At 45.2% G+C, this 71690-nt stretch overlaps 2 protein-coding genes across 3 annotated transcripts in view; one reads left to right on the top strand and one right to left on the bottom strand.

Annotated features, from left to right (window-relative positions):
• Positions 1-31929: 31929 nt before the first annotated feature.
• On the top strand, positions 31930-55596 carry COPS6 (COP9 signalosome subunit 6). 2 transcript variants are annotated; one of them, XM_073622894.1, is made up of 10 exons: positions 31930-32086; positions 36896-37021; positions 41225-41356; positions 43731-43819; positions 45450-45512; positions 45596-45643; positions 49429-49543; positions 52049-52138; positions 52236-52336; positions 55317-55596. In XM_073622894.1, exons 1-10 carry the CDS (start codon positions 32029-32031, stop codon positions 55455-55457), a joined length of 963 nt encoding a protein of 320 aa, XP_073478995.1. In that variant the 5' UTR covers positions 31930-32028; the 3' UTR covers positions 55458-55596. The 2 variants fall into 2 exon arrangements, with proteins under 2 accessions (XP_073478995.1, XP_073478994.1); XM_073622893.1 differs by having other exon boundaries at positions 52046-52138.
• A 9282-nt stretch (positions 55597-64878) lies between these two features.
• The window catches only part of MCM7 (minichromosome maintenance complex component 7), a 15748-nt gene continuing 8936 nt past the window's right edge, over positions 64879-71690 (bottom strand). The window contains exons 6-15 of the mRNA XM_073622892.1: positions 71238-71375; positions 71002-71151; positions 69669-69783; positions 69408-69543; positions 69215-69297; positions 68830-69041; positions 67942-68123; positions 67568-67820; positions 65538-65647; positions 64879-65406 (exon numbers count right to left, since the gene is read on the bottom strand). Coding sequence (XP_073478993.1) covers positions 65199-65406; positions 65538-65647; positions 67568-67820; positions 67942-68123; positions 68830-69041; positions 69215-69297; positions 69408-69543; positions 69669-69783; positions 71002-71151; positions 71238-71375 — 1587 coding nt within the window. The 3' untranslated portion in view covers positions 64879-65198. The remainder of the gene's footprint in view (positions 65407-65537; positions 65648-67567; positions 67821-67941; positions 68124-68829; positions 69042-69214; positions 69298-69407; positions 69544-69668; positions 69784-71001; positions 71152-71237; positions 71376-71690) is intronic.

Raw genomic sequence — 71690 nt, 5'->3', positions numbered from 1 at the left:
TGAACAAAACGTAACAAACCAAATGCAACCTGACTCTCCACTGTTTGTTGTTCCCCCGTGGTCACCTGGGTCACCCGCAGATGCAACCGATTCTCCTATGGCTGCAGCTAAACCCCCTCTCAAGATGACTCTTGCTGTCCAGAGGAGTCCACAAGGGACGCCCCTTACAGCAACTGTTACAAAATTTTTCGGGGACCTGGTGAACCAATTGATATCCCCCTCAGCAGGGGAACAAACAGAATGTGGAGAGGAAGAATTTCCACTAATTGAAGTTCCCAACCCTAGGGCAGGACAAAATGTAGGAGGTAATGATGTGTATGTCATTGAGAAAGAATACAGAAGGATGGGAAACACCTGAACAAGGCCCTGCATTCAGGACTATGAAAAAAAAAAATAGAGAGGGGAGTGTTTCCTGTGAGGTAAAAGAGGTCACTTGGCAAAAGAATGTAGGTCAAACAGAGAGGAAGAAGCATGACTAGATGTTGGTATGTCTGCAGAGAGAGATACAGAAGAAAATGATGAGAAAGAATCTGAAATTTTGGATGTGTGCGCTGTTGAAACTTGTTTGCATGCTAAAGTCAAGTCAGAAATAACCTTGGTTGTGAAGGGTAGATGGCTAACATTTCTCTGTGATACTGGGGCTTGTAGGACCCTAATACAGCCGCTGGATATGAAAAAGGTAAAGAAAAAGGTGTAGTATATGTAAAATCTGCAAAATGGGTTGATGCACCAGGAGGTCATGTCTGAAGGCCTTACTGTGGAAGATCCACAGACAGGTAAAAAGGCTCAGTGTAAAATTGTCATTTTGACTAAATGTCCTGTTAATTTGTTGGGTAGAGACATGTTGCACGCTCTTGATATTTCTGTCGTACCAGTGGAGGGAGGTCTCAGAGCCCATCAGCTGTGTGAAAAACAAATCACAGCCATGGATAATGAGCCCCGATACTGGTACAGCCTGGAATTTGCAAACTGAGGGATTAAATATACCCAAAACCCTGGCAGAAATAATTGACAAAGAGTCTGTGAGGAAAAGGTATAAGGTCCAGACAAACCTCTATTGCACCATGTACTACAGAAAGACCTCTGGGCCTGATAAGTCCTATGAGAAACAGTTAATGAGTCTCACTAACACTGAAGTTCTCTTAAAATGTCTGTACTGTGATAAGAGGGGAAATAGTGTGGCTACTTGTCTCCTACCACAGCCTATTCTGCAAATATACAGGCAGGATACTGTACCTTGTGTTTCGGTCACCCAGAATCCCAAGGTATCATGGCATGAGCTAGGAGAATTTATCACGAACTGGGTCCAACTGACAGATGAGAAACTAAAATCCAGAGGGATTCAGAGGCATAGGAACCATAAGGGAGAGAAAGATGGGTGGAGACTCGTGCAGGATTTACAGGCAGTCAATAGGGCCGTATTACCGAGGGCCCCGGTGGTCCCAGACATGCATGTCCTCCTGAACGAGCTCTACCCAGAGAACAAGGTATTTTCTGTTATCGATAACAGTAATCCTTCTTTCCCATTCCCTTATACAAAGACAGTCAGTTCTGGGTTGCATTTATGTACACGGAAAAAAAAAAAAGGTACACATACACTAGGTTATGCCAGGGATATTGTAAAAGTCCAACTACCTTCTCACAAAGAATGTCCAATAATTTGTCTCGGTTTGTACCTCCCAGTGGGAGTTAAATTCTCTTGTATGTGGATGACATTCTGGTAGTAATGTATGTAAAATTACCATGGTTCTAATGCATTTCCTCGCAGACCAAGGTCAAAAGGTCAGCAAAGACTAATTACAACTGTGGAAAGAAAAGGTGAAATACCTGGGTTACATTTTATCTCAAGAAGGTAGACTTTTTGCATGAGATCCGAAAAGAGGCCATCCTTCAAGTCCCCAAATCACATACCAAAAAATAAATTATGTCATTTCTTGGCATGGCAAATGTCTGTAGAGCATGGATAGCAAATTATGCTATGGAGGTGGCGCCTCTTTCTGATCTCATCTATGGTTCACTAATGTCTGCAAAAGATTCCATTCAGTGGAATGTGCAAGCAGAGGATGCATTTACGAAGGTAAAGCACCTCATTGTGGGTTATGTTTAGCCTTCCCAATTACAGTAAAGCCTTTTATCAGACTGTAGATTGTAAGGAAGGATCTCACTGATGTTCCCTTTCTAGATGCTGACATTACCTTTTGTGTTGATGGGTCTTGTAAAAAGGACGATAAAGGGGTACATCAAACGGCATACGCTATAGTAACACAAGACCAGGTCATGGAAGCCAGACTCCTTCCCAGTTCCTACTCTACACAACAAGCTGAAATTATTGCCCTATTCAGGGCCTGTAGTCTAGGGGAAGGGAAGAAAATAAATATTTATACAGACAGCCAATACGCTTTTTCTACTATACACATATTTGCCCAGCAATGGAAAAATAGGGGTATGATTACGTCCACAGGTAAACCAATCTCACATAGAGATCTTATCCTGGCCCTTCTAGAAAATGTACAGAACCAACACAAGTGGCTATTTGTAAATGTACAGCACACAGAAAGGGAACAGATCCAATTACTCTAGGGAATGCACTAGCAGACAAGACCGCAAGGGAAGCTGCTACAGGACAGCAAAAAACACACACATATACTATACAGGTGCCCAAGAAAATGATGAGGTACGGAAAGCTATTGATAAAACATGGTTATCAGAAATGCAGAAAACATCACCGGCAGGTGAAAAACAAAAGTGGTTATCCAAAGGGGCAACGCTGGTCAATGGTATATACACAAGTACAGAAGGTAAACCCATCTTACCTACATCACTATTTAGATATGCTGCGTTATTGAGCCATGGGCAAGCCCATATCTCAAAAGGAGGGATGGTGCAGGTGATCAATAAGGTGTTCACAACATATGGGTTTACGAACGACTCTAGAAATTTTTGCCTCACATGTCCGCTTTGTAACAGATACCATGCTCAAGGTGCCCTAAGACCCTTAAGAGGTCATTTCCCACAACCCTCTAATCCCTTTCACTCGATATGCATGGATTTTATGATTATTGTTGTTTATAAAGTGGGTGGAAGCTCTTCCTGACCCAAATGGACAGTCAGTAGCCAAAGTACTAATCAAAGAGGTGATTCCATTTCATGGGATCCCCTCTGTGATTTACAGTGACAATGGCTCCCATTTTGTAAACCGAACAATACAACAAATTGGTAAATGGTACAATATTGACCTAAAAAAACACTGTGTCTACCACCCACAATCTGTGGGCACAGTGGAGAGACACAATGGTACCTTAAAGAGTAAACTAAGAAAATTGTTGAAGGAAACAGGGAAAAATAAATGGGTTTAGTGTTTGCCAATGGCATTGTTGAGTATAAGAATTACCCCTACTGCTAAAGGACTAACACCGTATGAAATGCTGTATGGTAAACCTTATTATATTCCACAACTAGCCACCGTTCTTGACTTGTATAATAAGAATGTTTTCATAAAATATAACTGGGTCAGAATGTGTAAATGAGAAAAAGAGTTACCCTAAGACTAAAATGCAAAAGTATACCCCCATCAGTACAAGTATTACCAGGAAATTTTACTTGTTTTTCTAACAATGACAGTAATGGTACAAATGTTGGCACCCTGTCCCCTGAATATTGTGTAATTACAACCCGTACTACGGACATTAAGTATGAACTAAAATGGATTCAGGAACAAAAACAGCAATTGGCTGATGTTTGGTGTTTGTGTGGAGATAAGAGACTAAGGCCCAGACTGCCACCTAGATGGGAGGGTAGTTGTGCCCTTACCTGATTGCTGCTTCCCTTTTATATAGTTCCTATGAGTGATAAATCAATGAAACTACCAGGTAAATACTTTTTTTTAAAGGAATTAAGCGAGAAACACCACAAGGATCATTTGACAACCGAGTTTATATAGACGAAATAGGTGTTCCACGAGGAGTTCCAGATGGAATTAAAGCGCAGAATCAAATAACAGCAAGACTCACCTCACTCTTCATATGGGTCCAGCCCAACAAGAACGTCGACTGGATAAACTACATCTACTACAACCAGCAGAGGTTTGTGAATTACACCAGAGATGCTATCAAAGGCATAGCAGCACAATTGGACGCCACCTCTTTGACAGCGTGGCAGAACCGTATAGCGTTGGATATGTTGCTGGCAGAAAGGGGCGGGGTATGCAAAATGTTCGGCACCTTCTGCTGCACTTTTATTCCAAACAATACGGCACCTGATAGAAGTATTACCAAAGCCTTATAAGGTCTACAAATGCTATCTGAAGAATTAGCTGAGAACTCTGGTGTAGAGAACCCCCTGACGAGACTTTTCGAAAAATGGTTTGGTAAATGGGGTGATCTTGCAAAAAGTTTGCTTATCTCTATTGTCATGGCAGCTGCAGTTCTTACATTGTGTGGATGTTGCTGTATTCCCTGTATTAGGGGAATTCTTCAAAGACTGATTGACACATCTTTAACAAAAACTATGCTCCTCCAGAGCGACACGGAACTATACTCGGAACCTGATGATGAATTTACAACTCTCGCTAAGGACTCATCTGTCTAAATGATAATACCTGGTAAAATAAAATAACCTGGATATTTGAAGTATTGACATTATGAGTATAAAAGGGGGGAGATGTTAGAGAAATTATACTTTAAATGTCAATTATGAAAGACGCCATTTTGTTTATCATGGCCTAGAAATAAACTATAGATAATATGGAGTCAGCAATATATATACTCAGCAATATAATATGCTTAGATGTGCAGTTTTGCATATATCCTGTATTTTTGTGTTGACTTGGGGAGTTTTCAAGTCAGTATCCTGTAACCATTGTTAGATGAAGATAACAGTCTGTAACAGACACTTCCACCTTTCCTGTTACGTCCAGAATAAAGTTGAAAATACATGAGACTGGGCATGTTTTAAGACAGGAAAGGGGGGTGTCCAGGGCTTATAAAAAAGACATGTACCACAGTATTTTCCTTAGAAATGACGATGACAGCATGAAGATGTAATGCTATTCATTTCTCTTGCATATGCAATAAATATTACCTTGATGCCCGAGGACGGTCTGAGATGGTGAATTATTTCCCTAACATTTCCTCCCCCAAGACCTTCTTTTTTTTGTCCCTGGGGTTAACCCTGAGGATTACCTTTTGAACCTGAAGGCAGAAGCCGTCGTGACTGCCTGGAGGCTGATGCCCCTGGCACAATAGAAGAAGCTTTGAAAACGAAAATACATTTACTCCTTTTCTTAAATGGCAAAAGGGGTATTTTTTCCACTAGAATTTTTTTGGACGTATTATCCAAAACATCCCCAAATAGCTGTTGCACCGCAAAAGCAAGACTAGCCAGGAGCTTCTGCATGGTGCTTAGCGAAGGGTGCAAGCAGTGGCGGAACTGTGCCCCATACAGCGTGACCTGTGCACACCACAGCCAGGGGAAGAGAGAGGAGAGGAAGAGGCGAGCTGTCCGTATCAGCAGAGAGTGTGATTGCTCTCTGTAATAGCTTTCATTAGAACTTCCAGTGTTCCCGGGGCTCACGTTACATAGCTCCACCTCTTGGCCCGGCGCCTTTGATAGACAGAACGCCGGTCCAATGCGGGATGTGTGACGTCATCAAAGGCGTCAGGCCAAGAGGTGGGGCTATGTGACGATGAGCCCAGGGAAGACGGTAAATTCAAATGAAGGCTATTACAGTGGGCAATCCTGCTCTCTGCTGATCCGGGCGGCTTGCCTCTTCCTCTGCACAGATGAGGCTGTATGGGACACAGGTCACACTGTATGGGGCACAGGTCACGCTGTATGGGACACAGGTCACGCTGCATGGGGCACAGGTCACGCTACATTGGGCACAGGTCACGCTGTATGGGGCACAGGTCACGCTCCATTTATACTAGGGCAGCTGTGGGGGGGCTGTTTGCAGGGGGGCCCTATACAACATTTTGCTATGGGGCCCTGTGATTTCTACTTAAACCACTGGGCGCAAGGCCTGAAGGATAGAATCTCTCATAGCAACTATTGCAAACATAAAGCTGCCAGATCCTGGGCCTGCTGAGCAGGATAACCTTGAACACCTGTTTAAACTGGTCTCTCAATGATTAAGCAATTACTGTCAGTGCAGGCTGAGACACTTAATCTGCCAGAGAAAAAAGTGTTTTTTGTTTTTTTTTAATAGGAATTCCAACTTTTTATCCCTTGGATCCCTAAAGCATTTGAGCATTGTCTGCCGGACAAGTCAAACTCTTATTCACAGAGGATATAGCAGTGTTAATTGCTGGTATACCCTACTTAGTAAATTTCCTCCACCATAGGATAAAGTGTGAAAACTTTTTAGGAGGGGAAATAATACTTATCTGGGTGATCCTCTCAGATACAAAAAGCTTTTCCAACAATGAATGGACAGGAAAAGGCATGCACAGCTTGAAGAGGCTTTAGCGAACCCAAACACTCAGTTAAGGGTACATAAATGTGGAGCGGACCATTGAACAAGAAATTGCACCATCAATCTTAAGGTTGAAACAGCTGATTCTCCCGCATTTGACACCTCAGAAGAGGAGTCATCAGCCTCACCACGGTCCCCTGAGGGAATTCATCTTCTCCTGCCCCTAGTTCCTCAGTTTGAGGGTCCTGGGCAATGGAAGAGAACCTGTCACATTTTGACCCACACTGGGATGCGATTAAAGTCGCTAAACTTTTTTTTTTAAACCTATCATGGCTTTTAGTAAAATAAACAGGGGCTGCAGTGTTGAAAACAGTTGCAAACATTTCATGGCCCCAATGCTCACTCTGACCAGCCACCCTCTCTCAGGGGAGGATGTCATTTGTAGAAATCAGTAGGCTTTCCAGAGCTTGAGGGAGACCCTTTTAGCTCCTTTTTTGAGGGTGTTTCATCCTCCCCTTCTGACCTTAGTCCGATGCACAAAGCAGAGGTACTACCAGAAGAAATCGCATCCACTGCTTGAGCAATAGTCCAGCCACTGCCCCTGCTATTAATGCTCAGTCTGATGCAAATAGTAAATGTGTCAAATAGGAAATGCCTGTGTCACCAAAACCTCTTTTATGCTCCTCTTTGCTCTTATGTCTCTCTGACAATTTTGCAGCCAGCACAAATGGAGTTTTTTAATTTAAAAATCACACTCCCGCGTTGGAGCATGTCAATGCCGCGCTAAGCCCACCTCGCATCGCGCCCCCCTCCTTTCTCTTTCAAAAAAAAAGTTATCCTGCGCAGCACGGGCCTCCGATCCAATGAGATTGACTTGTGTGTGAGAGAGGGATGGCGTGGAGGAGACCTGGAAGCCGCCGCCGAGTAGGGGCAGTGAAGGAAAACGGCATTGCTGATCGTTTTCAGTTCTCCCTTATACTCAGCCTCATGAAGAGGGGAAGAGTTCAGCCCAGGTGGGGGTGTCTGGAGGAAGCAAAATCCCCCAAACTTACCAGAGCTCTGCCTGCTAGTCGAGGGAAAAAAAGTCTGCTGCTTCTGTGACACAGCGTGATCTCTGTTCAAAGCATGAGAAGGTACGTGCTCCATACAGCCCCCAGTGGTGACACTTAGGCATGACAACATTTACTTTTTCATAAGAAAATTTAAAAATTCCTTAGATAACTCTACTTACCTTTCCCGCCGCAGGGTTTTCTGTGGTAAAACCAACAGACCCAATCTTCACCCTTCACGGTGGGTTCCGTTAACAAACCTTCAGGAACCGGGGACCCTCAATCCTGGACCTGTAATAGCACCACGCCAGTAAAGATTTATGGCCTTAATACCAAAAGTCCCAGGGTCCAGCTCTCTAAAAAGAGAAGCGTTTACAAGTAAAACCTTGTTTCTTTGGACATGAGGCCCGGGTACCATTCAATTTGTCCTAAAAGACACTTTGAATGGATCCGGCTGCGTAGTTAGCCCCAGGAAGGATTGCAGTGGAGCTCAGCACAGCACATCTTCACTCGTGATCAACACCTTAGACGCTGGCGAAAAAACTGAGATGCTCCCGGTATGGGAGGGGTTATATAAGGAGGCAACTTCCTGTTTAGGCTGTACCAGTTTTCAGCACCTGAAGGTGGACTATAAACCACATAGTAATTACTATGGCTCTGTGTCCCGTGATGTACGATTAAAGAAAGTCACTTTATTCATTCCGTACATTCTCCCTTCCCTCTTCACTTATCGTGTTCAGGCACCACCAGGGAGGGATCTGAGAATGTTCACCTCTCTTCGCCCACGATGAGCGGATATACTAGGCCAGATGAGTAATGACCGTGGGTCCACCATCTTCTGCTACGGCGACACCCAAGGTTGTAGCCAAAGCAGATGCTTGAATCTCCTTAGGAGGGAGATAGGTTACTGGCACCACCTGTTCCGGACGGGTGACCCCGCCCCCTCTGACATCACGGGGAATGCCACAGGGAAGTCCCTGTCAAGTCCCCGTACGTCGGGGGGCAGGGTCACCGGGTGACCCCACCCTCCGTTATTTAAGTGTCACTGAAGGAAGATCCAGAAGAACCAGAAGAAGAAGAAGATGGAGGAAGAAACTGAAGGAAGATAGAAGAAAGAAGATAGAAGAAAGAAGATGGAAAGCAGAAGCATTTAAATAAAGGAATTGTCAAAAACTGTCTCTTGTCATTTTTAAAGTTTTTGACAGTTTTTTTGTGAAATGGTAGGGGTACTTTTGTACCCTCTTACCATTTCACACAGGGGGGAGGGCCGGGATCTGGAGGTACCCTTGTTAAAGGGGGCTTCCAGATTCTGATAAGCCCCCCCGCCCGCAGACCCCCACAACCACCGGCCAAGGGTTGTGGGGATGAGGCCCTTGTCCTCATCAACATGGGGACAAGGTGCTTTGGGGTAGCGGCCCCCCCAAAGCACCCTCCCAATGTTGAGGGCATGTGGCCTGGTACGGTTCAGGAGGGGGGGCGCTTTCTCGTCCCCCCCTCTTTTCCTGCGGCCTGCCAGGTTGCGTGCTCAGATAAGGGTCTGGTATGGATTTTTGGGGGGACCCCATGCCATTTTTTTTTTTTAATTTTGGCCGAGGTTCCCCTTAAAATCCATACCAGACCTGAAGGGTCTGGTATAAATTTTGAAGGGGACCCCTACGTCATTTTTTTTTAAATTTTGGTGCGGGGTTCCCCTTAATATCCATACCAGACCCGAAGGGCCTGGTATGGAATTTAGGGGGACCCCACTCCAGTTTTTTTTTTAATTTTGGTTCAGGGTTCCCCTGTGGGGAAATCCCATGCAGTTTTTATCAACTTTTATGTGTATTGTCGGACCGGCAATTCATTAACAGCCGTGAGTAGTTTTAAATGACTTTTCTTCCTTTGAAATGTCATTTTGCTGTCAGACTGTTCTTAACACGAGAAACATGCGCTCTTTACAGGCATACTATAGACACCCCCCAGGTATGAAATTTAAAGGAATATTACACTTTTATTGTTTCACTTTAAGCATTATTAAAATCACTGCTTTGAAATGTCATTTTGCTGTCAGACTGTTCTTAACACGAGAAACATGCGCTCTTTACAGGCATACTATAGACACCCCCCAGGTATGAAATTTAAAGGAATATTACACTTTTATTGTTTCACTTTAAGCATTATTAAAATCACTGCTCCTGAAAAAACGGCCGTTTTTAAAACTTTTTTTTGCATTGATACATGTCCCCTGGGGCAGGACCCGGGGCCCAAACCCTTTTTAGGACAATACCATGCAAATTAGCACTTTTGATTTCGAATGTTCGAGTCCCATAGACTTCAATGGGGTTCTAACGTTCGTGCAAAGTTTTGGTCTGTTCGCAAGTTCTGGTGCGAACGGAACCGGGGGGTGTTCGGCTCATTCTTAGTGGGTATACATGGATTGAAAACTGACTACAAGGGCGAGTTCAGAGGGTGGTGAAAATGGGGAGTACTTGGAATGGTCAGGGGTGAAAAGTGGGGTCCCCCAGGGTTCTGTGCTGGGACCAATTCTGTTTAATGGGGTAAACAGTTTAATTTCTGTATTTGCAGATGATACTAAGCCAAGCAGGGCAATAACTTCTCCACAGAATGTGGAAACCTTGCAAGAAGATCTGAACAAATTAATGGGGTTGGCAACTACATGGCAAATGAGGTTTAATGTGGAAAAATGTAAAATAATGCATTTGGGTGGCAAAAATATGAATGCAATCTACTCACTGGGGGAGGACCTCTGGGGGAATCAAGGATAGAAAAGGACCTGGGCGTCCTAGTAGATGATATTCTCAGCAATGGAATGCAATGCCAAGCTGCTGCTAACAAAGCAAACAGAATATTGGCATGCATTAAAAATGGGATTAACGCAAGAGATAAAGCGATAATTCTCTCACTCTACAAGACTCTGGTCTGGCTTCACCTGGAGTATGCTGTCCAGTTCTGGACACCAGTCCTCAGGAAGGATGTGCTGGAACTGGAGAGAGTCCAGAGAAGGGCAACAAAGCTAATAAAAAAGATAATGTGTCTCGGAAGGAGAGATGGCAGCGGGAACTAACACTTCCACTGCGGTATCTGCAAGCTCACCAGACACCTCTGATTCTTCTGCGGAAGAGTCTGCCTGGGCTGGAGTAAGACTGCCAGAATCAGCAGTCTCTGTACTGAACGTAGGTTCTTCCACGGTGGTGTACAAAAAAATTTTAAATTTCCCCAAGGGGTTTTTAAAGCAGCAAAACATTCATTGATAATGTAGGAATAGAGTAGATCAGATATTCAAGATAAATTCAAATATGCGATAAGTTTATTGTAAAATACAAACTCTGGTTCATGTTCGACAGACAACAGCATAAAACATCACTCATGGCCAAGAGGCCCCCAGGTGAACAGTAGCGTACACAAAATTGATATCCACATGAATACCCCAGTGCATTTCGACCCATTCTGGTCTTCTTCAGGGGGATTTAGATTCTACGGAGATATATCAAAATTAAAATTGGACTTAGGACTTTGATTAATATACAAAACATTTATACAGTATTTGAATTATGCAGAAAAGTGTCTCATCGTATTTGTAAAGGTATATTTACCATTAGGTGGATGATAAAATGAAGGTGCATCGCATAAACCAGGTTGTTTAAAAACATGAAAGTTCAGAGATCCCAAGGGCCACACATAGCCCATCCGTGCCCTCCAGGCGCATCCACAGTCCATCGGACTTACAAGGGGCCACACACTTGGACCTGGAAGAGAGGACGGGGGGCAAGGCACCTGCCATTAGGTATAAAAAAAACTTTATTAGTAAATATTCTGAAAGTATCTAGTGCAGTTGGGCGATGGCAAACTGGCCCTCACTGCAGCTAGTGTTTATTTTTAATAATTGGACCTATTAGTTTTGGTGTGTAACTTAATAATTTGGTTAATCTAAGATTTGTGTGATAAATGAGGTGAATTTATATTAAAAGGGGTAAAATACCCAATTGGGTCAAAATGAGAAAATGAATGTGCTGGGTGTGCCACCTAATACCTTCTCAGAACAAGCGCTGCACCGCCCCACCGTCATTTGACAGTGGCCGGGCGTGAACCAGTTAATGGGATAATAATGAAACTGCTTTGCTGGTGATACTGATGGAGTTTTGCCAAACGTATTTTCAAAGGCTTTTTTTTCAATTAATATCAAGAATATTATTATTATGCTTGTTTTTTTGTTTTGTTTTTTTGGGCAAGTTACCACAACACCATTATCCCGTAGTTTTTAAGATCAAAGACACAATTATGTTGGCGTCCCTTGTTAATTTTATATTGTATTTTTTAAAATGTAACTGCCTACTCCCAAACTGTCATTTGAAGTAAAATACATAGCCAAGTATTATTCTACACATTTTTTTTATTGTGCATTAAAAAAAGAAAACATATAAAATTAGACATGCTATCTGCCAATAGAACTTAACCAAAAAGTGCATTCTATGCATCCAAAAATATAGAATATATACCAAATCAAATCATTATTCAACCAAAAAATAAAAGCCTCATGTATGTGTCCTGCTTCTTAATATAGGGGGTCAACAATGCCAAGAGTTGGTGAAAGCAGGGGTCCGTCATCCAGAGATAATTCCGAAAATCATCTGGATTGTTCTCCTGGAACTCCCGTAGCAAAGGCATATGACATAATTGGTCACGATTAATAAAGCAACCAATTTTTGGTCCAAGAAATCCTCCTCCTCTTGTTCCTGGACTGGACTTGGGTCAAAGCAATAACTCCAAGGCCAATAATAAATAACACGTTATCTCCTCCGATTCCACAACATGGCTGGTTGACGAACGGCCGTTAAGAAACAAAATGAAAAACACGGAATAACAAGCGCAAATCAACACTCACCAAACTTTTCCTAACACGAAATTAACAGAAGGAGCCCAAAGGGTGGCACTAAAGAGCTGAAAAACCACGTAGTACATCACTACGTTCCTGTTTATTGGCTGACAATTCCTTGCTGTTTGTATGCAAGACAAGTTCCTGGCCAATGCCCTTCAGACAAAAGTCCGAAGTTTTGTTTGCGGAAAATCCGATCGTGTGTAAGAACGAAAATCCGAAAGGACCAAAAACATTCGTATAATTTAGTTTTTCATATTTTCTATTATGATTAAATTATTAACTATTATTTATTATTATTAATAATAATAATAATAATAATAATAATAATAATAATAATAATAATAATAATAAAAAAAACTATACTAATAGTTAAATAGTTATAAACTATTAAATTATAGGTATTGGAATTTCCTTTCAAATTTGGCTGTTAGTGAACATAATGAATACCAATTTATCCGACGTTACGAAAAAAAAAAGCGTCCAAAAAAAAAAAATCCCAACAGGAAAGGTGTGTGCAAGGTGATGCTGTGGAATCTCAAGCAGAAATCCAAACATGCAGATTTAAACTTCCACAAATCATCCTTAGTGCTTCACCACAAGGTATTTGATCACCTCTGTGGTTTTTATTTTTTGTTAAAATATTTTTGTTATAAAATTTTCCAAACAGGTAATTTTTCTCCTTCATTGATGTACGCTGATGAGGCTGCACTGCTGGGCACCGATAGGTGGCAGTGATGAACACTGATGGGTGGCAATAATGGGCACTGATCGGCACTGGTTGGTTACACTGATAGGCAGAACTGCTAGGTGGCACTGATTGGCACCACTGGTGGACATTGATAGGTGGCACTTGTGGGCATTGATAGGTGGCACTCATGGGCATTGATAGGTGGCACTGGTGGGCACTAGCAGGTGGTAATGGCAGGTGGCACTGGCAGGGGGTACTGGTGTGCACAGATAAGGCAGAATTGCCTCTTCCTCTTCGGGACCAATGCGATGTCCCTTGCACATAAGCCGGTGATCGGCTCTTTTTTCTCCTCACGCTGTCAGCGTGAGGAGAAAAAAAGAAACGATTACCGAGCTTTTGTTTACATCATGTGATCAGCAGTCATTGACTGACAGCTGATCACGTGGTAAGGGGTCAGGATCGGCCCCTTACTCGGATCTGTGATCACCCGAGTCTAAGAGACTCGGTGATCACAGCGTGCGTCGCGCGGGCCCTGCAGGGCGCGCGCAGGGAGCGTGCAAAAAGGAGGTCCTCATATGACGGCCTCCCGGAAATTCAGGTCCGCACTGTGGCCGTCATTCGGCTGTAGCGCGAACGCCAAGTGGTTAAAATGTATTCATAATAAACAGGAGGCAAGGGCCAGGATCGCCGGCGCGGCCCCGAGAAGAGGAGGATCGGGGCTGCTCTGTGCAAATCCACTGCACAGAGCAGGTATGTATGACATGTTTATTATTTTTTAACCAAATTTTTTTGCCTTTATTATCACTTTAACACCTTTCCGCCCGGCCTATAGCAGAAAGACGTCCTGGTGTTGACTTCGTAGTCTCAGAAAGCGCTGATCACGGGGCTGCGCAGTTGAGCGATCTGTCACCGGCTGTGTCCACAGTGTACCATTCCGATGACTGATCAGTGTACCTTTGACCAATCAAAGCTAATCACAACAAAACAAACTGAATAAAATAGTTTCATTCAGTAAAATGCTTGCTTATAGCAATGTAATTCACTGCTATAAGCAATCATAATATGTAAAAAAAAAAAAAAAATACTGATTACTTCCCCAGAGTAGTACAATGTTCCTATGGTAACATTATATTGCTCTGGTTGCAGTGTGTTAAAAAAAAATCATTAAAAAATTTGATTAAAACAATTTTTTTTAATAGTGGCAGTGCCCCTGGTCACTGCCACACCAGCTATATGATGATGCTGTTTACACTGGTAACAGTATGTAAAAAAAAAAAAAAAGTACATTTTTTAAAAAATTTCTTCCTTTTTAAAAGAATTGTGACAAAAAAATTACATCTTTAAAAAACCCGCCATGCCACTTACTAAATACCTTGGACTGTCTACTTTCCGAAAAAGGATTTTTTTGGAGGGTCCTGGCATTTGGTACTGTCCTGGCGTTTTAGGGACTCATGAAATGAGTCCGTCAGTACTTCAGGATAGATCAATTTTCAGATACTGTAGCTGTTTCTGAGAACTGCTTCACATCTATGCTGCATGGAGTCGACCAATTTCTGGCACCTGTGAACAGGTATTCCAACCCAGGATGATTGTACTACATTCCACAATTCCTCTGCATTTCTTGGTTTTCCTCAGAAACAACATTTTTTGATGTCACCCCACAAGTTTTCTATGGGATTAAGGTCCAGGGATTGGGCTGGCCACTCCATAATGTTAATCTTGTTGGTCTGGAACCAAGATGTTGCTCGCTCACTGGTGTGTTTTGGAGTCGTTGTCTTTAAAACACCCATTTCAAGGGCATTTCCTCTTCGGCATAAGGCAATATGACCTTTTCAAGTATTTTGATGTATTTAAACTGATCCATGATCCCTGGTATGCGATAAATAGGCCCAACACCATAGTATGAGCAACATCACCATATCATGATGCTTCCGCCACCATGCTTCACAGTGTACTGTGGCTTTAATTTAGTGTTTGGAGGTCTTTTGACAAACTGTCTGCTGCCCCTAGATCCAAAAAGAACAATCTTGCTTTCATCAGTCCACAAAATGTTGCGCCATCTCTCTTTAGGCCAGTCAATGGGTTATTTGGCAAACTGTAAACTCTTTAGCACAAGTCGTTTTTTCAACAATGGGACTTTGCGAGGGATTCGCAAGTTCTCTGAACTTTCAGCTGTCAAGAACGCGGTGATGTACAACACTACGACGAGCCGAGAAAATGAAGTTCTATGCTTCTGAGCATGCGTCGAATTGTTTCCGAGCATGCGTGATTTTTTGCCCGTCGGAATTGCATACAGACGAACGCATTTTCGGATAGGAACTTTTTCCGACCGAAAAATAGAGCACCTGCTCTCAATCTTTTGCTGGCTGGAATTCCGCCAGCAAAAGACCGATGGAGCATACACACTGTCGCATTTTCCGACAAAAAGCTCTCATCGGAGTTTTGCTGGCGGCATTTCCGATCGTGTGTACGCGGCATAACAGTACTCACAGGTAACTTACACCTTCTTTCATCACCCTGGAGCTGATCATCGGCTGAGTCTTTGCCATTTTGGCTATTCTTCGATACATTTGAATGGTTTTTCCATTTTCTTCCACGTCTTTCTGGTTTTGGTTGCCATTTTAAAGCATTTGAGATCATTTTAGCTGAGCAGCCTATCAGTTTCTGCACTTTGTTATATTTTTTTTCCCCTCTCCAATCAACTTTTTAATCAAAATACGCTATTCTTCTAAACAATGTCTAGAACGACCAATTTTACTCAGATTTTCAGAGAGAAATGCTCTATACCCAGCATGTATAACATTAGCTGCCTTTGTACTTAAATAAGAGCCACTTTTTTTTTTTTTTTTTGTTTCAATATATCTTTGTTTGGTTTAACAAAAAGAAATAAGCATGTTAAAGCTGAGTTGCACCCAAAAGTGGAACTTCGGCTCATTTGTCTCCTCTCTCCCTTCGGTGCCACAATTGGCAGATTTCGGGGGGGGAGGGGGGACAGGATACCTATCTTTGACAGGTATCCTGTTCCCACTTCCAGGAGTCCGGGCCGCGGCCCGTGACATCACCGCGAGGCTCCCTCCTCCTCTCCCTGTCGTCGGGCCAGTAGGAGAGAGGAGTGGAGCCTCGTGCATGCGCAGTAGGGTTCCCGGCGTGAAGCCGTAAGGCTACACTGCCGGGTACCCTTACCCGCAATGGCGGCGGCAGCACCCAACAGCTGATGGAAACATCAGCTGCGGTGCCGACATCGCTGGACTCCAGGACAGGTAAGAGTCCTATTGTTAAAAGCCAGCTGCAGTATGTGTAGGTGCTGGCTTTTAATTTTTTTTTTTTTTTTTTTTGGGTGGAACACCGCTTTAAGTAGGTTGTTGTACATCTTTTAAGACCTCATGTGCACTGCTGCTGCTAAACGAACGTTTAGGAGCAGCTGGGCATTTTTTTCAACTGCTCCTGAACTCTCCTCTATGGTATCTTATCAGTACATGTACACAGGGTCATTTATAGTCTTTTCTAAGCAGTTGAGTTGAGGCTTTTTTTGGAAAGCAAAAAAATGAGTTCAGATGCCGAATTTAGAGGCATTTCAAGCGCCAAACACTTCTAAACGCGGCTAAACGCGGTAACTCATGTTTAGCCGCGTTTCGTTTACAGGCGTTTTTCATTTTTGGCTATTTTGAAAAAAAAAATGTTTTTTCAAACGCTTCTAAACGCAAACGTGGCAAAACGCCGCTAAACGTGGCATGTAAACGCGGCAAAACGGACGTTTTAAACATGGGTTACTATCTGTCAAGTTAAATCGTTCAGGAGAGGTTGTAAAAACGTTCCGTGTACATTACCTACCTTGTAAGTGGGCACCATTGAAGAAGAAAGAGTAGAATGGGCAGGGGCCTGAGTGGAAGTGGTTGGGGGGGTGTGACACTGTTGGGTAAGTAAACTAGTGGGCAAGCTAGTATTGGTCACGTATCAAGCAGAATAGTAGCACGTTTGCAAATTATTTGGAAGGTTTAGAGTCCAAACATTGTTACAGTGGGTCAAGAGATGCTAGAGTTGAGGCAACTTGCAAGAGGGGTGAGAGGTCCATGGAGACCATAGGAAGTTAAATTTATCAAGCAGAAGGTTTGCCTTAGCGAACATAAACTCGAGTTGTGCGCGTTCGTTCAGAATTTGGTTGGTTATAGCTACATAAGGGGGTGTCGCTTGCTTCCAACTCCTGGTAATTGTGAGTCTGCAATGAATATGTGAGTTAGGATGGTTCGGACCTTTGGAGGCCAGGAGTCCAGTCCTATTTCAAACAGGGCCAGTTTCAGACACCTGTTTTTTTTTTTTATACAGACTGAATGACCTCACTAATTGAACTCCACACTGCTATTATTTTGAACACGTCCCTCTCAATTAATCATTCAATTACGCAGAATCAGCAGCATGCATGTCATGGCTGTTGGGTCTGTTGGTTTTCTATTACTCTAATACACTTACTAGCCGCTTGCCGACCAGCCGCCGTCATTATACGGTGGCAGGTCAGCACGATCCCGTGAACCGTTGTAGCTATATGTCGGCTCGCGGGATCGGGATAGCAGGCGTGCGCGCGCCCGCTGCACAGCGGGGGGGTGCTGATGCTCGTGGCCGACGGTCGCGATGACCGCCGGCCAGGAGCGATCACAAGCACGAAAGAAAGAACACAGAAGTGTGTGTGTAAACACACAAAACCCTGTTCTGAGAGGGGTGACAGATCGTGTGTTCCTATTAGCTAGGAACCACAATCTGTCACTTCCTCTATGTCAGTCCCCTCCCCCTTCAGTTAGAATCACCTCCCAGGGAACACATTTAACCCCTTGATCGCTCCTAAGGTTAACCCCTTCACTGCCAGTGACATTTTTTACAGTAATCAGTGCATTTTTAAAGCACTGATCGCTGTATAAATGCCAGTGGTCCCAAAAATGTGCCAAAATTGTCTGATGTGTCCGCTATAATGTCGCAGTCCCGATAAAAAACGCAGATCGCCGCCATAACTAGTAAAAAAAAAAAAAAATAATAAAAATGCAATAAATCTATCCCCTATTTAGTAGACGCTATAACTTTTGCGCAAACCAAATAATATATCATTATTGCGATTTTTTTTTACCAAAAGAAGAAGAATACATATCAGACTAAACTGAGAAAAAATTAGCTTTTTGTTAAAAAAAGAAGGGGATATTTATTATAGCAAAAAGTACAAAATTGTGTGCTTTTATCAAAATTGTCGCTCTTTTTTTGTTTATAGCGCAAAAAATAAAAACCGCAGAGGCGATCAAATACCACCAAAAGAAAGCTCTATTTGTGGAGAAAAAAGGACGTCAATTTTGTTTGGGTGCAGCGTCGCACGACCGCGCAACTGTCAGTTAAAGCGACGCAGTGCCGAATCGCAAAAAAATGGCCTGGTCAGCAGCCAAATCTTCCGGGGCTGAAGTGGCTAGTAAATTATTTGCCAGGTAGAAATATAATTTATACCAAAAACAGTGATTGATCTGGTTAGTGATGTTGGACTGCTATTATTTTGAACACAACTGTAAGGACTCATGCACACTGGACGTTAAAATAACGTTATAAAAACGCCAGTAAGCTTTGCAGTGAGTTTTTCAACTTTTTTCAGCTTTTTTCACCGTTTTTGCAATAGCGTCTTTTGGCATTTTTCCGTGTTAGCATTTTTTTTTATTATTGAAGAAAAATTTTTATTTTTTTGTTTTTTTTATTTTTCAATGGATAAAAAAACGTTAAAAACCGCTGGTGAGCGACGTTTTTGAGCGTTTTTCTACGTTTATCAGCGTTAGAGCGTTTTTACAGCTGAAAAATGTCTCTCAGAACCCACTAGTTTTTTTTTTTTTTTTTTACTGCTCAAAAGCGCCACTGCCCAAAACTGCTGATAACAGCCTATGTGTGCATGGACACATAGGATAACATGATGGAGAGTTTAATGACTGTAGAAAAAAACGTCTACTGCCAAAACCAGCTGGTGTAAAAACATCCAAAAATTTCCAGTGTGCATGAGGCCTAAATGGTGTGGTAGGTTATGATATGGATCAAGGCTGGGAGAAGGGAGGGGGCAGACGTGACCGGGCGCTATGTTGAGGGGTGGATTGCGCTACACTATTTAGCCACTTGTTCTTCCCTTAACTGACAGGATAGACTGTAGAATCCTGGAGGGAAGATTCTGTTCTCTTCTCCGTCCAGGTGGAAGAAAGCTGCGCGTTCCCATAATGCACAAAAACATGCAGCCCTTTCTGCAGGTGTGTGGTGGTTCCATTAATTCCTAATAGCACTCCCAGGCACCTTGCAAACATGTATGCTTCTGCGCTTGTTAGCCCATACCAAGACGCATGGTAAAAAAAAAAGTACCATGCATTTTGTTGTGACGCGATTTTTTACGAAGGGTCGTGCACTTCTCTTGTACGCTTTTCGCATGTAGCGCATCCCATGGTAATGAAAACGAATGAACGTAGCCACCCTCAAACAGGGAGTCAATCACAGCAGCAAAATAAGAAAAGGAATCTTGAGATTTGGAGGAGGCGGTGAGCATTAGAAGGGACTTTTTGAGTCAGAAATACATAGTGAAAAGATTTAGTTTAGTGTCACTTTAAGGTTGCATAGGCAAACATTGGGTATGACAATGTGATATCTCCAATGATCTCAAAAGCATACACAGAATGGAGATGTGCTTTGACTTCCCTCCACTGCATATTATTAAGGAGATATGCAAGTGCTGACACTACAGAAGATTGAACAGGTTGATAGCATTGATGTAAAGAAGCCAGCATTGCACTTGGACACCAGCACGGCTACATTGGGAGGGGGGGGGGGGGGGGGTTTCTTGTTTTTTGAGGTACAGAAGAAGCCATTTGTTTGAGGTTGATACAACTCTCTGATATCATCATCCTTCCAGCTCAAACCTGGTGGTGAGAACTGTGATTGCACACTCACATTTTCAGAAGAAAAGAGAAATTTGCCTATTTTATAGACTTTTAGAGCTCATTCACGCGTACCGTAGTCCTTGTCACACCTATGAAAAGCAATCTGTGGCGTATCGCTTTTTAGATGCGTCTGACAAACTATGCCTCCCCATTCAATTATATGCAGCAGTTGCTGCGCAGCCCTGCCACTTATATGGGCTATGTTTGGCAGCGGTACTGCCCGCTAGAAGTGGCATGCCCTTTCATTTTTGCTATGGACGCAGCATGTGTACAAGTGAGCGGCTGCATGCCCTTTTTCAAGCAGGCAGTAGAACTGGAGCCTCTGCGGTGGGAAGCCAAGTAGAATGGGATGTACAGTGGATATAAAAAGTCTGCACACCCCTGGTAAAATGTCAGGTTTCTGTGATGGAAAAAAATGAGACAAAAGATAAATAATTTCAGAACTTTTTCCACCTTTAATGTGACCCATAAACTGTACAACTCAGGTGAACGACAAACTGAAATCTTTTAGGTGGAAGGAAGTAAAAATAAAAAAATAAAATAATATGGTTGCATAAGTGTATACACCCTTAAACTAATACTTTGTTGAAGCACCTTTTGCTTTTCTTACAGCACTCAGTCTTTTTTGGGTATGAGTCTATCACCATGGCACATCTTGACTTGGCAATATTTGCCCACTCTTCTTTTCAAAAACACTGCAATCTGTCAGATTGCGAGGGCATCTCCTGTGCACAGCCCTCTTCAGATTACCCCACAGATTTTCAATGGGATTGAGGTCTGGGCTCTGGCTGGGCCATTGCAAAACTTTAATCTTCTTCTGGTGAAGCCATTCCTTTGTTGATTTGGATGTATGCTTTGGGTTGTTGTCATGCTGAAAAATGAAGTTTCTCTTCATGTTCAGCTTTCTAGTAGAAGCCTGAAGGTTTTTTGCCAATATTGACCGGTATTTGGAACTGTTCAAAACTCCCTCTACCTTGTCTAAGGCCCCTGTTCCAGCTGAAGAAAAACAGCCCCAAAGCATGATTGCTGTCACCACCATGCTTCAATGTGGGTATGGTGTTATTTTGGTGGTGTGCAGTGTTGTTTTTGCGTCTGTTGTGGAAATTTTTATACATATGTATGTTGTCAGATGTCCCCCAGTGTCAGTTTTGCTGTAATACGCTCATGCGCGCGTATTTACACATACAGATGTTGGTGGAAGACCATTGGCTGCGGAAACCTTGCCGTGGACATGGCAGATCTGTTTGCTCTTTTAGGGATGTTTGTTCTTGCCTCACCAAGAGACTGACCGCCTCATGGCGACTTCATTAACGCTTCTAGCAAGCAGATCTGCGTACATGGGAACCATAGCATAACCATACAAAATTATGGCCCACTGAGCCATGATAGAGTACGGCTCGATTCATTGGTAGCAGTGGGAATGTGCACATGATCGTGTTCTGAGCCCTGTAAATAGTGTTCAAATTGTTAGACACTTTGTGTCTCACAATAAGCTGACCAAATGGCTCTGCACACGACCATCTGCACACGTTACTACTGGAATTCTATTTGAATATATATATGTCTGTGATTGGTTCTTTTGAAAGAATACAAGTGTCTGATTGGCTGATTCTGAAGCCACCGCCTTCCTTTGTTATTCATGTTTACAGTATAAATAAAAGCAGTAGAGCATTCTATTGCAGGATTATGCTAAGCTCATCGTGATACCAGCGTCTGTGTTACTTGGAGATAAACAAGCGTGCTTTCCAGGCATTATACAAGAGAGATATGAATTGTGCTTCTTAGCGCATGGAATTATTAGCTTATAGGAGAAGCTTTAATTAATCCACAACACGTCAAACATATCTTTTGGAGTTAAGGCCAAAAAGTTCAACCTTGCTTTCATCAGACCATAACACATTTTCCCACATGCTTTTGGGAGACTTCAGATGTGTTTTTGCAAAATTTAGCCGGGCTTGGATGTTTTTCTTCATAAGAAAAGGCTCCAGTCTTGCCAATCTACCCCATAGCCCAGACATATGAAGAATATGGGAGATTGTTGTCACATGTACCACACAGCCGGTACTTACCAGATATTCCTGCAGCTCCTTTAATGTTGCTGTAGGCCTCTTGGCAGCCTCCCTGACCAGTTTTCTTCTTGTCTTTTCATCAATTTTGGAGGGACATCCAGTTCTTGCTAATGTCACTGTTGTGCCATATTTTCTCCAATTGATGATGACTGTCTTCACTGTGTTCCATGGTATATCTAATGCCTTGGAAATTCATTTGTACCCTTCTCCTGACTGATACCTTTTAACAATGAGATCCCTCTGATGCTTTGGAAGCTCTCTGCGGACCATGGCTTTTGCTGTAGGATGTGACTAAGAAAATGTCAGGAAAGACCTACTAGAACAGCTAAACTTTATTTGGGGTTAATCAGAGGCACTTTAAATGATGGCAGGTGTGTACTGACTCCTATTTAACATGAGTTTGAATGTGGTTGCTTAGTTCTGAACACAGTTACATGCCCAGTTATAAGAGGGTGTGCACACTTATGCAACCACATTATTTAATTATTTTATTAAAATATTTCAGTTTGTTTTTCAATTGAGTTGTACAGTTTATAGGTAACATTACAAGGTGGAAAAGGTTCTGAAATGATTTCTCTTTGTCTCAATTTTTCACATTATAGAAACCTTATATTTTAACAGGGGTGTGTAGACTTTTTATATCCACTAGATGAACCTGGGTTATGTAGGCGACTATGCAAATCCCCAACGAGATTTGAGCATGCAACCTTCTGATCTGGAGTCAGATGCGCTACGGTTGGGCCTCAAGTTCTATTACAGTGATCACTCAAAGCTTTTGGTTACTCTTGTGTCAATGTTTCGGTGGTTGCCCCCTTGGCTGGCCTCTCTGTGCAAGGTTGAGCCGGTTAGCTTGTGGTGCTAATAACGCCAAGGTCGCAGGTTCAAGCCCTGTATGGGCCATTGCCCTTTTGATCCAGTAGCAACCAACAGAAATGGATTTCTATGGCCATTGGCGCTTGGCCTAGTTTTCTTTAAGCCCTTCACGCCAATGTAATACATACATGTGGCCTTCCGCAAGTGGGCTTTTTCCCGTGGGGCCACATATAAGCATATCTCGCTTTGTGCTGGGAGAGCTCTCCCAGCACAGAGACCGGAGTCGCACTGAGACCCCCGAGCCCTGTATGAACGATTGGGACCTGTATCTCCCAATTCCAGTCCACCTGATCACTATGGTAGCCTCTGACTGTCCGTTTCCATCCGATCTATTCCGATCCGCCATTCAGTTGGAAGAGGACCACCATTCGTCTGTTTTTGGTGGAGAGGATCGGATGTTGGCAGACATGTGTCCACTGACATCTGCGGCTACATAGAGAAGACTGGAGGGTCCGATCAGGTCCACCTGAAAAACTCACAGGCGGACCTGACCGGACAGCCCATGTGAAAGGGGCCTAAATTGCATCATTAAAAGGCATAAAAAAAGAAGACTGGTTTGTGCATCGATATAGTGCATCTGGGAAGTATTCACAGCGCTTCACTTTTTCCACATTTTGTTATGTTACAGCCTTATTCCAAAATGGATTAAAATAATTATTTTCCTCAAAGTTCTACAAAGAATACCCTATAATGACAATGTGAAAGAAATTTGTTTGAAATCTTTGCAAATTTATTAAAAATAAAAAATAAAAGAAAATCCCATGTACAGAAGTATTCACAGCCTTTGCTCAATACCTATTAGGCACACCTATTTTTGGGCCGTTTCTCGCATTTTTCTTTACAGGACTTCTCAAGCTCCATCAGGTTGGATAGGGAACGTTGGTGCACAGCCATTTTCAGATCTCTCCAGAGATGTTCAATCGGGTTCAAGTTTAAGCTCTGGCTGGGCCACTTAAGGACATTCACAGAGTTGTCCCATAGCCACTCCTTGGTTAGCTTGGCTGTGTGCTCAGGGTCATTGTCCTGTTGGAAGATCAACCTTTGCCTGGTCTGTGGTCCAGAGCAAGTTTTCAGCAAGGATGTCTCTGTATATTGCTGCATTCATCTTTCCCTCTTCTTGACTAGTCTCCCAGTTCCTGCCATTGAAAAACACCCCAACGGTATGATGCTGCCACCACCATGCTTCACTGTAGGGATGATATTGACCAGGTGATGAGTGGTGTCTGGTTTCCTCCAGACATGATGCTTTCCATTCAGGCCAAAGAGTTCAATCTTTGTTTCATCAAACCAGAGAATTTTGTTTCTCATGGTTTGAGAGTCCTTCAGGTGCCTTTTGGAAAACTCCACGCGAGCTGTCATGTGCCTTTTACTGGCTTCCGTCTGGCCAGTCTACCATAGAGGCCTGATTGGTGGAGTGCTGCAGAGATGATTGTTCTTCTGGAAGGTTCTACTCTCTCCACAGAGAACTGCTAGAGCTCTGTCAAAGTGACCATTGGTCTTGGTCACCTCCCTGACTAAGGCCCTTCTCCCCCGATTGCTCAGTTTGACCGGGCAGCCCCCTCTAGGAAGATTCCTGGTGGTTCCAAACTTTGGACGTTTACAGATGATGGAGGCCACTGTGCTCATTGGGACCTTCAATGTCGCAGACATTTTTTCTGTACCCTTCCCTAGAGTTTTGCCTCGATACAACCCTGTCACGGAGGTCTACAGACAATTCCTTGGACTTCATGGCCTGGTTTGTGTTCTGACATGCACTGATACCTGTAGGACCTTATATAGACAGGTGTGTTCCTTTCCAAATCATGTCCAATCAACTGAATTTACCACAGGTGGACTCCAATCAAGTTGTAGAAACATCTCAAGGATGATCAGTGGAAACAGGATGCACCTGAGCTCAATTTTGTTTGTCATGGCAAAGGCTGTGAATACTCGTGTACATGGGATTTTTTTTGTTTCTTTATTTTTCTATGCTATGCATTAAGGGGAACCTTCTGTGCTACAGGATCTCCCCCCCCCCCCCCCCCCCCCCCGCAATGTGCACAAGCACAGTGCCTCCAGCTGCTGTCTCTCTCCTCATTGGACAGATTGATAGCAGCGGTCACTCAAATCCAGTGACGCAGGATCGAGTCCCACTGTCTGTGTCAATGGAGGCAGCAGCGGGAGTGAGCCTGCACAGGTGCCCCCATGGAAAGCATCTCTCTGTGTGGGCAAATAATGAAGAGGAGGGGCCTGGAGCACTGGAGGGGAACCCCAGAAGAGGATCGGGGCTGCTCTGTGCAAAACCATTATACAGAGCATGTAAGTATAGACATGATTGTTATTTTTATTTAAAATAAAAAACAAGAGATTACAACCCCTTTGAGTCAGTTTATACAGTGGAGGAACATCGTTAACCACTTGACCTCCGGAAGATTTACCCCCTTCATGACCAGGCCATTTTTTGCGATATAGCACGGCGTTATTTTAACACACAATTGTGCATACGTGTGACGCTGTACCCAAATAAAATTGATGTCCTTCTCTTCCCCACAAATAGAGCTTTCTTTTGGTGGTATTTGATCACCTCTGCGGTTTTTATATTTTTTGCGCAATAAACAAATAAAGAGCGACAATTAAAAAAAAAAAAAAAAAACGATATTTTTTACTTTCTGTTATAAAACACATCCAATAAAAACATTTTAAAAATCGAATTTCTTCATGTATTCTGCTACATATTTTCGGTTAAATAAATAAGTGTATATTGATTGGTTTGCGCAGAATTTATAGTGTCTACAAACTATGAGATATTTTTATTTATTTGTTTGTTTTTTTTTACTAGTAATGGCGGCGATCGGCGACTTATAGCGGGACTGCGATATTGTGGCGAACAAATTAGACACCTGACACTTTGTGGGAACCAGTGACACTAATACAGTGATCAGTGCTAAAAAATATGCACTGTCACTGTACTAATGACACTGGCTGGGAAGGGGTTAACATCAGGGGGCGATCAAAGGGTTAAATGTATGCCTAGGTTGTGCTTACTCACTGTGTGGGAGGGGCTTTGACTAGCCGAAGACATGGATCCGTGTCCCTGCTTTGCAGAAACACAGGACCAATACCTTCCCTTCTGACAGTACGACAATCTGCCTTGTTTACATAGCAGATTGTCGTTCTGCCTGTGGTCTGTGTAATCAATGGGTGTCAGTGGACATCGACTTCGTGGTACCCGCCGCTGGGCTCCCGCTGTGATCACAACGGGAGCGGGTCGCGGGCGGTGTGCACACGCACGCCCCAATCTATACGTGATCTGCTGCAGATCGGCCGCCCTGCCACAGTAAATGTACGGTGGGAAGTCCGCAAGTGGTTAATAGTTTTCTCCCAAGAGGCCACGGAGGGAGGAGAAGGATGCATCTTATTGACCCCACATCTCTCCATAAAGAGGACCTGTCACACACTATTCCTATTACAAGGGAGGTTTACATTCCTTGTAATAAGAATAAGAGTGCTAAAAAAAAAATTTTTCAAAAGGGAAAGTGTACCCTGCTTCCAGATTGCGTAGATTCAACTCCATTTGGTGGACTTTTACTAGTGCATATTATCCAACTGTGGAGAAACTCAAATACCCATGAAGTTTGTGATATATTCTGAAAGGCTTTATGACCTATCCTTCTATGTTATCATGATCAAGTGGAATAATATGCACTAAACACACTACCCTCAGGTGAGAAATGAGAATCACTGCCTGTGTATATGGGGTGAGTGTTCTCAAATCCCTATATAAATATTCCCCTATATATCTAGATTCTCTATAGGTGGCAAGTTGTAGCGTTTACCATTTAATGCCCCGTACACACGGTCGGATTCTCCGACAGAAAATGTTCGATGGGAGCTTGTTGTCGGAAATGGCGTCCCTGTGTAGGCTCCATCTGACATTTTCCATCGGAAATTTCCGTCACACAGAATTTGAGATCTGGATCTCAAATTTTCCCACAACAAAATCTGTTGTCGTAAATTCCGATCGTGTGTACACAATTCCGATGCACAAAGTTCCACGCATGCTCGGAATCAAGCAGAAGGAGCCGCACTGGCTATTGACCTTCCTTTTTCTTGGCTCATCGTACGTGTTGTTGACGCTCGGAATTTCCCGACAAGATTTGTGTGACCGTGTGTATGCAAGACAAGTTTGAGCCAATATCCGTCGGAAAAAAAATCCATGGATTTTGTTGTCGGAATGTCCGATCGTGTGTATGCGGCATAATAGTCTTCGGACAATCTCGCTGCCTTCCCAACATCCATGCTGTGATAATGCTAATATTACTTTTTATGATCTTACTGACCTTATTGGAGGTAGGTTAGTCTCTCTAACCATTGGCCGTGGATGCCATTCCTGGCCCACATCCGTCTCCTATTATGCTTGCAGCATGAGCAGGTTCAATGGTGCTGTTGCTATCGCTCTCTTCTTTTCTCTTTTTTATGTGTTGTTATAAGACATCTATTGGTGTCTAATATTACCATTCTGTTACACCCACTGTATACGGCATGTCCTCACATTGACTCACAGCATACCCTTGGATGCATTTTTTGGATCGCCGTATGTCACACACAGAATGGTTACTCAGTTTATTATAATACATTGTTTAAATTATAAATTTTACCACCATATTTTATATATATATACACACACACACACACATATATATATATATATATACACACACACACACACACACACACACATATATATATATATATATATATATATATATATATACACACACACACACACACACACACACACACACTGTATTTACAGAAAATGTATACAAGCTCCTGATGAAGTTGTTCCGGTGAAACATGTAGAGCTCATTTTCATGCTACAGTTTAAATCTTTACAGCCGTGATTTGGGTATCAGGGTGGTCTGACCCCATCTCCCTGATTCAAGCGGCCAATTTTGGTGATATCAAGTATTCAAAACTGTAGGCTGCTACAGTATTGTTTTTATATGTTGTTGTTGTTTTTTTAGAACTTATATGTGAATTGTTACAAATAAAAACCGTCTTATTTTTTTATCAGTGGTGCCTACAAAGTCCATTTTCCCCCACCTTCCAATCTTTTTGTTTACAAGCGATTTTTATTATGGATAAGGTCATAGTACAAGATTTTAACAGTGGTAGAAGATGTACAAGTGAGAGAGTCATTTACATTATACATTACATCTGAGCAGGGCTTTTTTTCAGTGGGAACGCGGGGGGGGGGGGGGGGGGGGGACGCAGTTCCGGCACCTCCAGCACTGAATGTATGTAATAGCATAGGGTGTGGGGTGTGCTGGAGGTTCCCTTGATGTTGGCTGCTGGGGGATCTATTGTCACTGGTGGGGATCTGATTTTGTGTGAGGGTCTATTGTTGCTGATGGGGGATCTATTGTCACTGGTGGGGATCTGATTTTGTGTGAGGGTCTATTGTTGCTGATGGGGGATCTATTGTCACTGGTGGGGATCTGATTTTGTGTGAGGGTCTATTGTTGCTGATGGGGGATCTATTGTCACTGGTGGGGATCGGATTTTGTGTGAGGGTCTATTGTTGCTGATGGGGGATCTATTGTCACTGGTGGGGATCGGATTTTGTGTGAGGGTCTATTGTTGCTGATGGGGGATCTATTGTCACTGGTGGGGATCGGATTTTGTGTGAGGGTCTATTGTTGCTGATGGGGGATCTATTGTTGCTGGGGGGGGTCTTATGTTGCTGGAAGGGATCTACTGTTGAGGGAGAGGTCTATTTTTACTGGCTGCTGGAGGATCTATTGATGCTGGCTGCTGGGAGATCTGTTGTTGCTGCTGGGGGGGTCTAATGTTGCTTGGGTGGATATTTTGTTACTGGGTGTGATATTTTGTTGTGGGTAGTTCACTGTTGCTGCAGGGAATCTATTGTTGTTGGGGTGGAGTCCATTGTTGTTGGGGAGAGTCTATTGTGTGGGGATCTATTGCTGACTGCAGGGGATCTATTTTACCACTTTTCTTTTTATCAATAACATGTTCCATATAAATGATTTGGCACCACAAAACGATACTTGGTTCTGTATTCTCTAAAAGGGGCAGTACTGGTAGGTGGGTAGAGGGTGGAATCAAGGGACGGTGGTCAGAGGTGGGTAGGGGGCAGAGACAAGGGGTGACTCAGATGGGGGGGGGGGGGGTTCCTGCACCTATTTTCCAAGAAAAAAAGCCCTGCATCTGAGTAAAGAGACATATCATATGAGAAAATACATATATTAGATTATAAGTCTATATAACATTTGCGGGAAAGGATCTGTAGATGTGCTTAAGTAGAATAACAGTAGTGGACAGTGGTGTATTCTTTCTGATAATTTGATGTTTGCCATACGGTTCAGAACCTGAGGCCATGGTGCGTTGGATGAACGCCGGTTGAAAGCGATGGTCCAGTGGGTAGAGCTAAATAGAGTACGGATTTATCTAGAACTGGCTGTTGGTATATCTTGTATGGGGGAGAATAAAAGGCACATTTACCACCTTTCAATCTTTAACCACTTCAATACCGGGGCACTTTCGCCCCTTCCCGCCCAGGACAGTTTGCAGCTTTCAGCTCTGTCGCACTTTGAATGACAATTGCGCGGTCATGCAACGCTGTACCCAAACTACGTTTTTATCATTTTTTTTCCCACAAATAGAGCTTTCCTTTGGTGGTGTTTGATCACCTCTGCTGTTTTTATTTTTTGCTAAACAAATTTAAAAAATACCGATATATTTGAAAAAAAAAAAAAAAAAAAGTTTTTCTTAGTTTTGGTTATAAAAGTTTGTTTTCTCCTTCACTGACGGGCACTGATGGGTTGGCACTGATATGTAGAATTGATGGGCACCAATAAGCGGCACTGACATGCAACACTGATTGGTGGCACTGATAGGCAGTACTGATGAGGTTCTGACAGGTTTTACTGCTGGGCACTAATCTGGGCACTGTCATCTGTTTTTTTTATGGGGCACTACTTGGCAGCTTATGGGCACTTACGGGCAGCTGTGGTAGCACTTCTGATGGGGCTGTGCTGATAATCAATGTGCTGATTATCAGCACAGATCCCCCCCCTCTGACAGGGAGAGCCGCCGATCGACCCTCCCTGTCATCGCGAACCGAGGAAAGCCGTTTACCGGCACTTCCTGGTTCACGCGATGATCAGCTGTGATTGGTCACATCTGACCACATGTTAAGAAGCCCTGTGTCAGAGGCTTCTTACCACGATCGGAGATGCGGCGTGTCAGATTGACACGCTGCGGGCGCGCGCCCCCGCATGTTATCCTGCTGGATGTCATATGACGCCCAGTCAGGATAACTGAACCACTTGCCGGCCGTAGTTCTGCTATATACGCCGGGCGGGAAGTGGTTAACCACCTGCTACCCAGGCCAATTCTGACACTTCTCTCCTACATGTAAAAATCTGCATTTTTTTTGCTAGGAAATTACTCAGATCCCAGCAGAGCAGGGACCCTACAGCAGTGATGGCAAACTGCGGCACCCCAGATGTTTTGGAACTACATTTCCCATGGTGCTCATGCACTCTGCAGTGTAGTTGAGCATCATGGGAAATGTAGTTCCAAAACATTTGGGGTGCCAAGGTTCGCCATCTTTGCCCTAGGAAATAAAATGGTGGTCGTTCCTTTTTTATCACACATGGTATTTGCACAGTAATTTAAAACAAAAAAAAGTAAAGTTATCCCAATTTTTTTGAAAGATGATGTTACGCCGAGTAAATAGATACCCAACATGTCACACACTGAAATTGTGCACGCTCATGGAATGCCACCAAACTTCAGTATCTAAAAATCCACAAAGGCGACGCTTTAAATTTTTTTACGTTACCTGTTTAGAGTTACAGAGGAAGTCTAGCGCTAGAATTATTGCTCTCGCTCTAACGTTTGTGGTGATACCTCACATGTGTGGTTTGAACGTTGTTTACATATCGTTTACCCCTAGAGGCAACCTAAAGACTGTACCACAGCACCCCTAGAGGCAGCCTAAAGACTGTACCACAGCGCCCCTAGAGGCAGCCTAAAGACTGTACCACAGCACCCCTAGAGGCAGCCTAAAGACTGTACCACAGCGCCCTTAGAGGCAACCTAAAGACTGTACCACAGCACCCCTAGAGGCAGCCTAAAGACTGTACCACAGCGCCCCTAGAGGCAACCTAAAGACTGTACCACAGCGCCCCTAGAGGCAGCCTAAAGACTGTACCACAGCACCCCTAGAGGCAGCCTAAAGACTGTACCACAGCGCCCCTAGAGGCAACCTAAAGACTGTACCACAGCGCCCCTAGAGGCAGCCTAAAGACTGTACCACAGCACCCCTAGAGGCAACCTAAAGACTGTACCACAGCGCCCCTAGAGGCAACCTAAAGACTGTACCACAGCGCCCCTAGAAGCAACCTAAAGACTGTACCACAGCGCCCCTAGAGGCAGCCTAAAGACTGTACCACAGCGCCCCTAGAGGCAGCCTAAAGACTGTACCACAGCTCCCCTAGAGGCAACCTAAAGACTGTACCACAGCTCCCCTAGAGGCAGCCTAAAGACTGTACCACAGCTCCCCTAGAGGCAACCTAAAGACTGTACCACAGCTCCCCTAGAGGCAACCTAAAGACTGTACCACAGCTCCCCTAGAGGCAACCTAAAGACTGTACTACAGCTCCCCTAGAGGCAGCCTAAAGACTGTACCACAGCGCCCCTAGAGGCAGCCTAAAGACTATACCACAGCTCCCCTAGAGGCAACCTAAAGACTATACCACAGCGCCCCTAGAGGCAACCTAAAGACTGTACTACAGCGCCCCTAGAGGCAGCCTAAAGACTATACTACAGCTCCCCTAGAGGCAACCTAAGGACTCCACCGCAACACCCCTGGAGACTGCCGTAAAATGATACCACTGCGCCCCTAGTGGCAGCCTAAGCCCTCTACAACCTTTCTAGAGACAGCCTGAAAACTCTACAGAAGGCTAAATACTGTACCGCAGCGCCTCTAGAGGACGCCACGAAAAGAAAAAAAAAGCCGCGCATGTGCAGAACCCACCGCAGCCGCACGCCTGCGCAGATCTCAGCTCTCGCTCCTCGCAGCCGCAGTGACACAGCTCGACAGCCGGGAGGAGCAAGATGGCGGCGGCGGCAGCTACGGCTCCGAACGGCGGCGGGATGGAGGTGGACGGGGCGGGTGAGTATCTGGTCTGTTGTCTGAGGCGGGCGGAACCCGCTGCGGAGGGTCAGAGGTGGAAGGGACACCAGCGTGCGGTAGAAACGTGTGAGGGGAAGTAATGGCCGCCTCTGGCCCGACTGAGCCTCCCGCTCTGGGTCAGATGGGTGGGCGGGACCTGAACGGCTCACTATGGTTGGCTGGCGGGGCTGTCAGTCAGCGGTGGAGGGGGGAGTTGCCGTGACGTCAGTCAGTGTTATGAATGGAAGGAAGTGGAGCTGTGTGTGATAATAGAGGGGGGCCCCATACACTGAATTGGGGGACATACACCGAGCCGTGACACCTGATATTGGCAGGAGCTGACATGTTATGCTCTTCAATTAATAAAACAAATAGTTGAAGAGCTGTGCCTGATAATGATGTTATTGGGGTGAATTATTGGTGCTCCCTCTGATCAGATAATATGGCCGCTGTGCCAAGGCCACTGGTGCTGTGGAACAGTCTTTAGGCTGCCTCTAGGGGCGCTGTGGTGCATTTATCAGTTGGGCACTGATAGGGAGGTACTGATAGGCTGCACTGAGGGGGAGGTACTGATAGGCTGCACTGAGGGGGAGGTACTGATAGGGAGGTACTGATAGGCAGCACTGATGAGGAGGTACTGATAGGCGACACTGATGGGGAGGTACTGATGGGGAGGTACTGATAGGCGGCACTGATGGGGAGGTACTGATAGGCGGCACTGTTGGGGAGGTACTGATAGGCTGCACTGATGAGGAGGTACTGATAGGCTGCACTGATGAGGAGGTACTGATAGGCTGCACTGATGGGGAGGTACTGATAGGCTGCACTGATGGGGAGGTACTGATAGGCTGCACTGATGGGGAGGTACTGATAGGCTGCACTGATGGGGAGGTACTGATAGGCTGCACTGATGGGGAGGTACTGATAGGCTGCACTGATGAGGAGGTACTGATAGGCTGCACTGATGAGGAGGTACTGATAGGCTGCACTGATGGGGAGGTACTGATAGGCTGCACTGATGGGGAGGTACTGATAGGCTGCACTGATGGGGAGGTACTGATAGGCTGCACTGATGGGGAGGTACTGATAGGCTGCACTGATGGGGAGGTACTGATAGGCGGCACTGATGAGGAGGTACTGATAGGCGGCACTGATGAGGAGGTACTGATAGGCTGCACTGATGGGGAGGTACTGATAGGCTGCACTGATGGGGAGGTACTGATAGGCGGCACTGATGAGGAGGTACTGATAGGCTGCACTGATGGGGAGGTACTGATAGGCTGCACTGATGGGGAGGTACTGATAGGCTGCACTGATGGGGAGGTACTGATAGGCTGCACTGATGGGGAGGTACTGATAGGCTGCACTGATGGGGAGGTACTGATAGGCGGCACTGATGGGGAGGTACTGATAGGCGGCACTGATGGGGAGGTACTGATAGGCGGCACTGATGGGGGGGTACTGATAGGCTGCACTGAGGGGGAGGTACTGATAGGCTGCACTGAGGGGGAGGTACTGATAGGCTGCACTGAGGGGGAGGTACTGATAGGCGGCACTGAGGAGGAGGTACTGATAGGCGGCACTGATGAGGAGGTACTGATAGGCGGCACTGATGAGGAGGTACTGATAGGCGGCACTGATGAGGAGGTACTGATAGGCGGCACTGAGGGGGAGGTACTGATAGGCGGCACTGAGTGGGAGGTACTGATAGGCGGCACTGAGTGGGAGGTACTGATAGGCGGCACTGAGGGGGAGGTACTGATAGGCGGCACTGATGGGGAGGTACTGATAGGCGGCACTGATGGGGAGGTACTGATAGGTGGCACTGATGGGGAGGTACTGATAGGTGGCACTGATGGGGAGGTACTGATAGGCGGCACTAATAATCAGGACACTGATGAGGAGGCACTGATGGGCACAGATTGGCAGCACTGTTGGGGCTGCACTGATAATCAGGACCCTGATTATCAGTGTAGATGTCCCCTGTCACACTTGCCGATGACCAGCGAGTGTGTTTACATTGTGATCAGCTGCGATTGGACACAGCTGATTACGTGGTAAAGGGCCTCTGTGATTGGCCCTTTTACCACGATCTGTGATCAGCTGCGTTCGGAGGACACAATGACCACAAAGCACACCGGATGCGCGCCACAGGGGGTATGGTCCTATTGACATCCTCCCAGCACTGGAAGACCATGCTGTAGCTGTCATTCGGCTATAGCTCGGTCGGCATGTGGTTAAAGGTTTAGTCCACCTTTAAAGTGCTATTAACTCATGTACTAATTTACTTACCTGATCAATTTCAGTTTTTTTTTTTTTTTTCCCCCTCAATGGCTGCCTTTCTATAGCCCCTTCCTGACCACCCCCATGTCCCTTTAAACAGCTCAGAACAGTCGGAGGTAAGGAAGGACTGGCGATAGGAAGGACAGGGTCACATGATTGGAAGCTGGTCCTACCAGATACTTGTAGCCTGTTTGCAACAGCTCGGCCTTTTATGCCGTGCGCACGCTTTCAGCGCCTAAACAACCTCTGCCCAGCGACGCATATGTGCGGCATGTGGGTGTTGAAGCTTACCCTTCTGCTGCCACACATATGTGCCGGGTGGGCATAAAGGGGTTAAAAAGAAGAACCTGAAGATCCTCCCGTAGATCCACACCTAGAGAGTGTCTCTGTTGCTTTGCAAGGTCTTCCTGGAGCCAGCCTTAAACCCTTTCCAACGCATATATGCGGCGTCTCAGCGGGTGTCCTTAAGGCCCCGTTCACACGCGTGCGATCTGTCATGCGACTTTGGACATCAAAATCGCATGATAAGTCACACCCCATTCTCTTCAATGGCACCCGTTCAGATTGGTGGGACTTTGAAAAGGTGCCTGCGCTATTTTGATTAGGGCTGGGGAAAAAAATCAATTTGAATCTTGATTCGAGTTGAGAGGTCAAATCGATTCAAATTTTCAGCAAATCGATTTTTTTTTTTAGATTTTTTTTTTTTTTTTTTCCGCCAGGACCGGCGCTGACACCGCGCCGGTCCTGAGGAGCTGCGGGCAGGAGTTTTTAGGTGAGGTTGCGGCTTCGGCCTAGTCCTAGTCCTAGTCCTAGTCCTAGTCCGCAGCCTCGCCTAAAAACTCCTGCCCGCAGCTCCTCAGGACCGGCGCAGTGTCCATCCAAAAAAAAAAAAAAAAAACCCGGTTCGAATGGTGAATCGAGTTTTTTAAAAAAAAAAATCTCAGATTTTTTTTTTTTTTTTGAGAAGTTCGCCCAGCTCTAATTTTGATGCGAATTTGATACATAGAGTGTAAAGTTGTATCACAGTCATGCTCCAAAGTCGCCCGAGCAGCCGCATATATGCGTCTGTATGTAAACAGTTTACTATTCTGCTTGTTAAAAAAAAATAAAAATAATTAGTTTACTGTACTGAGAGCGCGCCCTGCACGCTCCCAGCACAACACCTAAACTGTCATGGAAAGCTGCCGACGCATACTTGCGATTGGGAGCTTTCGATCATGTGACAGCCAATCACAGAAGTCGCATGATCGAAATGCCCGCCTCCGCCTCCTGGCATTTTCAATCCACTTAAAGGGCCGGGAGGTGGCGGCTGTAAAGGGGGGTTAAAGGGATAGTAAAGCCTCAGCTGTTTTAGGCACTTTTAGCAGCTCATTTAATCAATGAAATCTCTTGAAGCGCCTTTAGAAGGCAAGCTCTGTGAAATGTGTGACGCGGCAGTGACCCCTCACAGGGCAGAGTGATTACGTGTCACAGAATTCAGGGAAGTCTAATGTGCGAGGATCTTCACAAAGTGAGTTTACAATCTTCAAGATCGTTTAGAATAATAGGAGTCAGCTAGGAATAATTATAAAGTCCACCACGTGAATAATAATTGGCATCAAATGTTAATGGAACGACAACAATACTGAAATATTGATATTATAAAGTCCACCACGTGAATTATGATTGGCATCAAATATCAGTGGAACAACATTTCTAAAATATCTTCAGGGCAGACATGTGGAAAAAGAATGTTGAAAAAGGAGGAGACTTGTGAGGAGACACCGATTGCATGACGGCTTACCGGAAATAGTGGACTTAAAGGGGCATATACCTCTTAAGTCAACCAGTCTTGTAGTGATAAACACTATGCACGATATGGAACCTACAACGATCCAGATAACCACGATCACAATAGGGAGTATGAACGGCACTGGTCAGCAGATTGTTCTCATAAACGGGCAAATAGGTTCAGATGGGGAGAGGGACGGCCAGAGAAGTTTCACATACCCACACGTTGAAACCAAGAAATGAAACAAAGTTCCGCATAGTGTGATATCGTTTTTGGGAATGTTTCATAAAAAAGATAAAATTGAACACTCACATTTCTGAAGCAGTCAAAGGCTTAAGGAACATAAAAAGGTGCAGTAGTGATGGCAGCACTCAAGCCGACGCGTTTCGTCTGAATAGACGTCACCCTAGATGCACTTTAATTGTAGATTAAATCTGCACAATTAAGACTAGAGGTGGGTAAAATGCATCAAGGGGGAGGAGGAGGTGGTGTTGGTGGTCCTTTCAAGTGGGGCTTCCTGCAATTCATCCAAACAATTAGAGTGCCGCCAGCTATTTCTCTCTGGCAGTTTGCAGTGAGAATGAGCCCCTGCTTGGCCATTGCACCCAGACAGTTAGGTGATCCAGTATAAGGTCTCAGGAGCAACAGGAAACCTTGTATATTACTGTATCATTTGTCTGTGAGATGTGCACTGCTTCTATATAGAGTAAACTTTCTGTGTCCTTTTCCTGTAACAGTGTCTTGTTTCTTTACAGTGCTTCCCACCGTGATGGCGCAGGGAGTCACAGGCAGCGTGGCTGTAGCGTTACACCCGCTAGTCATCTTAAATATTTCGGATCACTGGATACGAATGAGATCGCAAGAAGGCCGCCCAGTGCAAGGTAAAACACAGATTTATTAGTGATTGCGTTGGGCCTCATTCAAGACTGGCCGAATCCTGGGAGCCATCCAGGCTATCCGTCTAAAGCAGCCGTTCTCAACCAGGGTTCCTCAAGTGTTTGCTTAGGGGTTCCTTGAGCTGTGCTTGGTTGTACTCCCATCTGATGGTGCCTGCATAGGTTTGGGGCTAATGCCACTTGGCAGAGCCACTGCCATGACATCAATGATCTTTTCAGTTGTCTGCAAGAGGGGCATTCTTCCCACTGACCACCAATGTAAGGGGCATTCTTCCCACTGACCACCAATGTAAGGGGCATTCTTCTGACTGACCACCAATGTAAGGGGCATTTTCCCACTGTAAACCAATGTAAGGGGCTATATATATATATATATATATATATATATATATATATATATATATATATATATATATATATATATATATATATATATATATATCTCTATCTCATTCATCTCAGTGGGTGGCTGTACGTGGCAGCAGCGGGTCCCTGGAAAATGATAATGCAGGTGCTGTGTGCATGAGGCCTGACTGGTGCCTTACAATTTTATGTACAGTCTTTAGATTCACCCAAAACTGTATGTAACCCCGATTCTAAAAAAAAAAGTTTGTGATGCTATAACATCTACATAGAAACAGAATGTAATAATTTGAAAATCTCCTAAACCTTTTTGAATCTTTTATTCACAATAGAAAACATGTCAAATTTTTAAACTGAGAAAATGTACTATTATAAGAAAAAAATAAGGTAATTTTGAAATTGATGGTAGCAACACGTCTCAAAACAGTTGGGGTGGTGCCATGTTTAGCATGGTGTAGCATCCCCTCTTCTTTTAACAACGCTCTGTAAATGTCTGAGAACTGAGGAGACCAATCTCTCCTGATTGGCTAACTGGCTTTGACAGCCGCGGGAGGCGATTGGTGCTGCTGCTGTGTCTCAGCCAATCAGGGGGGAGAGTCCAGGATGGCCGAGGGACTCGTGGACATCACTGGAAAGAGAGGGGGCTCAGGTAAGTATTAGGGGGTCCTGGGGGGGGGGGGGCTGCTAACAGTCCTGGGTTTTCTTTGTCATATTTTTTTTTTAGTTTTATTTTTTCCAGGTTGCGCCAAATGTTTTTTTAAATTGGAGAAAGGTCTGGATTGCAGGCAGGCCAGTTAAAGTGGAGTTCCACCCAAAAGTGGAACTTCCACTCATTGGATTCCTCCCCCCCTCCGGTGTCACAGTTGGCACCTTTCAGGGGGGAGGGGGGTGCAGATACCTGTATATTACAGGTATATGTACCCACTTCCGGCATAGATAGCCGCAGAATCTGCGGTTATTTACGCCACTTCCTGTTCCCCCCCTGCTGTCTGCTGGGAAACACAGGTCCCAGAGACAGCAGGGACCATCCGTATTGCGCTGCGCGACTCGCGCATGCGCAGTAGGGAAACGGGAAGTGAAGCCGCAAGCCTTCACTTCCTGATTCCCTTACCGAAGATGGAGGCGGCAGCACCTGAGGACCGAGAGAGGGTTCGGCCTCGGGTGCCGACATCGTTGGCGCCCTGGACAGGTAAGTGGCCATGTTTTAAAAGTCAGCAGCTGCAGTGTTTGTAGCTGCTGACTTTTAAAAAAAAAAATTTCGGCGGAGCTCCGCTTTAAGCACCCGGACTCTTCTACTATGAAGCCATTCTGTTGTCATAGATGCAGTATGTGGTTTAGTATTGTCTTGCTGAAATAGGCAAAGTCTTCCCTGAAAAAGACATTGTCTGGATTGGGGCATATGCTGCTCTAAAACCTTAATATGTCTTACAGCAAATAATGGCGCCTTTCCAGATGTGCAGGCTGCCCATTCCATACATACTAATGCCCCCCATACCACCAGAGATGCCAGTTTTTGAACTGAGAGCTCATAACAAGCCGGAAGGTCCCTCCCCTCTTTAGTCTGGAGGACATGGTGCCCATGATTGCCAAAAAGAATGTCAAATTTTGATTCATCTGACCACAGAAGTTTTCCACTTTGCAACAGACCATTTTCAATGAGCTTTGGCCCTGATAAGACGGCAGCATTTCTGGATCATGTTCAGATATGGCTTCTTCTTTGCATGATAGAGCTTTACGGCGAGCTGTGTTCACAGACAGTGATTTTTGGAAGTATTCTTGAGCCAATGCAGTGGAGACATCACGGAATGTTGCCTGTTTTTATTGCAGTGCATCTGAGGGCCTGAAGATCACAGGCATCCAATATTGTGTTCTGGCCTTGTCCCTTGCACAGAGATTTCTCCAGATCCTCTGAGCCTTTTGACAATGGGGGTTATTTAGAAAAGGCAAATCCACTTTGCACTACAAGCGCACTGCAAGTGCAATCGCTGTAAATCTGAGGGGGACATGCAAGGAAAATAAAACTTCCCCTCAGATCTACAGCGACTGCACTTACAAGTGCATTTTTAAGTGCACTTGTAGTGCAGAGTGGATTTCCCTTTAGTTAATCAACCCTGATATGTACTAGAGCTGCACGATTAATCGTTTAAAAAAAAAATCGCTGTATTCAACCCCCCTCATGGTCTTAATCTGACATTTCCACAGTTCATAGGTTCATTGCTTAGCACTGAGAGATAAAAAGAAACAATGTATCATTTGGTTCTTTTAGATCAAAGAGATGAACTTTGGTCTGCAAATGAGGCCAGTTTAACTACCTAAAGGGGTTGTAAAGGTAAAGTTTTTTTCACCTTAATGCATTCTATGACACTGGCAGTGAAGAGGTTAAACACTAGGGGGCGATCAAGGGCTTAAGTGTGCCCTAGGGAGTGATTTTAACTGTGGGGGGGATGGGCTACCTAGGACATGACAGCGATCACTGCTCCTGATGACAGGGAGGAGTAGATCTGTCGTATCACTAGGCAGAACGGGGAAATGCCTTGTTTACATAGGCATCTCCCCGTTCTGCAGCTCTGTGACATGATCGCGGGACACCGGTGGACATTTAGTCCGCAGGTCACGGGGCAGGCATGTGCGCTGCCACAATGCCACTTCTTAAAGGGGACGTACCTGTACGCCCATTTGCACAGCCATGCCATTGTGCCGACGTATAGCGTCGTGCGCTGGTCGGCAAGCAGTTAAAAGTGTTGCCGTTATCAATTGTAACTAGATCTGAACACTGTCTGCCTTAAGGGGGCCGTACTCACAGGCCGAATATTGGGCGGCATCAGCCTTTTCAATAGAAACCGGCCGACATTCGGCCCGTGTGTACTGCAGCCGGGCCAACAGAAGCAGAACGTTCGGGTGGCTTCCGTTGAAGGGGCATGACCAAAAAAGGACTGCCGATCGGCATCCAATCAGCTCTCTCAGCCAATGGCTGAGAACACTGACCGGTGTGTTCTGGAGGGGGCCTATCAGAGCACAACAACAATAGCTCAGCGGGGCAGATCTCTGTACTAACATTGCAATGCTAGTACAGCGGCTCCTCCTGAGCTCTTCAGTTTTTTTTTTTCCCTTCAGCCCACTGGGTTGAAAGAAAAAAAACTTTTAGCGTGTGTTAGGCTTGGGGCCTCATGCACACAGGGCGTTAAAGCAGGAATTCTGCTGGGGAAGCCTCCCTGTTGGTGTCAGCAAATAATAAAGCAGCGCAGCGGGCTATTTACCCCAGCCAGATTTTACCCATAAAAGCCAGTGTTCTGTCGAAGTGCCCCCCACCAAATAGTGCCCGCGCATGCGCAGGATGGAGCCGCACTTCAGCTGATTTGCCGATCAGCTGGAGTGACGTGACCAGAGTGCAAGCGCACATCGTAGGAAGCATCTCTCGATGGGATATACCATTTTATGGCCACACTTGAAACCTACGGGGGGGGGGGGGAGACTGCCACTAGCCGTCCTCCAGCAGCAGCGATGCACAATCTGAGAACTACGGTCTGCCCCGCTGTTTGTATAGGTTTAAATTGTGTCTGTGAAATGGTATCTCCCATCGAGAGATGCCTCCTACGATGTGCACATGCGCCCCTGGTTACGCCAGCCCAGCTGATCGGCAAATCATCTGTTGTGCTGTTCCATATGGCGCATGCGCAGTACATCCCGGACACTATTTGATGGGGGGGGACACTTCTCGACAGAACACCGGTCTATCTTTGCTTTCCTATCTTTTGATCCTTTATCATGTTATCTGTCCGCTGTTGTCAGCTGCTCTGTACTCTGTGTCTTTTATCTCTTCTGCAGTGATCGGAGCTCTCATTGGGAAGCAGGAGGGAAGAAATATAGAAGTAATGAACTCGTTTGAGCTGCTTTCTCAGAACACCGAGGACAAGATCATCATCAATAAGGAATATTATTACACTAAGGAGGAGCAGTGTGAGTGGAGACGCCTCTCGGTAGAGGGTAAAAAAAGGGGCAATTCCTTCTTTTACACCCAAAAAAAAAATAAAGATGAATTTCCAACACCCTCCCTACTCCTCCAGTAACTGCTAGAGCAGCATAATGCTAGCAATCATTCATAAGCGTGATCCCGAGACAGTGCTGACCAATAGAGTCTCTTCTGTCTTTTTACTTTTCTTACTAAAAAAAACAAAAAAAAACAAAAAAAAAGAGACTCTTATTGGTCAATGACTGCTAGCCATTGGTATTGCGCTGCTACACAGTCTCCTGGGGCTGTGTATAGAGTTAACAAAATGTACAGATCAGTACACGGGCAGACATGGGTGGTGGAAGACTGTTAGCACATCAGATAAAAGGGACTGTAGGATTGGGAGGGTGTTGGAATTCATTGTTTGTTTTTTGGTGTACAGGTGGAATTACCCATTAAAGTAGATCTATACCCTAGGTCAGTGATGGTGAACCTCGGCACCCCCAGATGTTTTGGAACTACATTTCCCATGATCCTCATGCACTCTGCAGTGTAGTTGAGCATCTTGGGAAATGTAGTTCCAAAACATCTGGGGGTGCCCAAGGTTCCCCATCACTGCCCTAGGTGCTGGCCACTGAGGGCCACGCATAGCATGTGCACATGTTCTCTGACACACAGAGATTTAGGCAGGTGTGAAAAAATGCTGTAAATTAAGAATGCTTTCAGAAATAGAAGTGTTAAAAAAAAAAAAAAAAAAACTATTATCGATTAACAAAAAAAGTAAATGAACAGATGAGAAGTCCAAATCAAATCAATATTTGGTGTGACCTCCCTTTGCCTTCAAAACAGCATAAATTCTTCTAGGTAGACTTGCACAGTTTTTGAGGGAACTCGGCAGGTAGGTTGTTCCAAACATCTTGGAGAACTAACCACAGATCTGTGGATGTCGGCTGCCTCAAATCCTTCTGTCTCTTCATGTAATCCCAGATTTATGATGTTAAAGAGGAGGTCCAGTCAAAAAAAAAAAAAATTAAAAGTCAGCAGCTACAAATACTGCAGCTGCTGACTTTTGATTGGACACTTACCTGTCCCAGGGTCCAGCGATGCGGGGGATCGAAGCCCCGCTCGTCTCCCCCTCCGTTCAGCGGCGCCAGCATTGCAACTGTGGGCGTCGGGCTGTGGCTTCACAGCCTGGCACCCACTGCGCATGCGCGAGCGGCGCCGCGCGCCGTGATTGGCCGCTCAGTCACCTGGGACCTGTAATGGATCCTAGATGATTGACGGGAGGGAGGGAGCAGAGCTGAGCCCTTCCTGTGCCGAGGGGGAAGTGATGTCACCAGCCCAGGCACTGGAAGAGGCAGACTACGAGGGACCCCCTAGCAACAGGCATTTAGAGGTAAGTTAAAAAAACAAAAAAAATTTGGATATTTTTTTTATTATTTTTTTAGGATTTTTCATGTAGTTTTTTTTTTTTTGGGTGGAACCCCACTTTAAGATCAGGGTCTCTTGGGGGCAAAACCATCATTTCCAGGACTCCCTGTTCCTCTTTACATTGAAGATAGTTGGCTGATTGGGGGTCCTTGTCCTGCTGCAGAATACATTTGGGGCCAATCACTCCCTGATGGTATGATGGATAAGTATCTGCCTGTAACATTCAAGGCATGCAGGGAATGCTAACTGTCATAGATGCCTGTGCTCCCAACCAAACTGTCAAGCCACCAAATGGCTGGAGTCATAACTGATCACATGTGGAACACCATGTCAACGGCAGATCAAACAGAGGATGACAGCTCCATTGGCCGTAATGGATGGGGGTGGGGGGTGGGGGCTAGTTCCACTTTAATGGGGAGGTTTAGTACTGCTTTAATGCAAGGGGTGGGTAAAAAAACTATTTAATATAATTATTTTTTAAATCCTCCTCACTATACAGCATTCTTTCACATGTGGCTAAAACGTTTACACAGCACTGTACTTCTACTACGTTCTGAAAGCCAGACTCTAAGACCCCTTTCACACTGGGGTCACACTCCCATTCATTCTAGTGTGACTTTTTTGGCGGTGCGCCTGTGGGATGTTATGAAAAGTCCTGCAAGCAGCATCTTTGGGGCGGGTTGGGAGTGCTTTTTTTTTTTACAGCGATCCCAAAATGCCCCTGCCCGTTGGAATGAATGGGCCGCGCTTTCAAAGCACCTTAAAATCTTTTGGCATTTTTAAGCGCTCCGCTAGCATCTGAAAAGCAGCGCAAAAGCGCCCCTTAAACAGCTCTAAAGCGTCGCCAAAACGAGCGGCACTTTAGGGCTAACGGCGGGCGCTCTGTGTGAAAGGGGTCTAAGTGATCCAACAGATTCTCCTCTCCTGAATTTTTTTTTTTTTTCTGATTAGTTAAACAGGTGTTTAAAGAAATGGAGTTCTTGGGCTGGTACACAACCGGAGGACCTCCAGATCCATCCGACATTCATGTCCACAAACAGGTAAAGGTTTACTTTTAGATGATTACTAAAACACTTATGCCGCGTACACACGGTCGGACTTTTCGGCTACAAAAGTCCGACAGCCTGTCCGACAGACTTTCGACTGACTTTTGGCGGACTTGCGGCGGACTTGGGGCAGACTTTCTAACGAACGGACTTGCCTACATACGATCACACAAAAGTTCAACGGATTTGTATGTGATGACGTACACCGGACTAAAATAAGGAAGTTGATAGCCAGTAGCCAATAGCTGCCCTAGCATTGGTTTTTGTCCGTCGGACTAGCATACAGACGAGCGGATTTCTGGGTCCGGCGTAGTTACGACGTAAAGATTTGAAGCATGTTCCAAATCTAAAGTCCGTCAGATTTGCGGCTGGAAAAGTCCGCTGAAAGTCCGGGGAAGCCCACACACGATCGGATTGTCAGCCGGCTTTGGTCCGTCGGCGTCCGTCGGACTTTTGTAGACGAAAAGTCCGACCGTGTGTACGCGGCATTACTGACTTCTCTCCTCAAAGATCTTTAAATCTGTTTATCTAAAACATACATACTACTTTAGTGGCAGAAACAGAAAAGAGATGGAGTGCAACCGGCTTATGCAACACCTTCTGACACCATTAATACAATAAAAGATTTTTTATTAAAACGCTCACAAAATAGTTACAATCACAGGCATATCATGAAATCCTAGTTACAAAGTTCATAAAAAGTGATTGTAAAGTCTCCTTTTTTTTTTTTCTTCTAATAAAATAACAAACATTTTATACTTACCTACTCTGTGCAGTGATTTTGCACAGGGCAGACCAGATCCTCCTCTTCTCGGGTCCCTCTTCTGTGATCCTGGCCTCTCTCTCCTGTTGAGTGCCCCCACAGCAATCAGCTTGCTATGGGGGCACCCCAGCCGAGCTGCAGCTCTGTATAGCCATTAACTTGGCCCCTCTTTTTCCAGATTGACTAACTGAGTTTGACAGCAATGGGAGCCAGTGGCGCTGCTGCTGTGTCTCAGCCAATCGGGGGGGAGGGGGGTGTCCCGGATGGCCGAGGCACTCGTGGACATCGCTGGATAGAGAGGGGGCTCAGTTAAGTATTAGGGGGGCTGCTGCACACAGAAGGCTATTTCATCTTAATGCATAGCATGCACTTTTTTAAGTCAGTGATCCTCCAGCAGAGGTCATGTGTCCAATCCCTTTGGTGGAGGATCTGGAGAACTCCTCAAGTCAGTGATCCTCCAGTAGAGGTTGTGTGTCCAATTCCATGGTGGAGGATCTAGAGCATGGGTGCTCAACCTGTGGCCCTCCAGCTGTTGCTGAACTACAAGTCCCATCATGCCTTTGGGTGTCATGTTTGTAATTCTCAGCCTTGTAAAGCCTTATGAGACTTGTAGTTCTGCAACAGCTGAAGGGCCACAGGTTGAGCACCCATGCTCTAGATCCTCCACCAAGGAATTGGACACAACCTCTGCTGGACGAGAACTCTTCAAGTCCGTGATCCTCCAGCAGAGGTCATGGCATCAGTTACAGTATGGTTATGTGCCAACCCTCCCCTTTTGTAAGTCCATCTTTTTCCTTGTGTTAGGTGTAACACCATCAGAATCATGTGAACACTGTAATAAAACAATGTTGTTTTCTCCAGGTTTGTGAGATTATTGAGTCGCCGCTCTTCCTGAAGTTAAACCCAATGACAAAGCATACAGATGTAAGCATCCCAATCTACCCATATTCTGCTTCCATTTTACTCTGGATTGTTACTTATCCCTAATACCTTCTCCTCTCTCACAGCTTCCAGTCAGTGTTTACGAGTCAGTGATTGATATTGTGAATGGCGAGGTGAGTCCAGTTTCCTCGGTGGCTGATACTCTAAATGCCCAAGTGTTTTTATAATGTGCATGTCTGGAAAACTCAGAGTAAAAGATAAAGATACAGTACATCTTTGCTATAGTTGCACATTTCCCTATGTTTCATCTCTTTTAAGTATGTAAAAAAAAAAAAGCTAAAAAAACAAATAATTACATTTCTTCATGTTCCAAAAGATTGTGACAAGAAATTGCAACTTCAAAAAACTCCCAATGTCTCTTACTAAATACCTCAGACTGTCTACTTTCCAAAAATGGGTAATTTGGGGGATATTTGTACTGTCCTGACAAGGGCCTCAAGAAATGAGATGGACCATCAGTACATCAGGATTGATCAATTTTCAGATATATATCATAGTTTGTGGTCTCTTTAACTTTCCTACAGCTAAATCTTTGGGTTATATATACCAAAGAAATGTAACAGAATACAGTTTTGGCCTAAATTTATGAAGAAAGATTATTTATTTACATAATTTTATAACAGAAACTTAGAGCCCTTGCACACTGGGGCGGTTTGCAGGCGCTGTTGCGCTAATAATAGCGCCTGCAAACCGCCCCGAAAGTGCCGCTGCTTTCATTCCAGTGTGCAAGCCCCGAGGGCTTGCACACTGGAGCGATGCGCTGGCAGGACGGTAAAAAAAGTCCTGCCAGCAGCATCTTCGGAGCGGTGCGTATACCGCTCCTTTACCGCTCCTGCCCATTGAAATCAATGGGTTGGCGCGGCTATACCGCCGGCAAAGCGCCTCTGCAGAGGCGCTTTGCGGTGGTATTTAACCCTTTCTAGCTAGCGGCCGCATACCGACGGTAAAACGCCACTAATAATAGCGGCGTTTTACCGCCGACGCCGCCCCCCGCCCCAGTGTGCAAGGGCTCTAAGAAAAATGTGTTTTTCTAAGCAAAATTATTTGTATTATTATTGTATTTTTTTTTTCTTTAACCCCTTCCCGCCGACCGAACGCACACATGCGTACTCGGCTTTCCGGGGTTATACCGGGATGATGCCCGCAGCTGCAGGCATCATCCCGGTACCGTTGTTTTCAGCGGGCGATCGGCTACCCGAGTATAACAACCGATGCGGCTAAAAGCCGCTCGGCTGTTATACCGGAGGAGCGGGAGGGGACATCCCCCCCCTCCCGCCGCCTCCCGCCGCTGTTACCGGGCCTCCCGTGCGATCGGGAGGCCCGGTGTCCCTTCGGCGGCTGGGGGCGGACTGGAACGAAGCTGCGAGCGGCTTCGTTCCAGCCTTCTTCTTGTAAATGCGGAAGCGACGTCATGACGTCACTTCCCGTTTACTCGGCTGCCAATGGCGCCAAATTTAAAAAAGTACACAGTATTCAGAATCGCCGTTTTCGGCGATCTGAATACTTTGAAGTGTAAAGGAGGGATGGGGGGTCTTTTAGACCCCCCATCCCTCCATAAAGAGTACCTGTCACCACATATTACTGTCACAAGGGATGTTTACATTGCTTGTGACAGCAATAAAAGTAAAAAAAAAAAAAAAAAAATTTTAAACACAATTTATAAAGTACAAAAATAAATAAATTAAATAAAAAAAATTAAAAAAAAATTTTTTAAAGTGCCCCTGTCCCCGCGAGCTCGCGCAGCGAAGAAAACGCATACGGAAGTCGCGCCCGCATATCATATGTAAACGGTGTTCAAACCACACATGTGAGGTATCGCCACGATCGTCAGAGCGAGAGCAATAATTCTAGCCCTAGACCTCCTCTGTAGCTCAAACCTGGTAACCGTAAAAAATTTTTAAATCGTCGCCTATGGAAATTCATAGGTACCATAGTTCGTCGCCATTCCACAAGTGCGTGCAATTATAAAGGGTGACATGTTTGGTATCTATTTACTCGGCGTAACATCATCTTTCACATTATACAAAAAATTGGGGTAACTTTACTGTTTGGATTTTTTTAAATTCATGAAAGTGTCACTTTTCCAAAAATTTGCGTTTAAAACACCGCTGCACAAATACCGTGTGATAAAAAAAATTGCAACAATCGCCATTTTATTCTCTAGATTCTCTGCTAAAAAAATATATATAATGTTTGGGGGTTCTAAGTCATTTTCTAGCAAAAAATACGGATTTTAACTTGTAAACACCAAATTTCAAAAATAGGCTTAGTCATGAAAGGGTTAAAGCTAAAAATAAAACGCAGAGGTGATCAAATACCACCAAAAGAAAGCTCTATTTGTGTGAAAAAAGTGATATAAATTTCATTTGGGTGCAGTGTTGCATGAGTAATTGCCAGTTAAAGTAGCGCAGTGCTGAATCGCAAGAAATGCCCTGGTCATGAAGGGGGAAAAAGCTTGCGGAGCTCAGGTGGTTAAAGCTTACACAGGGCCTCTTCTCTTCACTCTCAGCGAGGGAGATAACGAAAGGTGAGTATGTGCTGCTGTGGAGGGGGGATATTAAAGAGAAGTTCCACCCGAGGTCCAGTCAAAAAAAAAAAAAAATTAAAAGTCAGCAGCTACAAATACTGCAGCTGCTGACTTTTAATTGGACACTTACCTGTCCCAGGGTCCAGCGATGCGGGGGATCGAAGCCCCGCTCGTCTCCCCCTCCGTTCAGCGGCCCTGGCATTGCAACTGTGGGCGCCGGGCTGTGGCTTCACAGCCTGGCACCCACTGCGCATGCGCGAGCGGCGCCGCGTGCCGTGATTGGCCGCTCAGTCACCTGGGACCTGTAATGGGTAACAAGATGATTGACAGGAGGGAGGGAGCAGAGCTGAGCCCTTCCTGTGCCGAGGGGGAAGTGATGTCACCAGCCCAGGCACTGAAAGAGGCAGACTACGAGGGACCCCCTAGCAACAGGCATTTAGAGGTAAGTTAAAAAAAAAATATCCAAATGTTTTTTGTTTGTTCTTTTTGGATTTTTCATGTATTTTTTTTTTTTTTTTCCACTTTAAGTGAAACTGTTTTGCTGTGGAAGGGTAAAGCACAGATTCACTTTACCTTTAGTTTCTGTCAGTAAATTTTGTAAATAAGACATTTTTCTCCTTTACTGATGTGCGCTGATGAGTTGGCACTGATGGGCTGCACTGATAGGCGGCACTAATAGGTGGCACTGGTGGGCACCGATAGGCGTCATGGATAGGCGGCACTGATGGGCCGGCACTTCCTTGTTTACATGTGACCGGCTGTGATTGAACACAGCCGATCACATGGTTAAAGAGCCACGTCAGCGGCCCTTTTTTAGAGATTAGGGTCGCGCCGTGTCCTAGCAACACAGCATGACCGCATTCACCGTGCTGTGCGCCCCTGCGGGAGCAGCCGTTCGGGTGCACCGTCCTGTGACGTCCACCCAGAACAAGAGCTGCACTGCGTCTGTCATTTGACGGTGGGCGGGCGGCAAGTGGATAAGGGCTCAAACACACGAGTGGCCTGGAGGTCATGTCCCCTTGATTGTCCACCTAAAGAAGGGTTTGCAGCAGCTCAGGGCTGTACACATGATGACAGAGATGCCTTGCGTCAAGGCCATGGCAGAAATTAAGCTGAATGTCACATTTTGGTGGGCAGTACAGCTTCCGAACACTCATTTAAGCTGATGCCTCCACTGCAGATTGCATTTCAGGAGGAGCGATAAGAGCTGCCACACGTGAAACTAAGCCCTACAGTATACAGCAAAGCAAAACTCCTATTTGAATTTTTAGTACCATTTGAATATTTGTATCATTCAATGGCAAAACAGCAATATTAAATATTGAAAACAAAAAATGCCTTTTTCAAATGGCTGCCATCTGTTCCTTTCAGGCCACAATGCTTTTAGCTGAACTTCCATACACTTTGGCAACAGAAGAAGCCGAAAGAATCGGAGTTGACCACGTGGCCCGAATGACAGCGACAGGGAGCGGAGAGAACTCGACAGGTGAGGAATAGGCGGTGAGCTAGTAAAGCAAGGTGCAGTTACACACTGGGGGAGACTTATACCCCTTTCACACTGGGGCGCTATAACGCTAAAAATAGTGCCTGCAAAGCGCCCTAAAAGTGCCGCTGCTGTCTCTCCAATGTGAAAGCCCCGAGGGCTTTCCCACTGGAGCGATGTGCTGGCAGGATGCTAAAAAAAAGTCCTGCTAGCAGCATCTTTGGAGTGGTGAAGGAGCGGAGTGTATACCGCTCCTTCACCGCTCCTACCCATTAAAACCAATGGGGCAGTGCGGCTATACCGCTGGCATAGCGCTGCTGCAGCAGCGCTTTGCGGTGGTTTTAACCCTTTCTCGGCCGCTAGCGGGGGGGTGGGTGTAAAAGCGCCCCGCTAGCAGCCGAATAGCACCACAAAATTGACGGTAAATCGCCGCTAACAATAGTGTCGCTTTACCGCTGAGGCGCTTCTAAACTGCCAGTAAAACACTGAGCGCTTTTGAAGAGCTTTTCAGGCGCTTTTGAAGAGCTTTTCATTCATTTCAATGGAGAGGGGCCTTTTTTTCACCGCCCTGCCAGTGCACTGCCCCAGTGTAAAAGCATTCATTGATCCTAATGGAAATAGGTTTTCGTGAGCTTTTCAGGAGCTTTTTTTTTTAGTGTGAAAGCGCCTCAGTGTGAAAGGGGTCTTACTAAAACTGGTGCAGCTGTGCATAGTAACCAATCGGCTTCTAACTTCAGCTGGTTCAATTAAGCTTTGACAATAAGGCCCCTTGCGGACGTGCTCACTGTGCAGAACATACACGTACACAGCCCGTTGTTCTCTATGGGGCAGTCCGATATAAACGGACTGCTTGTCTGTTTCCAACAAACTGTCATCCAATCATCCACTGGACGGATGAGGAACAGATTCCTATCCATTTGTTTTTAGCGGACAGGATCGGATCGGATGCCAGTGGGTGTCAGCGGACACATGGCCGCTGATATCCACCGCTCCATAGAGAACAATGGAGGGTCCGATCAAGTCCACCAGAAAAACTGACAGGTGAACCCAATCGGTCTGTCAGTGTGAAAGGGGCCTGAATTGTGGAAGCTGCACCAGATTATGTTTGCTCCAGCTTTAGTAAACCAAAAAATCAAAAAGTTTGTGGCTACCCGACCATCACACCTACACTATATCATTAGAATTACGTGGACGCCCCTCCGGTTCAGGTGTTTCCATTGAAGGGTACTGGTAATTCTTACAACATACAAAGACATTTTAGACAATTGTGTGCTTCCAACTGTGGTAACAATTTGGGGGGAGAAGGTCCTTTTCTGCTCCAGCATGACTGCCCCTGTGTAGAATTTTAGCTCCATAAAGACATGGTTTGGTGTGAAGGAAATCTGGGTGGCCTGCAAGGAAGTCCTGACCTCCACTCTCCAGAACACCAACTGCAAGCCAGGTCTTCTCATCCAACATCAGTACCCGACCTCACAAATACTCTTTCATTGAATGGACACAAATTATCAGAGACAGCCTTCCAAATCTTGTGAAAAGCCTTCCCAAAGGAGTGGAGGCTGTTTATTACTGCAAATGTGGGGAGGGGGAATCATTGCATGTTCTTTTGAAATTGGAAGTCCAACAAGCTCATGTGATGGTCACAAGTGTTCAGTATGTTACAGTGGTTGTAAACCCTTACATATACCTAGTGAAGTGACTGGCCAACACAGAGAGGAGACAAACTCTCCTATATAAGTTGTACCTGTTTATCTACAGCTGTCTGTCCCCTACATCCATTCAAAGTGCAGAATTTTATACAGGATTTCTAGGCTCAAAAAAGCAGGGGGTGGGGAGCTGCAGTTAACCTCATTGAGGAGCACTCTGAGAGCTGATTGGAGGGAAGGAACACACCCCCCTGTTCACACAGCACACAGGAACAGAGGTGAGGATTTCAACCACAGACTGTGTGCTGGAGCTCCTTCCCCCTCATCATCATTTTTCTCTTGGTTTCAGAAAATTTGTCAGAAGTGACTCTGATAGCAGAGGAAGTAGGCAGCAGACAGAGATAACACTTAGGGGCTGACTTACTAAAACTGGAAAGTGCAAAATCTGGTGCAGCTCTACATAGAAACCAATCAGCTTCCAGGTTTTTTTTTGTCAAAGCTTAATTGAATAAGCTGAAGTTAGAAGCTGATTGGCTCACATGCACAGCTGCACCAGATTTTGCACTCTCCCAGTTTTGGTAAATCAACCCCTTAGTGCTCTGGATTGAGACAAGTACACACTATACAGCAAGGGTCTCAAACTACAAGTCCCATCATGCCTCTGACTGTGGAAGTCATGCTTGTAACTGTCAGCCTTGCAATGCCTCGTGGGACTTGTAGTTTTCGCAACAGCTGGAGGGACGCCAGTTTAAGACCCCCCTGCTATAGAGGGATATGCTTTGTTCATATTTCATGTCAGAGGTTTATAATCACTTTAGATGCGGTAATTGGTTTCTTTATAAGTTCCATTGTCTGTTTTTAGTAGCGGAACACCTCATCGCCCAGCACAGTGCGATTAAGATGCTTCACAGCCGAGTCCGTCTCATTCTGGAGTACGTTCGAGCGGTGGAAGCAGGTAACTGGAATTTGTTTCTGTTGGGCAACTTGCTATGAGTTTTCTCCACAGTTAGTTTATGGCATTTATGATTCATTTTTTTTATTTTTTTTCTCAGGAGAGGTTCCCTTCAATCATGAGATTCTCCGGGAGGCTTCTGCTTTGTGCCATTGTCTCCCTGTACTCAGCACAGACAAATTCAAGACAGATTTTTATGATGTAAGTCTAATAATTAAGTGACATTATTTCTTCGCGGATCCAAATTCACCGCACAGCCTAATGTCTTTCTCACACTTTTTTTTTGGCTCTGATGAACATGTCATATTTTTTTATGTTATTGTATAAATACTGTTTGTTTTCTAAATGTAAAGTTGAACTCTGTGCAAATCGCTAAATATTCAGATTATCTAGTTTCCAACCACCCTATATAGCAACTTTTACTGCTATAGGGCGGCCACTCTGTGCAAAATCACATAGACTGTATATAAGTAATTCTGTACTTCTGGGTAGAGGGCGCGCGCACACGCCGCTTCTGCTGTGATTAGTCACTGCCAGTGTTCCGTCAGTTTAGGCGACCCATCAGATTTCGTAACAGAAGTGACATTCCGTCACAGCCATCTTGGTACACCCCACACTAAGCCTACAGCCTGAGGTCGCCAAGCGGACATCTTTTTTACACCCACCGAAATCTTGCATTTCACACTTATTTTGACCACAAAACTGAGCTAATATCACCAAATACAGTATTTAGAAGTCTGTCTGACTGTTTTGATGTTGAATTTTAAAAGCAGTGGCAAGCCTGCGGATCTCACACGTTTGCTAATCTGACAGAAGACCGCTGCTTTTAAAATTCAACATCAAAACAATGTCACGGACTTCTAAATACTGTATTTCACTATATAAGCTCAGTTTAGTGGTAAAAATAAGTGTGAAATGCAAGATTTCGGTGGGTGTAAAAAGTTGTCCGCTTGGCGACTTCAGACTGTAGGCTGAGTGTGGGGTGTACCAAGATGGCCGCGGCGAAGCGTCACTTCCGTTACAAGTTTTGACGGGTCGCCTAATCTGACGGAACACCGGTCAAGGGATGACTGCCAGCACCTGCTAATCAACAAGGAGACGCACAGGAAGGAGCTCTGCCTACTGTAAACAAAGCAAAGCTCTGCCCGGGAGAGGGGGGGAGGGGGGGGGGGGGGGGCGTGCTGGATTTTGTTTTCCCTTTAAAATCTAGCACATCCCTTAGTGAAAGCAGCACACTGTGTACACAAAAACACTGGATAGGCTCACAGTTAACCCTTTCATTGCAATTGACGTTTAACCCCTTCCCAGCCAGTGTCATTGCATATTTTTAGCCCTGATCACTGTCTTAATGTTATTGGTCCCCACAAAGAGTCAGATTGTCCACCGCAATATCACAGTCTTGCTATCAGTCGCTGGTCCCCGCCATTACAAGTATAAAAAATAAATAATTCCAGTATATATCCCATTGTTTATATAACGTTTTGCACAAACCAGTCATTATGCGCTTATTGGGATTTTTTTGCCGGTGGTCATTTTTTTTAACGAGGACATCTTGTAGAACACTTGAAGTGGAGTATCGCAGCAATAGCTTTTTTTTTTTTTTTAATTATATTTAAAAAGGCGCTTCACTTTTTTATTGCCTTTGGAGGGTCTGTACACCTGCCCGGTGGGGTCCTGCTGTGCTTTGGGCGAAGTGCAGCTAACCGGTGGGTTTCTTGCAGGTTATCTACGCTTTCCCATAGACTTCAATGATGTCCCGCAGTTTCAGAACGCGCACCAAAGATGCGCCATGCAGGAGTTTTGGTGCGCTTTCTGAAACCGCACCAAAACTACGGGACCACGGGAAAGCACAGCCAACTCGCAGGCTCGCTGTGCTTTAGCAAAGTTCCTGCGGGGCAGTGTGAAGCCGCCCTTATTGTTGACCAGAATTCTGCTTTAACTCTTTGCAAGTGTCATTCGACTTTACCTAAACTTTTCCCCTCCTTTCTCTAAAGAGAGCTAATCAATTGCGTAATGATCACAGAGCGTTTACAAATCGCACACAGAGCCCTGCCACATCATGGCTTGCAAATATCATTCTGCGTATGACTAGAACTAGGGTTGTCTCAAGCATTTGCCCGAGTTGCCCCTTTCAGCTGCTTTAGTGAAATCTATACAGCGGTGATTGGGGCTTGTAACTCCCCCACACACGATCACCGCTGACTGTCATCGCATCCTCCTCCAGTCCCCCTCCATTCTGCTGTCCCACTCCGTTCTGCTGCTGCTGTCCCCCTCCTTTCTTCCTCCGTATCCCCCGCTGTTCTGCTGTCCCCCTCCTTTTTCTGCTGTCCCCCTCCTTTCTTCCTCCGTGTCCCCCTCCGTTCTGCTGCCGTCCCCCTCCGTTCTGCTGCCGTCCCCCTCCGTTCTGCTGCCGTCCCCCTCCGTTCTGCTGCTGTCCCCCTCCTTTCTTCCTCCGTATTCCCCCGCCGTTCTGCTGTCCCCCTCCTTTCTGCTGCTGTCCCCCTCCAGTTTTCCTCCGTGTCCCCCTCCGTTCTGCTGTACCTCTCCATGTCCTCCTCCTTCCTTTATTGTATGGACAGAGTTAGCTGACTCTGTCCATTCACATAACTGAAACATTGTAATCTTCTGTGATTACGATGTCTCAGTTTATGAATGGAGAGGAGCCGCTGTCTTCTCTTCATTTTCAGTGCAGCTGAGGCTGCAGAGAAAGGGACTAGGAAATCTCTATCCTCGGTCTCTTTCTCTGTCTCAAGGGGGAGATTTCAGGGGTCTGTTAAGACCCCTGATAGCTCACAAAGCCCCCCAACAAGGCTGATAAAAAAAAAAAAAGTATTGCAATAAATAATTAAAAAAAATTATTGTAAAAAACACACAGACACCATCCACCCCCTCCCTCCCTAAAAAAAAGAAAGCATTGTAAAAAAAACAAAACAAAAAAAAAATTGTAACAAAAAATCCCCAAAAAAAACACTGTCACGTGACATTAAAAAAAAAGGAAGCATTGTAAAAAAACAAAACAAAAAAAATTGTAAAAAAAACCCCAAAAAACACTGTCACGTGACATTAAAAAAAAGTATCGGTATCGGTGAGTACTTGAAAAAAAGTATCGGTACTTGTACTCGGTCTTAAAGTGGTATGGGGACAACCCTAGCTAGAACTAAGTCTTTGTCTTCATTTCCAGCAATGCAACGACGTGGGCTTGATGTCCTACCTGGGAACCATCACCAAGACGTGCAACACCATGAACCAGTTTGTCAACAAATTCAATATCTTGTACGACCGCCAGGGGATTGGAAGGAGAATGAGAGGCCTCTTCTTCTGAATCGTCTTCTGATGGAACCAATGTTTTCTGTGACTAATATGGACTTTAAGAAGAAGAGAAAAAAAAAAAAAAAAAGCAACATTTGCTCTGTTATGTTATTGTTATTATAGGAAATAAATGAATAAAAGTATATCACGTACGTTCATCCTATTATATCGTTACGGGGGAATTGATCTTTAAAGATCAAATTACGTGATGTTTGTGATTCTGTAGAAGACTCGTTTAGCATAAGATCCCAATGCACACTGTTTTTCTGCAGACTTTTGTCTTCAGATTTACCAAAACCATGTAATATGAGGTCAGACCATAAGAGTTTCAATTTGTATACAATCAAGCAGGCCCTTGTACTACACGGCTATGGTAAATCTGAAGACAGAAATCTGCAGAAAATCTAATAGTGGGTATGGGGTCTAAGACAGGCATCGTTAAATGGCGGGCCGTATGCGGACTGAGTCACTGTCCCATCTAGACCCGTGGTCCCGCCATTTAGGAGCTTTCAGTCTCCCTGGCCTCCCCCCGCTGTCATTCTCAAGGCAGTGCGGAGAGAACGGGAGGCAGGGGATAGCAATGAGAGAGCGGGGGCGAGGGAGGCACAGCCGCACTGGATTGAGGGAGCTGCATGAGTTAACTTTTCAGATTAACTAGCAGGTGATTGGTTGCCAGGACACTAGCAACCAATCACCAGCTTGTTAATAGGAAAAGATAACCTCGGCAGCCCCCCTGCTCCCGCCTTCCATCCAGTGCTGCTGTGCCTTCCTGCCACGCTCCCCTCTGTGTAAGGTAGGCAAGAGAACATGGCTGTGAAGGGGAGGCAGGGGGTGACATGAAGGCGGCATTGGGGGGGTGATTCGAAAGGAATGGCGAATGTGAAGCGGGCAGAGCTCAGCACTGTGGTGGGGGGAAGGGTAGCAGTGCTGTGGGGTGTTAGATTTGTAGAGGGGCAATGCTGGGGGGGTGATGTAAAGGGGGGAGGGGTTCTGTGGTGTGGAGATGTAAAAGGAGGCAATGCTGTGGGGGGGGGGTGTAAATGGGAAGAAGTCCTGTGGGGGGTATGTGAAGGGGGCAGTGCTGTGGGGAGGAGATGTGATACAAAGGGGGGCAATGCTGTGGGGGTAGGGGATTTTAAGCAGGCCAGTGGTGTGGGCGGCGAGATGTGATGTAAAGGAAGGCGGGTGCTGAGAGGAGGTGATGTAAAGAGGGGGCAGTGCTATGTGTGTTTGTGGGTTCAGGGGGTTGATGAGATGGGGGCAGTGGACACTAATGTGGAAATTGATGTGCGGGGGACTGAGGATGTTTAATGTGAAAACAGGATTGTGAAATAAAATGAGGGGATTGTGATAGAAAAGATCTGAGACAGTTAAGACCCCTTTCACACTGGGGCGCTTTTCAGGCGTTATCACTAGGGTTGTCCCGATACCAATACTAGTGTTGGTATCTGCACCGATACCAAGCATTTGCCCGAGTACTTGTTACAAGCTTCTCCCCCTCCCCCCCTTTCAGCTGCTTTAGTGAAATGATCTATACAGCGGTGATCGGTGCTTGTAACTCCCCAACACACGATCACCGCTGACTGTCACCGCATCCTCCTCCAGTCCCCCTCCTTGCCCTCTCCGTTCTGCTGTCCCCCTCCTTTCTTCCTCCGTGTCCCCCTCCGTTCTGCTGCTGTCCCCCTCCGTTCTGCTGCTGTCCCCCTCCTTTCTTCCTCCGTGTCCCCCTCCATTCTGCTGCTGTCCCCCTCCGTTCTGCTGCCCCCCTCCTTTCTTCCTCCGTGTCCTCTGCCGTTCTGCTGTCCCCCTCCTTTCTTCCTCCGTGTCCTCTGCCATTCTGCTGTCCCCCTCCTTTCTTCCTCCGTGTCCCCCGCCGTTCTGCTGCTGTCCCCCTCCGTTCTGCTGCTGTCCCCCTCCTTTATGCTGTCCCCCTCCTTTCTTCCTCCGTGTCCCCCTCCGTTCTGCTGCTGTCCCCCTCCTTTATGCTGTCCCCCTCCTTTCTTCCTCCGTGTCCCCCTCCGTTCTGCTGCTGTCCCCCTCCGTTCTGCTGTCCTCCTCCTTTCTTCCTCCGTGTCCTCTGCCGTTCTGCTGTCCCCCTCCTTTCTTCCTCTGTGTCCTCTGCCGTTCTGCTGTCCCCCTCCTTTCTTCCTCCGTGTCCCCCGCCGTTCTGCTGCTGTTCCCCGCCGTTCTGCTGCTGTCCCCCTCCTTTCTTCCTCCGTGTCCCCCGCCGTTCTGCTGCTGTCCCTCTCCATGTCATCCTCCTTCCTTTGATGTATGAACAGAGTCAGTGATCACCGACTGTCCATTCACATAAGTGAAACATTGTAATCTCCTGTGATTACGATGTCTCAGTTTATGAATGGAGAGGAGCCGCTGTCTTCTCTCCAATCATTCTCAGTGCAGCTGAAGCTGCAGAGAAAGGGATTGGGGAATCTCTATCCTCGGTCTCTTTCTCTGTCTCAAGGGGGAGATTTCAGGGGTCTATTAAGACCCCTGATATCTCACAAAGCCCCCCAACAGGGCTGATAAAAAAAAAAAGTATTGCAATAAATAAAAAAAATTATTGTAAAAAATAATAAAAATTAAAATAAAAAACACACAGACACCATCCACCCCCTCCCTCCCTAAAAAAAAAAAAATAAAAAAAATAAAGCATTGTAAAAAAAAAAAAAAACAAAAAAAAAAATTGTAAAAAAAATCCCCCCAAAAAAACATTAAAAAAAGTATTGGTAATCGGTATCGGTGAGTACTTGAAAAAAAGCATTGGTACTTGAACTCGGTCTTAAAAAAGTGGTATCGGGACAACCCTAGTTATAACGCCGTAACCACTTGCCGACTGCCGCACACACATATATGTTGGGCGGAATGGCACAGGAAGGCAAATGGGCGTACCTGTACGTCCCTTTAAATTTGCCGGCCATCGCGCGGGCCCCGCAAACTCTATGTTCGTCGGCGGCCCGCGATTGCGGCGAGGAGAGGCAGAACGGGGAGATGCCTATGTAAACAAGGCGTTTCCCTGTTCTGCCTAGCAATATGACAGGGATCTACTGCTCCCTGTCATCGGGAGCAGTGATCTCTGTCATGTTGTAGTGAGCTCACCCCCCCCCCCCCCACAGTTAGAATCACTCCCTAGGACACACTTAACCTCTTCATCGCCCCTAGTGTTTAACCCCTTCCCTGCCAGTGTCATTTATACAGTAATCAGTGGCTATTTGTAGCTCTGATCGCTGTATAAATGACAATGGTCCCAAAAAAGTGTCCGATGTGTCCCACATAATGTCGCAGTCCCGATAAAAAATACAGATCGCCGCCATTACTAGTAAAAAAAAAAAATAATAAAAATGCCATAAAACTATCCCCTATTTTGTAGATGCTATAACTTTTGCGATTTGCATTATTGCGATTTTTTTTTTTTTTTTTTTTTTTTTTTTTTTTACCAAAAATATGTAGAAGTGTATATATATTGGCCTAAGCTATGGAAGAAATTAGTTTTTTTTATATATTTTGGGGGGATATTTATTATAGCAAAAAGTAAAAAATATTGCTTTTTTAATTCAAAATTGTCGCTTTATTTTTTGTTTATAGCGCAAAAAATAAAAACCGCAGAGGTGATCAGATACCACCAAAAGAAAGCTCTTTGTGGGGGAAAATAAAGGACGTCAATTTTGTTTGGGTACAACGTCGCACGCCTGCGCAATTGTCAGTTAAACAGTTAGCGGTTTGAAACGCCCTGCCCATTGAAATGAAAGGGCAGCGCTGCCGAAGCGCCTGCAAAATGCTTTGGTAGCTCCGCAACACGGGCGCTTTTAACCCTTTCTTCGGCTGCCAGCAGGGGTTAAAAGCACCGCTATAACAGTGGAAAAGTGCCGCTAAAACTAGCTGCGCTTTACCGCTAACGCCGGCACCGCCCCAGTGTGAAAGGGCTCTTACTGTTCGAACCTCCATGAATTTTTATTCACTACCCCTGGCATAGGAGAGAGAAAGGCTTAAAGTAGTATTAAACCCACATACAAAAATTAAATAAATTGCAGCTTACTAATACTTTAATTTTTTTTTTTTCCCCCCCTTTATTTTCACCTGGTGATCCAGTCAGTAATTTTGATCAGTTTGTGGCTTCTCCGCACAACAGAAGTCTTATTTAATCGACGTCTGACAAAAGGACACCTTTCCTGATACACCAGGAAAAGGTAGCGCTGAGGCATCAGTCCTTGTTCTTACCTAAGGTGGGTTCTTCTTTCCACCTGAATCAAGACATCGGGGTTGATTTACTAAAGACAAATCCACTTAGCACAACAAGTGCAATTATAAATGCAGTCGCTGTAGATCTGAGGGGAAGCTCTGCTGATTTTATCATCCACTCATGTGCAAGCTAAAGTGCTGTCTTTTGTTTTCCATGCATGTCCTCCTCAGATCTACAGGGACTGCACTTCCAAGTGCAATTGCAGTGCAAAGTGGATTTACCTTTAGTAAATAACCCCCATTGTGTTACCATCTTTTTGTCCTAGTCATCCTATGGAAAAGGTGCTTCACTCTTTGGATGTTTGAGTTTGTCTGAAATCTATGGTTTTATTTTGACAGTCTGATTCCCTGTTTTGTTCTGCCTTCAGGGTCCTTATAAGACTTAAGAGGAAGGTTGCTTCTTGATCCACTATTTCTAGGTGGATGTGTCAGCTCATTTCTCAGCCCTATGGTATCAAGGGCAAGGGTTCTACCTTCTAGATTAACTGCTTGCCGCCCACCAACAGTACATTTACTGTGGACGGGCAGCAGCTACAAGCTAGGCCTGTGTTGGCGAACCTTGGCACCACAGATGTTTTGGAACTACATTTCCCATGATGCTCAATTACACTACAGAGTGCATGAGAAATGTAGTTCCAAAACTACATTTCGCCATCACTGAGCTAGACGATGTACCTGTACGTCACCTAGCACTAGCGCACCGTGGCGCAATCCTGTGACCGTTGTGTCACAGCGCTCGGTGTGATTGGTCCTAGCAATCACATGATTACAACGTATACAAAACAATCATGAATGGCTTCTATTGATGACTGTTTTACTTACTATTGTGATGCTGTGATTGGGCCACAGCTATCACATAGTACCTGGGCCAATCGCAGCACCCTGTACCATGTGATTAGCTGTAGCCAATCACACGTCACAATAGTAAGCAAGCTGTCATGAATGAAAGGCCATCATATTAGCTAACACTATTACTTATAGTAAAAGAAATTTGCACGGGTCTATCGATGTGCAGCAATTGGTGTCTCTGGGGAAAAAAAAGTCCATAGTAGGAGTCCAACTGTGTGAAAAAGGAAGATAATCCACAAATGGCAGCTGATCCCAGAGTAGGAGCAGGCTCTGTGTATGGCTAGGAACAACATGGAAAGCACAAGTGCCTCTAAGTGTAGTATCTTTAGTGACATTTATTAAAAAAACAAAATGCTATCCACTCACATGGTGCAGGGAGAGGGCAACCATGTCAGAAATACAGGTGATGCCCACGGGGCTAGCGTCCACTAGGATGACAACTGCAATCTCCAGATGCCGTCCAGTAAAGGAGGGAACGCCAGCCACTCAAGCCGGAGGTGACGGTAGATGCAGGAAGCTTTGTAGGGCCAACAAGGACAATCCTCAGGAAGTGCGCAGCGCTTTTCGGAGCATGCACGCTCCTTTGTTAGAGAACCTTAGTGAGCAAACAGCATCATGAAGGCCGAGAAACACACCAGACAGGTCAGGGATAAAGTTGTGGAGAAGTTTAAAGCAGGGTTAGGTTATGAAAAAAAATATCCCAAGCTTTGAACATCTCACGGAGCACTGTTCAATCCATCATCCGAAAATGTAGTATGGCCCAACTGCAAACCTACCAAGACATGGCCGTCCACCTAAACTGACAGGCCAGGCAAGGAGAACATTCATCAGAGAAGCAGCCAAGAGGCCCATGGTAACTCTGGAGGAGCTGCAGAGATCCACAGCTCAGGTGGGAGAATCTGTCCACAGGACAACTATTAGTCGTGCACTCCACACATCTGACCTTTATGGAAGAGTGGCAAGAAGAAAGCCATTGTTGAAAGAAAGCCATAAGAATTCCCATTTGCAGTTTGCGAGAAGCCATGTGGGGGACGCAGCAAACATGGAAGGTGCTCTGGTCAGATGAGACCAAAATTTAACTTTCTAGCCTAAAAGCAAAACGCTATGCATGGTGGAAAACTAAGATTGGGGCGGAGGTTAACCTTCCAGCAGGACAACGACCCTAAACAGACAGCCATAGCTATAATTGAATGCTTTAGATCAAAGCATATTCATGTGTTAGAATGGGCCAAAGTCCAGACCTAAATCCAATTGAGAATCTGTGGCAAGACTTGGAAATTTCTATTCACACACACTCTTGATCCAATTTGACAGAGCTTGAGCTATTTTGCAAAGAAGAATGGGCAAAAATGTCACCCTCTGGATGTGCAAAACTGTTAGAGACATCCCCCAAAAGACTTGCAGCTGTAATTGCAGTGAAAGGTGGTTCTACAAAGTATTGACTCAGGGGGGGCAGAATACAAATGTACACCACACTTTTCACATATTTACTTGTAAAAAAAAAAAAAATGGAAAATCATTTTCCTTCCACTTCACAAAAATCCCAATAAAATACATTTACGTTTTTGGTGGTAAAAAAGAAATGTGGAAAATTTCAAGGGGTATGGATACTTTTTCATGGCACTGTAGATGTTCTCACCTCTGCAAATGTGAGTTTTGGGCAGAAGGTCTTGCAGGTGGCTTTGTAATGGGGTTCCCTCTATTTTTGTTTTGGGTGTATTGGCCTTGTTTCTGTGTTGCTCACTCCTCATGTTCCGTGCTTTGGAACATCTCTAATAATGAATATGAAATCCTCTTCTGTGTCCTGTGATGTACGATTAGGATTCCTGGTTGATCTGTAAAATCCTTTTCTTCAAGTAGATCACAGGACACAAACATTCTCTTACTGCTTGTTACAAACTGAGACTTAGCTGAGCTGGGAGGGTTTATGCCCTTTTTGGCCATTGTCCTTTCACCTGAATGTAGCAGGATAACCCAAGTAGTCATGAATATCAATGCCTCTGTATTATGACATACCAAGAATGCTCCGTTGTTAGGGTTTCTCACACTGGAGGTGAGAAGGTGCGTCCACCAGTGCCTTTCCATGCGCAACTGCACCAGCAGACAACTCTTTGAAGAGTCAGGGATCTCTTCAGCTGGACCTGCAAGCAGGACTGTGTCCACAGCGGCAGAGCCGGACTCATGACCTGAGAGGGCAGGGGTCGCTACCTGTTTGCTGTGTGTCTTATGACACCAGTCTAGAGGAGGACCCGAAGAACCTGTATTGGTCCCCCACAGCACTCCCCAGCATATCACCCACATAGTTTCTTTATGCTTAACAGTGGTGGGGCTGCCATTTTCGGCAGCACAAAAAAAAAATGGATGAAGTACTTCCTCAACGCAACAGTACAGAGCAGCTGTGTGGCACCGCTTCAGGACCTGGTTTAGAACTCAGGACTACTGCTGTGTCTGTCCAGGACCCTTTCTGTTGAGCACCCTAAGGTGCTCCAAATGGGGGGGGGGGGGTTAACCCCACTTACCACCTGACCAAATAGCAGGCCTCAGTCACATGCAGGGCAAGCTAGAGCATGCAGGAAGGGTGATCCATTTAAATCCCATGTCTTCCCATAGGAGGACAGCCTCTACTGTATTTGCCGGCCGGGACCACATCACTGCGGACTCTTGTGGAGAGCTACCGCTGCTATGGGTGGGCAATAGAAGGCAGAGGATAAGCAGTAACAGGGCAACGCCCTAGCCCGCTTGCCATCATGCTGAGGGCGGTGTGGAGCTCCCGTGGACTGAGGCAAAAGAGGGCATGTGCCCCAATGCATAATGGCATACGCCCATGCCCAGCCAGCAAGCCACAAAGCAGCAGCCTAAAGTGTCGGATAGCCCGACCGCATGGCATACCGGTAGTGCGACTGTACAACCCCAAAATCCAGGTAGTCTGACACATTATGCAAAGCATAGCTTGGTACCGTGTCCTTCACACCCCTGCACCCACCCCTCTACCTACAGGGCCAGTAAATATGGAGGGGTGGGGGGAGAAACCCTGCTGCACCAGCGGGCCCCCACACTACAGCCCAGGGGGAGGGGTTGACAGGCTACCACCAAGATCTGGGGAGGGGTGGAAGGGGACCCTGCAGGGCCAACCACCCCCTGGGGGTACCAATGCCCCACACAGAGTCCAGGGAGGGAAAAGGGGGGGGGGGGGGGGTGGCAGAGTACTTACCAATCTAGCTGGAGCGTGCAGGTAAAGCTCCTGTGACAGAACCAGCTCTCCACCGAAGTGTGTGGAGTCAGCCAGGGGTAGCACTGTGACAGACTGTAGGCATTTTTTTAGGCTGAAAAACTCCCTTCGCTTATACACGAGTGAGCCGTACCTTTTATTACTAAAACAGCACGTCTCCCGCTGTGTAATGCATTCTGTTCAGCCCTCCATTGAAACAAAGCCCGCCCCACCTCCTCCTTGTCTGTGATAGGCGGAACACTGATACAGTTTCCCAGCATCGTATCAGTGTTCCTCTATCACAGACGGAATGCATTACACAGCGGGAGACGCATGCTGTTTTAGCAACAAAAAGGTGTCTCCCGCTGTGTAATGCATTCTGTTCAGCCATCCATTGAAACAAAGCCTGCCCCACCGCCTCCTCCTCGTCAGTTTGTGATAGAGGAACACTGATACGATGCTGGGAAACTGTATCAGTGTTCTGCCCATCACAGACGAGGAGGCGGGGCTTTGTTTCAATGGACGACTGAACAGAATGCATTACACAGCGGGAGACACACGTGGTTTTAGTAATTAAAAAGGTACGGCTGCAACTGGGCACAGTGAGGCTGCAGATGGGCATTGTTTACCGGTAGCTGCTGCATTTTCCCACCCTCGGCTTATACGCGAGTCAAGATGTTTTCCCAGCTTTTTGTGGTAAAATTAGGTGCCTCGGCTTATATTTGGGTCAACTTATACTCAAGTTGATACGGTACTTTCTAGCAAAAAAAAAAAAAAAAAAAAAAAAAAAAAAAAAAACCATGTAAACAAAGTGTCAGAAAAAGACCTGTCTTGAAGTGGTTAAACTAGTACTTCCCAACTATAAAAGTAATAGAACAGGTCTATAATGATCAGCCTGTTCAGTCTACTGAGCGAGCCATTAGACATGTCAAATCACTGGGTCAGTGCCAAAGGATTTGGACCTGGGATCCTCGTGTGGCTGACCTGACCATAATGGGATCTGAATAAAATGGCAAAAGCAGAACTCTGTACCCAGAGGAAGAGAACAGATGGAAGCTTCTGCTGGGGTTTAATTGCAAGTTCCTTCCTAAAAACAGGATATAATTGCTTGCACACAGAATAAATTGAGTCTTACAAGTAAAAAAAAAAAAAAAGTCTTTATTGAAATTACTTTAGAGACCAAAATTTTCATTGTAGTCAGAAAAACAAGTCTCCATAGTAAAGACCAGAAATCCCTGAAGTCAACTAAATGTAAATATAAATGCGTCAACATGTCATCTTAGTATTAGCACGCCGCTAAATAAATGTGCCACTAGGCATAGCTAGATAAAATGTGTGTGTTGCGCCTGTGTATGCCCGCAATTGTCCATCAATGGGAATTTCTGGAGAGACTCAACAGTCTGATATATGCATCAAACACAGCCAGTTATTTTAGGCAAGAAGCGTGGAGTACATCAATCACACAAAGGTGATCTTTGTCCGGGCTTGGTTAACCAGCCAAACATTCAGCTCCTCATACTCTTCCAAGGCAGCTTCGAACTGTGCTGGAGTGAAGCCTTTGGAAACACATCGCTGTTCAGCTTCGGAAAACTTGACACTGCGTGCCCCCTTCTCTGGAACCATCTCACGAATCGTGGCAAAGATCACATCAGCGGGTCGCTGTGTCCTGGAAGCCAAAAAAAAGGGTATACATTGACATCTACCACTATAGACCTCGTATATAACCCTACAGCATGAGAACAAAGGAGGAAGCTCCCAAAGTCCAAAGACCAAAAAAGACAGCTGGGATAGTTTTACCTTGTAGTCTGTCCTTTGTCACCTAGCAGAGAGTCTTTAGACATTTCCATTAGCCTCATTGCTTCGTTCACATCCTCCTTCTCAACAGTATCTTCAAGACGTAACCGAGCCTATTGAAAAAAGGAGTAGCATTAGCAGAAAAAAAAAAAAAAAAAAATTCCACAACCCTTTCAAAAAAGTGAAATCCAAGGTTATGATTCTTGTAGAACAAAACAGGTCTCTAAAAGCAGGAGAAAAATTTGGGTACGGTGTTGCATGACCGTGCAATTGTCATACAAAAAAGAGTGACAGCGATGAAGCTGGCCTGGGCAGAAAGGGGGTTTAAATGCCCAACAGGCAAGTGGTTAATTTGCAGTTATATTAACCACTTAAGACACAGACCATTTGGCAGGCCAAGGACCAGAGCACTTTGTGATTCGGCACTGCATCGCTTTAACTGACGACAATTGCGGTTGTGTGACCTGACTGGCATGCTTTGGCCAATCACAGCGCAATGTGCTGTAAGAGCTAGGATTGGCCAAAGTCAGGGTGCCTTTGGCCAATCATGGCTCAGGGGCCAAATCCACTGCTTACATGGCAGCCGTATATAGTGAATGAAGGGAGATTAGGCAGGTAGTGTGCAGTGATTATATATAGCCATCAATGTAGTATGTTCAATACATTGCAGAGTAAATGTTGATGGGGACAAGGGCCTCTTCCCAACAACCCTGGCCAGTGGTTGTCAGGGTCTGCCGGGGGGGGTGGGCTTATTGGAATCTGGAAGCCCCCCACTCCAAAGCACCTTGCCCCCCCATGTCTTCACCACACACTGTTGAAGGGAAGTGCAAATGCACAATTGTCCACAAGTCTTTGAATGCTTTAGCATTAACCATACCTTTCACTGGAAATATATGAACTCAGTTTTGGAGGGGCGTCCACATACTCTTGCCATAGCATGTGTGCGATGGGGAACAGGTGGACTGCAACACTGCAGATTCATGTGCGATAGGCAAGGCTTTCAAAATCTACATGTTCCCACCACTGTTATAAACAGAACAAAATGTTGGGCATAGGTGAGGATCATCAGCATGTTTATTCAGTCATTTGTTTTCAGCCTAAAATAGAAGTGTTTGGTCATTATGCCGTAGTGTTTTGCCAACACTGTCAGACCGAGACAAGTGCAATGCTCCTAGGACACACCAGCAGTTGCTCCTGTCTCTGCCTGTCAACATCGGCCTTTCTGGAGAGAATCGGGTGCCTTGGATGCAATCATCAGCCTCAGGACGATGGAGGTCACAGGAAACTCAGGAAGTGCTGTCCTTACAGTAGGACTATGACACAGCTACCTGCACGAACAGCACTTTGGAGCTTCAAGGACAAAACGGTCTTCCCAACGACAAACACTGCTCTCGCATTAAGTATTCCAATAGTTTGAAAGCAATTGTAAAAACGATCCTTGTAAAACAACCCATTCAGCTTAAAATGGAAATGAAAGGCAAATACACAAACACAATTATAAAAATACCCTTTCTTCTTACATAAGAAATCACATTCCCTCTGTTATCACCTGCATAAGAGCAGGGGGAGGAGATGCAACAGCAGTAGACTGAGCTTCCCAGCAAATGGCTGTGCAGAAGGGGTGTGTCAGGACAAATCTGATTGGAGAGCAAGCACTTGTATGTATGTGTCCTGTGTCCCTGTGCAGCCTACCTGTGTCCAGTGCAACCTCCCTGTGGCGATCTTCATCCTCCGATCAGTGTGTGATAATACACTTCGGCGGCCATTCCACTGTTCAAAAGCCGCGCCTCCTCGTCTGCGATAGGCAGAACACTCAGCCTATCGTGGACATTCTCTCATTCCACGGACGAGGCTGTACACTGACTGCTGGGAAACGGAGTGTTCAGCCTATCACAGACGAGCAGGAGGCGCGGCTTTTGAAAGCTGGAACAGCCCAGCACTTTTTCATACAAGCACATGGTACAGCAGGCACATATCAAGCGTATGAGATGTTGGGGGGGGGGGGGGGGGGGGACGACACACTAAGTCTTTACCAGAGCTGTAGAGAGTCGTAGAATGGACAACAGGGTCCTTGCAGATGTGAATGTGGTGTCTTTATTGGTTCGCGCTTCTTTCCTCATCTCCACATAGGCAGCGGTCAAATAATCAGCAAGGGATTCTGGGATTGCGGGTTGCTTCCTCTTGCACATGGTGATGTATCGCCTCATCAGCTTCATATCCAGAGCTTCGAACTGGGATGGTGGCTGTTTGCTGTGCTGGTGAACATATGTGATGTGCTGAGCCAGTCTAAAGACAACAGACACCTCCATTAGTCAACTTACCAAAAGGGGGAAAGAAAAAAAAAAAAAACCCACACAAACTGCAGATGTGCCATGAAAAACTAGCATCATACAAGCCAAAGAGTCACCTGAGATCGTTATCCCGATCCGGCTTGTCCTGGATTAGCCAAAGCAAGTCAAATCGAGACAGTAAGGCAGCAGGGAGCTGGATGTTTTGCTCTACACTCTTCTTGGGGTTGTATCGCCCATATGCAGGATTAGCAGCAGCAAGGATGGAACAGCGAGCATTAAGAGTTGTCATAATTCCAGCCTAACAAAAAAAAAAAAAAATACAATTAGATAAAATTAAACCAGTAATCTGTTCCCTCAGGCCTGGTTCACACCAATGCAGGTACAGTTCACGTTCAGTACACGCATTTGATCTATTAAAGTCTATCGAACCCCAAAAAAAAAAAAATATATTAGTCCCTGGCCCCGTCCATAAAATGCAGATAGGAAAGTGACTCAGAAAACAATAATTAAAAAAAAAAAAAAAAAAAAAAAACCACACAACAACACTAGAAACCACACACCCCATTACATTGTGTAGCACTGAATGCACCATTTCTACATTGCATTTAATGCGCCAATGCAATAGAAGAGATAACGAAGACAAACTCTTGGTTTACAGAGAAAAAACTGTCTCAGACAGATTCTGCAAAAGGGTCTCGAGTGCATTCTAAAAGTGGTGCAGCATAAGCCAAAATTCAAAGTTTAGACAGGTGCGTGAATTTGGCGCATTCTTCACTTTTAGAATGTACGAGAGGCACTTCAGCAAAATGTCTGCACCAGTCTTTATGAATTTGAGGGCATTTGCTTTTCAAAACATGTACACGGTGCAATAAAAAGCATGTTACAATTGTTCATTACCAGTTAAGGGGGGGGGGTGTCACTTAAAACTCAAAGGTCACTTAAATATGCAATAAAAAGGCCCACTATTACCACCTACTTATGTAAACCATTTATCAGATCCTCACCTTGGCAATGGAGATGGTCTGCTGCTCCATGACCTCATGAATGGCTGTGCGGTCACTATCCATCATCTTATCAAACTCGTCAATACAGCAGACACCCTGATCTGCCAACACCAGAGCTCCGCCTTCCAGAGTCATCTCCCCAGTTACTTGATCTTTCATTACAGCAGCCGTGAGGACCACCCCAGACGAACCTCGTCCAGTTGTGTACTGACCTGCATGTGGAAAAACAAAATGTTAAGACACCCGTTCCGAACTACAGGGGCTGACATGCTAGTTGTCTGGTAGTCTTGGAACAAGCATGCAGCCAGTAAAGTCTGATCTGCATACCTGCTATAATAAAAAAAAAATCAGACTGTCAGATTCTCTCAAAACATAAGATACTCACTGCGAGGAGCTAGACGATCGATGTAAGACAGAAGCTGGGACTTTGCTACTCCGGGGTCTCCCATAAGGCAGATGTTTATGTTCCTGAAAAAAAAAAAAAAAAATCACAAGAATATTACAAGTTATGTTCAGGCCTCACTAGGATAATCCTCCACCCACCAAGTTCTTGTGAAGTCAGTAGATTAAGTCAAGACATACCTCTTATCTTCATGCCCCGGGGAGAGTGGTCAACACCACCCACCAGGAGAAGCAGCAGTGCCTTCTTCACATCTTCATGACCATAGATCTCTGGGGCAATGGAGGCAGCCAACTTCTCATAGAAGTCTTCCTCTAAAAAGAAAAAAGTGCACCAAGTTACAGACTTATTCCTTTGCAATAAAGACTGGTAACTAGGAGGTTATTGAAGACTTCAGGAGGAGTAATTTTCAAACTCTGAAGTTTAGGTTTTTGCACACCTGTAATCTGTCTTAGTTCCTCCTCACTCAGCTCCTCTGTTCCCAGCTCATCATCCTCAGTTTTATTCATTTTAGTGATTCGATGAGCCTCCATGTAAGTCTCAGAAAGAAGACCCTACAGGACAGAACACAAAAAAAAAAAAAAAAATAAATAAAAATAAATATAAAATATATTATGCCCCAAGCCTACATAAAACAAAAAAAACAAAAACCAAACCCAAAAGCACCAATTTGCTCACTTTCAAATTGTTAAAATAAAAATACCAAGTTTGTCACCCTCCCCAGACTAAACTCTTCTGATCCTGCCAGCAATTTAGTTAGCATCTGTATTGCACAGTCATTATCTGGGGGGGCAGTTTAATACCATCTGCTCTCATTCATACGCTACATTTTGCAGCCCCACAGTATTGAGCCTGCAATACCCTACACTGTTCTCTTAATGCAACAAAGAACTCCATGAAAAGAGTCAGTCTCAATTGGGATCTCCATCTGGCATCTATGCACATCTGCCACTGTTATTTAATTACGCTCTTTCAGCTTGAGTCCCCAAGTCACCAGCACCAAGCCCATCACTGTGCATCAATATGCATTTCTCCCCATTTTAAAGCAGAGTATGGCAGTGAATGGCTGCACTGCTGCTTTTTTAAAATTGAACTCCCTCCAAGTCTTTTCAGCCCTAGTCCTGTGTAGTACATGCCACAGGGATATTTTGGGGCGGAGGGGGGGGGATGTGTACAAGTATAATGTATATAAAAATGTAATTTTTTTTTAGAATGTTGGAGTTAGGACAGGAAGACTGTTAAACAGCACCAGGTCAAGCCCACATGTCACACCGCATTCAGTGCAATGCGATTTGAGTCCATTTATTTTGAATGGGCTCAAAAAATGTACCAAAGTGGCACATGCACTGCAGCCGGACCACATGGTAGTTTTGAATCATGTGACCCAGTGCAGACAGACACTGCATTCACGACCCGTGTTTGGGGTGTCATTAACATTGCACCGACACCAGCTGCAGAACGCAAGGGCAGCAAGTTTTAACCACTTCAGCCTCGGAAGGCTTTAACCCCCCCCCCCCCCCTTTCCCTAATGACCAGGCAATTCTTTGCGATGCAGCTTTACTTTAACTGACAATTTTGCAGTCATGCGACACTGTAGCCAAAGAAAATTGATGTTTTCTCCCTCAGTTTAGATATAATAAATCAGGGCTTGTCAAGTCTCAGGCGCCACACGGCGACTAGAAATTGCATCCTGGGCTTTTGAAAAAAAAAAAAAAAAAAAGAGAAAGGCCTGCATTAAATGAATCAACTGACCGATAATTCAACTCACTTACCTGTACTACTTGCCGAAAACCAGTCTTTAGCATAGGAAGGAAGATCCCAGTAATGCTGATATGATCACCTGGCTGGGCCAGACGGGTATTCTCTCCACGCACGTACACTGTCATGCAGCGAGGGATATTGCCAACTGGTACTTGGTCACTCTAAACATACACAAGGCACAGACTGTTAGGTAAAGTTTTCTTGGGAGGAACACAAAAAAACCCAAAACATTTTATAATCCACTTACATGCTCCTGAATCTTCAGTTCCTGGAACTTGACAAACTTTGACCCCCTAGTTTGTAAGTAGAGTCTGCCACCTGACCGGTTAGTCTGACACTCTTTACTTGGACACATTATGAGAGGCATGAAGGTTGGAGACTGGATCTGTAAAAACATTAGAGGATATAACTAAACCACACACACTTACCATTACATTTTATACCCTATACCTCTTCCACAGAGCAGAGTCCCCTCCAGTGCAATAACTTCCCTTTACTATTCCTACCCACCACCGCAAATACCCCAAAAAAAAAAAGTATATATTTGTGTGCACAAAACAAACATAACTCAAGTTGCAGTTCAGCGAGTAAGATAAGCATTTGATCTCCGAGAAACACGCAACTTAGTATTCAGTGGAGAAACCCTTGTTGGCAACCAGAGGTCAGACTTTTCTTGTAGTTGGTTTCCAGGGTTGCACAA

This window comes from Aquarana catesbeiana, linkage group LG03 (assembly GCF_042186555.1).
Source record: "Aquarana catesbeiana isolate 2022-GZ linkage group LG03, ASM4218655v1, whole genome shotgun sequence".
In the NCBI taxonomy this organism is placed as follows: Eukaryota; Metazoa; Chordata; class Amphibia; order Anura; family Ranidae; genus Aquarana; species Aquarana catesbeiana.
Note: the sequence above shows the minus strand (reverse complement) of the source record. Positions and strands in the feature narration are given on the sequence as shown.

What these genes read in the sequence shown, in the direction of transcription:
- COPS6 (XM_073622893.1), top strand. Translation starts at nt 32,029, where the DNA reads ATGGCGGCGGCGGCAGCTACGGCTCCGAACGGCGGCGGGATGGAGGTG. An exon ending in GAGCGGAGAGAACTCGACAG is followed by an intron (nt 49,544 to 52,045) that starts GTGAGGAATAGG and finishes GTCTGTTTTTAG; the next exon opens with TAGCGGAACACCTCATCGCC. An exon ending in CGTTCGAGCGGTGGAAGCAG is followed by an intron (nt 52,139 to 52,235) that starts GTAACTGGAATT and finishes TTTTTTTCTCAG; the next exon opens with GAGAGGTTCCCTTCAATCAT.